This window comes from Bos grunniens, chromosome 16 (genome assembly GCF_055505025.1).
Source record: "Bos grunniens cultivar Pamir isolate PY7600 chromosome 16, Bosgru_T2T1.0, whole genome shotgun sequence".
Lineage (NCBI taxonomy): Eukaryota > Metazoa > Chordata > Mammalia > Artiodactyla > Bovidae > Bos > Bos grunniens.
Genome location: NC_141180.1, coordinates 75,527,857 through 75,599,945, shown reverse-complemented (window position 1 = coordinate 75,599,945; position 72,089 = coordinate 75,527,857). Strand labels below are relative to the sequence as shown.

The following is a 72,089-nucleotide window of genomic DNA, read 5'->3' as shown; positions in this document are numbered from 1 at the left end:
CTCTCAGGACAGTCCCACACATGCTCTTTTCTTCCATCAATTTCCCCAAAGCCGGCTGAATCTGCACTTGATCACCATTGTCTCTAATTAAAGGTAGGGAGAAGACAGGAACTGATATTAAATACATCTGGCGATTCTAGACTAGTTAAGTTTTTACTTGTGTGGGTGCCCATGCACACATGCACTCAGTCGTGTCCACCTCTTTGCGATCCCCTGGAGTGTAGCCCACAAGGGTCCTGTGTCCATGGATTTCTCCAGGCAAGAATACTGGAGTGGGCTTCTATTTCCTTCTCTAGGGGATCTTCCTAGCCCAGGGACTTAACCTGAGTCTCTTGCCTCTTCTACAATGAAAGGCAGATTCTTTACCTCTGCATCCCCTGGGAAGCCCGTCTTTAAGTACATGAAATTATTACATTCATTTAACAGACAATGAAACCAATGAGCATCTGGAGTATTTGTATAACTCTGAACAAGTGTTAATCTAGCTAACTAGTAGCAGCACTGGGATTCAAACCCAGATAACTCTGAGGCTAATTCCCACACCCCATCTACCACATGCTGCCTTGAAGACATTCTTTAGCACTTCTCATTGGCCTCACTGGTATTCTGGAATGACCATTCTGGCAGGTAGTAAGAGGACGTGTTTAGGAAGCAGAACAAAGCAGAATTTGAAGACTATATCTTCATATTAAAATAGAAATAAACATTTCTAACATGGAGAGTTCTTTAATTAAATCAAAGAACCCAGATGGAGTTAGCACCATTACTAGGAAAGGCTAAGAACACACACACACACACAGATACACACCTTGCTACTTCTCTTACCCTCTTTCTCATTCAGTTCAGTTCAGTCACTCAGTCGTGTCTGACTGTTTGCAACCCCATGGACTGTAGCACTCCAGGCTTCCCTGTCCATCACTAACTCCCAGAGCTTGCTCAAACTCATGTCCGTTGAGTCAGTGATGCCATCCCACCGTCTCATCCTCTGTGGTCCCCTTCTTCTCACGCTTTCAGTGTTTCCCAGCATCAGGGTATTTTCAAATGAGTCATTTCTTTGCATCAGGTGGCCAAAGTATGAGAATTTCAGCTTCAGCATCAGTCCTTCCAATGAATATTCAGGACTGATTTATTTGAGGATGGCCTGGTTGGATCTCCTTGCAGTCCAAGGAATTCTCAAGAGTCTTCTCCAACACCACAGTTCAAAAGCATTAGTCTTTTGGCACTCAGTTTTCTTTATGGTCCTGCTCTCACATCCATACATGACTACTGGAAAAAGCATAGCTTTGACTAGATGGACCTGCGTTGGCAAAGTAATGTCTGCTTTTTAAAATGCTGTCTAGGTTTGTCATAGCTTTTCTTTGAAGGAGCAAGCATCTTTTAATTTCATGGCTTCAATCACCATCTGCAGTGATTTTGGAGCCCAAGAAAATAAAGTCTGTCACTGTTTCCATTGTTTCCCCAGCTATTTGCCATGAAGTGATGGGATTGGATGCCATGATCTTCATTTTCTGAATGGCGAGTTTTAAGCCAGCTTTTCCACTCTTCTCTTTCACTTTCATCAAGAGACTCTTTAGTTCTTTGCTTTCTGCTGTAAGGGTGGTGTTATCTGCTTATCTGAGCTTGTTGATATTTCTCCCGGCAATCTTGACTCCAGCTTGCATTTCATCCATCCCAACATGTCACATGATGTACTCTGCATAGAAGTTAAATAAGTAGAGTGACTATATACAGCCTTGATGTACTCCTTTCCCAGTTTGGAACCAGTATGTTCTTCCCAGTCTGGCTCTAATTGTTGCTTCTTGACCTGCATACAGATTTCTCTGGAGCCCAGTCAGGTGGTCTGGTGTTCCCATGTCTTTCAGAATTTTCCACAGCTTATTGTGATCCACAAAGTCAAAAGCTTTGACATAGACAATAAAGCAGAACTAGATGTTTTTCTGGAACTCTCTTGCTTTATCAAAGATCAAATGGATGTTGGCAATTTGACCTCTGCTTCCTTTGCCTTTGTTACAGTCCAGCTCTCACAACTGTACATGACCACTAGGAAGACCATAATTCTTTATTGTATAAAGTTAATGAAAGAGTCAAATATTTATATCTGTTGTTGTGCAAATAAAGATGTTAAAAAATAAGATCAATAAATCTTTGGTCATTTCATTGGCCAATTGTGTCTTCTTTTGTCTGTCATATTAAGAGCTTCTAATATGTCTCAGGTGATTGATCATTTGCAATAGAAGTGAAAATTTTAGTTATATAATTCCACAGATTGCTTTGGAAGGCAATACAACAGAAAATTGATACTGTTTGATCCTTTTCACAGTTGTTCCTTTATGAAAAATAAACTTTAAAATGCCATTATGGAATATAGTGAAGTGATCTAAATATTTACAATTATAAGAAAAGGTTCAAGAATGGTGTACTTGGCAAGTATTTCTAAATTGTACACAATTTGTTAAAAACAATAAAATACCATTTATCATTTTAAAAAAGAAAATACTCAAAAAGTTATTGGTAATTTGCCGGAGCCAGCCGGCAAAGTCGATCAGGTCCCGAGAACGTGCACGGCGGGGCTAAGAAAGAAACTAAAGCAAGAGACTACAAAGATGGGGTCGAGAGGTTCAGACACGTCACCACGAAGGGACGCAGTCTGACACCAACTTTATTCAACATCTCATATTTATACAGAAAAGCGTGAGAGAGACAAAACAGTTGACATTTTTTCTTGGTTAGCCTATACATCTTACAAACAGTCACAAGAAATCTTGAGAGCATGGGCATGGCTCCCTGTTATTATTTCTTACACCAGATAACATTTCTCTGTGCGTGAGAAGTTTGCACAGAACTCCAGGTGCCTGCAGTAAATAAGCGCCTAATCTCTGGGGTGGCGGGACAGAGAGCTATGTTTGCAAGCAAACCCTCAAGGACTGAGGCAGCTCCCAGAGCTGTGTCCTTCGGACAAAGGACCCCGTTCTCACGGGCAGCTCCCCGCAGTAATTTTTCTTAATCTCTCTTTTTCAATATTGTTTGAAAAACAGGGTTTTATAATTTAATATGATAAACTGAATATCATTTAAGGAATGGCTTTGACTTACAAACCACAAAAGTATGTTTCACTCTATTTTTTTATATTAGTTCAATATTAAAAAAAAAAAAAAAAAGAATCATGAGCCCTTTGGCTCTGATCAATTAGACAAAAATTTTGGCTGCTTTTTTAAAAATCTACTTTTTGTATGGCTGTAAAACAAGGCAAGTTTTAGGGCAATATTTACCTTGAATATATTTGACTTGTTGAAATTAAGTCTTTTCTTAGAAATGTGCTTTCCACTGCCAAGATAAAAGCACAGAGTAGTACAAAGATTTTTATTTGATTATATTTTTCTTTCCAGTGGTATTTCATTTCCAGTGAGGTATCTGGAAATTCCCCAGATTAATAAAACATCAGTATTAAAAATATAATAAATAATTATAGTGTAAAATCAAATTACATAAGAATTGAAAAAAATATCCTCTCTTCATTAAAACTTTTTAGGAATGGAAAGTTTATAAGGGATTATCTCTTGAATGCTGGAGAAAAATCATGCCCAACACTCCATTACCAAAAATAACATTACTGGGGCGGGGAGGAGCCAAGATGACGGAGGAGTAGGACGGGGAGAACATTTTCTCCCCCACAAATTCATCAAAAGAGCATTTAAACGTCGAGTAAATTCCACAAAACAACTTCTGAATGCCGGCAGAGGACATCAGGCACCCAGAAAAGCAACCCAACTCTTCGAAAGGAGGTAGGAAAAAATATAAAAGACAAAAAAAGAGACAAAAGAGGGAGGGATGGAGTTCCGTCCCGGGAAGGGAGTCTTAAAAAGAGAAAAGTTTCCAAACACCAGGAAACCTTCTCACTGCTGAATCTGTGCCGAGCTTTGGAAGCACAGAGGGCAACATAACGGGGAGAAAAAATAAATAAACAATTAAAACTCGCAGATTGCAAGCCCTACGGTAACTCCCCCAGCGGAGAAGCAGCACAGACGCCTGCACACGCCATTAGCAAGCGGGGGCTGGGCAGGGAGGCGCGGCGCAGGCTGCATCACTTAGAGTAAGAATCTGGCCTGAATACCCTGAGCGCTATCTGAACAAAATAATTTGGGCTAGCAAACCAGACTGTGGGATACCTACCACGCAAAAAGCCAACCCCAACCTAAGACACCGCCAGGCCCGTGCACGGAACAAAGGACTGAACAGAGATAGCCGGCTGCAGACCATCCCCCTCCGGTGACAGGCAGCCAGAGCCGGAAGGGGGCAATCGCAGCCCCAGAGAGACATTATCTATAAAACTGTAAGCAGGCTTCTTTGCTAACTAAAACTTCTTGGGGGTCTGGACGGTTAACATCTGCCTGAGAAGGTGCGCCGGTTTTACACCCAGATAACCGAGTGGCAGGGAGGTGATAAGTCGCAGCATTGGCGCTCGCCAAACACCTCATCACCTGAGCTGCTCGGACCTGGGAAGAGCACAAAATGCAGGCCCAACTGAGTCTGCGACTCTGAGGACTACCCGAGTGCCTGAAGCTGAGCGGCTTGGACCGGGGAGGTACATGCAGCCCAGGGCCGGCCTCGGATTGATCCCGGCAGAACAACCTAGAGCCCGAGCAGTGTGGGCAGGGAGGCTACACGCGCCGTGAGCGGGGTCAGACCCAGTGTGGCTGAGGCACTGCGAGCGCACGCCAGTGTTATTTGTTTGCAGCATCCCTCCCTCCCTCCCCACAGCGCAACTGAACAAGTGAGCCTTAAAAAAAAAAAAAAAAAAAAAGTGTCCTCCACCATCCCCTTTGTGTTAGGGCGGAAATCAGACACTGAAGAGACCAGCAAACAGAAGAAGCTATAACAGAGGGAAACGCCCTGGAAGCTACAGGCAACAGATGAAAACCCTGTGGTTACTACGGACTACATAGGAAGGGGCTTATAGATCTTGAGAAATATAAGTCGGACCAAGGAACTAGCCAAAAATGAACTGAACCCACAATACTCACAACAAAACCAGAAAAAGTCCTAGATATATTTTTACTATTTTTACGATCATTCTTTCTTTCTTTTTTTTTTAATTAAAAAAATTTTTTTAAGTCCTCTATTGTTCCTTTAATTTTCACTTTTATAACCTATTACTTTGCAAAAAAAAAAAAAAAGACCCTATTTTTTTCTTCTTCAGCAAACTTCATATATATATATTTTATAATTTTTTAACCGTGTTTTTTTTTCTTTTTCCTTCTTTTCTTTAACATTGTATTTCTGAAATTTCAAACTCTACACTAGTTTTTCAATTTTAGCTTTTTGGTATATGTTATCAATTTTGTACCTATAGTTTTTTTTATAATTTCTGTGACTTTTTTTTTTTTCTGTTTCTTTCTCTTCTTCTTTTATATAACATTGTATAGCTGAAATTCCAAACTCTACTCTAGATTTTTAATTTATGCTTTTTGGTATTTGATATCAATTTTGTACCTGTATTTTCTTTATGATTTTTGCAACATTGTTTGTTTTTGTTTGTTTGTTTGTTTTCTGTCTTTATGCTTCTTCTTCCTTTTTTTTAACATTGTATTTTTGAAATTCCAAACTCTACTCTAGATTTTTAATTTTTGCTTTTTGGTATTAGTTATCAATTTTGTACCTATATTTTCTTTATAATTTTTGCGACCTTGATTGTTTTTCTTTGTTCGTTTTTTCTCTCTTTCTTTTCCTTCTTCTTTTCTTTAACATCGTATTTTTAAAATTCCAAACTCTACTCTAGATTTTTAATTTTTGCTTTTATGTATTTGTTACCAATTTTGTACCTTTAAGAACCCAATATTCAGGACCCATTTTTCACTAGGGAGCAAGATTACTGGCTTGACTGCTTTCTCTCCCTTTGGACTCTCCTTTTTCTCCACCAGGTTGCCTGTGTCTCCTCCCTAACCCCTCTCTACTCTACCCAACTCTGTGAATTTCTGTGTGATCCAGACGGTGGAGAACACTTAGGGAACTGATTACTGGCTGGATCTGTCTCCCTCCTTTTCATTCCCCCCTTTTATCCTTCTGGCCACCCTGTCTCCTTCCTCCTTCTTCTCTTCTCTGTATAACTCGTGAACATCTCTGAGTGGTCCAGTTGTGGAGTGCACATAAGGAAGTGACTACTGGCTACCCCACTCTCTCCACTATTGATTCCACCTCATCTCATTTGGGTCACCTCTAACTCCCTCCTCCCTCTTCTCTTCTCCATGTAATGCTGCGAACCTCTCTGAGTGACCCTCACAGTAGAGAAACTTTTCATCTTTCACGTAGATGTTTTATCAATGGTGCTGTATAGAAGGAGAAGTTTTGAAACTTCTGTAAAAATAAGACCAATAACTGGAAGCAGGAGGCTTAAGTCCAAACCCTGACTCCAGGGAACTCCTGACTCCAAGGAACATTAATTGACAGGAGCTCATCAAATGTCTCCATACCGACACTGAAACCAAGCACCACACAAGGGCCAACAAGTTCCAGGGCAAGACATACCAAGCAAATTCTCCAGCAACAAAGGAACACAGCCCTGAGCTTCAAAATACAAGCAGCCCAAAGTCACCCCAAAACCATAGACATCTCATAACTCATTACTGGACATTTCATTGCACTCCAGAGAGAAGAAATACAGCTCCACCCACCAGAACTCCGACACAAGCTTCCCTAACCAGGAAACCTTGACAAGCCACCTGTACAGACCCACACACAGCGAGGAAAAGCCACAATAAAGAGAACTCCACAAACTGCCAGAATACAGAAAGGACACCCCAAACTCAGAAATTTAAACAAGATGAAGCAACAGAGGAATACCCAGCAGATAAAGGAACAGGATAAATGCCCACCAAACCAAACAAAAGAGGAAGAGATAGGGAATCTACCTGATAAAGAATTCCGAATAATGATAGTGAAATTGATCCAAAATCTTGAAATTAAAATGGAATCACAGATAAATAGCTTGGAGACAAAGATTGAGAAGATGCAAGAAAGGTTTAACAAGGAACTAGAAAAAATAAAAAAGAGTCAATATATAATGAACAATGCAATAAATGAAATTAAAAACACTCTGGAGGCAACAAATAGTAGAATAACAGAGGCAGAAGATAGGATTAGTGAATTAGAAGATAGAATGGTAGAAATAAATGAATCAGAGAGGATAAAAGAAAAACGAATTAAAAGAAATGAGGACAATCTCAGAGACCTCCAGGACAATATTAAACACTACAACATTCGAATCATAGGGGTTCCAGAAGAAGAAGACAAAAAGAAAGACCATGAGAAAATACTTGAGACATAATAGTTGAAAACTTCCCTAAAATGGGGAAGGAAATAATCACCTAATCCAAGAAACCCAGAGAGTCCCAAACAGGATAAACCCAAGGCGAAACACCCCAAGACACATATTAATCAAATTAACAAAGATCAAACACAAAGAACAAATATTAAAAGCAGCAAGGGAAAAACAACAAATAACACACAAGGGCATTCCCATAAGGATAACACCTGATCTTTCGATAGAAACTCTTCAAGCCAGGAGGGAATGGCAAGACATACTTAAAATGATGAAAGAAAATAACCTACAGCCCAGATTATTACACCCAGCAAGGATCTCATTCAAGTATGAAGGAGAAATCAAAAGCTTCTCAGACAAGCAAAAGCTGAGAGAAATCTGCACCACCAAACCAGCTCTCCAATAAATACTAAAGGATATTCTCTAGACAGGAAACATAAAAAAGGTATATAAATTCGAACCCAAAACAATAAAGTAAATGGCAACGGGATCATACTTATCAGTAATTACCTTAAACATAAATGGGTTGAATGCCCCAACCAAAAGACAAAGACTGGCTGAATGGATACAAAAACAAGACCCCCTACATATGTTGTCTACAGGAGACCCACCTCAAAACAGGGGACACATACAGACTGAAAGTGAAGGGCTGGAAAAAAGATTTTCCATGCAAATAGGGACCAAAAGAAAGCAGGAGTAGCAATACTCATATCAGATTAAATAGACTTTAAAACAAAGGCTGTGAAAAGAGACAAAGAAGGTCACTACATAATGATCAAAGGATCAATCCAAGAAGAAGATATAACAATTATAAATATATATGCACCCAACACAGGAGCACCACAGTATGTAAGACAAAGGCTAACAAGTATGAAAGGAGAAATTAACAATAACACAATAATAGTGGGAGACTTTAATACCCCACTCACACCTATGGATAGATCAACTAAACAGAAAATTAACAAGGACACACAAACTTTAAGTGATACAATAGACCAGTTAGACCTAATTGATATCTATAGGACATTTCATCCCAAAACAATGAATTTCACCTTTTTCTCAAGCGCACATGGAACCTTCTCCAGGATAGATCACATCCTGGGCCATAAAGCTAGCCTTGGTAAATTCAAAAAAATAGAAATCATTCCAAGCATCTTTTCTGACCACAATGCAGTAAGATTAGATCTCAAGTACAGGAAAAAAACTATTAAAAATTCCAACATATGGAGGCTGAACAACACGCTGCTGAATAACCAACAAATCACAGAAGAAATCAAAAAAGAAATCAAAATTTGCATAGAAACGAATGAAAATGAGAACACAACAACCCAAAACCTGTGGGACATGGTAAAAGCAGTCCTAAGGGGAAAGTTCATAGCAATACAAGCACACCTCAAGAAACAAGAAAAAAGTCAAATAAATAACCTAACTCTACACCTAAAGCAACTAGAAAAGGAAGAAATGAAGAACCCCAGGGTTAGCAGAAGGAAAGAAATCTTAAAAATTAGAGCAGAAATAAATGCAAAAGAAACAAAAGAGACCATAGCAAAAATCAACAAAACCAAAAGCTGGTTCTTTGAAAGGATAAATAAAATTGACAAACCATTAGCCAGATTCATCAAGAAACAAAGGGAGAAAAATCAAATCAATAAAATTAGAAATGAAAATGGAGAGATCACAACAGACAACACAGAAATACAAAGGATCATAAGAGACTACTATCAACAATTATATGCCAATAAAATGGACAACGAGGAAGAAATGGACAAATTCTTAGAAAAGCACAACTTTCCAAAACTCGACCAGGAAGAAATAGAAAATCTTAACAGACCCATCACAAGCACGGAAATTGAAACTGTAATCAAAAATCTTCCAGCAAACAAAAGCCCAGGTCCAGACAGCTTCACAGCTGAATTCTACCAAAAATTTAGAGAAGAGCTAACACCTATCCTGCTCAAACTCTTCCAGAAAATTGCAGAGGAAGGTAAACTTCCAAACTCATTCTATGAGGCCACCATCACCCTAATACCAAAACCTGACAAAGATCCCACAAAAAAAGAAAACTACAGGCCAATATCACTGATGAACATAGATGCAAAAATCCTTAACAAAATTCTAGCAAGCAGAATCCAACAACACATTAAAAAGATCATACACCATGACCAAGTGGGCTTTATCCCAGGGATGCAAGGATTCTTCAATATCCGCAAATCAATCAATGTAATACACCACATTAACAAATTGAAAAATAAAAACCATATGATTATCTCAATAGATGCAGAGAAAGCCTTTGACAAAATTCAACACCCATTTATGATAAAAACTCTCCAGAAAGCAGGAATAGAAGGAACATACCTCAACATAATAAAAGCTATATATGACAAACCCACAGCAAACATTATCCTCAATGGTGAAAAATTGAAAGCATTTCCTCTAAAGTCAGGAACGAGACAAGGGTGCCCACTTTCACCATTACTATTCAACATAGTTTTGGAAGTTTTGGCCACAGCAATCAGAGCAGAAAAAGAAATAAAAGGAATCCAAATCGGAAAAGAAGAAGTAAAACTCTCACTATTTGCAGATGACATGATCCTCTACATAGAAAACCCTAAAGACTCCACCAGAAAATTACTAGAGCTAATCAATGAATATAGTAAAGTTGCAGGATATAAAATCAACACACAGAAATCCCTTGCATTCCTATACACTAATAATGAGAAAACTGAAAGAGAAATTAAGGAAACAATCCCATTCACCATTGCAACGGAAAGAATAAAATACTTACGAATATATCTACCTAAAGAAACTAAAGACCTATATATAGAAAACTATAAAACACTGGTGAAAGAAATCAAAGAGGACACTAATAGATGGAGAAATATATCATGTTCATGGATTGGAAGAATCAATATAGTGAAAATGAGTATACTACGCAAAGAAATTTATAGATTCAATGCAATCCCTATCAAGCTACCAATGGTATTCTTCACAGAGCTAGAACAAATAATTTCACAATTTGTATGGAAATACAAAAAACCTCGAATAGCCAAAGCCATCTTGAGAAAGAAGAATGGAACTGGAGGAATCAACCTACCTGACTTCAGGCTCTACTACAAAGCCACAGTTATCAAGACAGTATGGTACTGGCACAAAGACAGAAATATAGATCAATGGAACAAAATAGAAATCCCAGAGATAAATCCACACACATATGGACACCTTATCTTTGACAAAGGAGGCAAGAATATACAATGGATTAAAGACAATCTCTTTAACAAGTGGTGCTGGGAAATCTGGTCAACCACTTGTAAAAGAATGAAACGAGAACACTTTCTAACACCATACACAAAAATAAACTCAAAATGGATTAAAGATCTCAACGTAAGACCAGAAACTATAAAACTCCTAGAGGAGAACATAGGCAAAACACTCTCTGACATACATCACAGCAGGATCCTCTATGACCCACCTCCCAGAATACTGGAAATAAAAGCAAAAATAAACAAATGGGACCTAATTAAACTTAAAAGCTTCTGCACATCAAAGGAAACTATTAGCAAGGTGAAAAGACAGCCTTCAGAATGGGAGAAAATAATAGCAAATGAAGCAACTGACAAACAACTAATCTCAAAAATATACAAGCAACTCCTAAAGCTCAACTCCAGAAAAATAAATGACCCAATCAAAAAATGGGCCAAAGAACTAAATAGACATTTCTCCAAAGAAGACATACAGATGGCTAACAAACACTTGAAAAGATGCTCAACATCACTCATTATCAGAGAAATGCAAATCAAAACCACTATGAGGTACCATTTCACACCAGTCAGAATGGCTGCGATCCAAAAGTCTACAAATAATAAATGCTGGAGAGGGTGTGGAGAAAAGGGAACCCTCTTACACTCTTGGTGGGAATGCAAACTAGTACAGCCAATATGGAGAACAGTGTGGAGATTCCTTAAAAAACTGGAAATAGAACTGCCTTATGATCAGCAATCCCACTGCTGGGCATACACACCGAGGAAACCAGAAGGGAAAGAGACACGTGTACCCCAATGTTCATCGCAGCACTGTTTATGATAGCCAGGACATTGAAGCAACCTAGATGTCCATCAGCAGATGAATAGATAAGAAAGCTATGGTACACATACACAATGGAGTATTACTCAGCCATTAGGAAGAATACATTTGAATCAGTTCTAATGAGGTGGATGAAACTGGAGCCTATTATACAGAGTGAAGTAAGCCAGAAGGAAAAACACCAATACAGTATACTAACGCATATATATGGAATTTAGAAAGATGGTAACAATAACTCTGTGTGTGAGACAGCAAAAGAGACACTGATGAATAGAACAGTCTTATGGACTCAGTGGGAGAGGGAGAGGGTGGGAAGATTTGGGAGAATGACATTGAAACATGTAAAATATCATGTATGAAACGAGATGCCAGTCCAGGTTCGATGCACGATACTGGATGCTTGGGGCTAGAGCACTGGGACGACCCAGAGGGATGGTATGGGGAGGGAGGAGGGAGGAGGGTTCAGGATGGGGAACACATGTATACCTGTGGCGGATTCATTTTGATATTTGGTAAAACTAATACAACTATGTAAAGTTTAAAAATAAAATAATATTGAAAAAGAAAAAAAATAATAAAAGGAAAAGGGAAACCAGAAAAAGTAATGAATATACACAATGGAGTATTACTCAGCCATTAAAAAGAATACATTTGAATCAGTTCTAATGAGGTGGATGTAACTGGAGCCTATTATACAGAGTGAAGTAAGCCAGAAAGAAAAACACCAATCCAGTATACTAACACTTATATATGGAATTTAGAAAGATGGTAACAATAACCCTGTATACGAGACAGCAAAATAGACACTGATGTATAGAACAGTCTTTTAGACTCTGTGGGAGAGGGACAGGGTGGGATGATTTGGGAGAATGGCATTGAAACATGTATAATATCATATATGAAACAAGTCGCCAGTCCAGGTTCGATGCACGATACTGGATGCTTGGGGCTGGTGCACTGGGACGACCCAGAGGGATGGTATGGGGAGGGAGGTGGGAGGAGGGTTCAGGATGGGGAACACATGTATACCTGTGGTGGATTCATTTTGATATATGGCAAAACCAATACAATGTTGTAAAGTTAAAAAAAATAAAAAATAAAAAAATAATAAATAATAATAAAAAATAACATTACTGAAGACAAACAGTGTTACTCAGTGTAATGATAAGGCTGACAATTTACAGGACAAATTGTGTGGAAAAGTTAAGCCATTTATGCCTTACACACAAACACACATATGTATGTGTGTGTCTCTCTCCATATTATATATATGTATATATATAGATTATATAAAGATTGAGGGCAGGAAGAGAAGGGGATGACAGAGAATGAGATGATTGGATGGCATCACCGACTCAATGGACATGGGTTTGGGTGGACTCTGGGAGTTGGTGATGGACAGGGAGGCCTGGCGTGCTGTGGTTCATGGGGACGCAAAGAGTCAGACACAATTGAGAGACTGAATTGAAGTAAATGTAAGTTTCCATGTTACTCTCTTCATATATCTCCCCACCCCCTCCCTCTCCCCAACCATAAGTCTGTTTCTAAATCTGTTTCTCTATTGTTGCCCTGTAAATAAATCCTTTGGTATCATCTTTCTAGATCCCGTATGCATGTGTTAGTATACAGTATTTAGCTTTCTCTTTCTGATTTCCTTCACTCTGTATAATATGCTCTAGTATCATCCATCTCACTAGAAATGACTCAGATGCATTCCTTTTTATGGCTGAATAATATTATATTGTTTATATGTACCACAACTTCTTTATCCATTCATCTGTTGATAGTCATCTAAGTTGCTTCCATGTTCTAGCTATTGTAAATAGTGATGCAATAAACACTGGGCTACATGTGTCTGTTTCATTTTTGCGTCACCTGATTCAGAACTTCCTCAGGGCAGAAAAGTGTCTACACAGAGGGCTATTTTTCAGAAAATGTGGAAAGCAAATGAAGAACCCACTGCTGCATACAGCAAATGATTACAACTTGAGGAACAATAACAAACTGATAGAAGTCTGAGAGGAAAATTTGTGAAGAAAGAGTCTTTGAAGAATTATGGCATTGAAAATCTCACATGAGTATTAGGGAATATAGAAATGTATGTCCATGCCCAGAGAAACAGTTGTGTTAAAAAAAAAAAAAAAAAACAGAGAACCTGAGACGACTCTAAACTGTTACCTCAGACTGATCTTTAGGCTCTGCACAAAGAGGAAGGAAAGACTGAGCAAGGTCGGTAACTGGCCAGCTAAGGATAAAGGAGTGTTGCAACAAAGAGCCGGTATGCAAAGACTAAGAGAATTTTGGGTTCTGTTTCCGTTTATAAGCATCCAAAGACATCACGCAACATCACCTAACCAAAAGAAGAAAGACTGCAGACCACACATATCAATGAATACATTCTTTACAAACATAGATTACAAAACTCATTTAAAAAAACATCCAATTACAAAGCAGAGAAAGCAACAACAAACAATTTCAAGGTGGCAGAAGAATCTAATTTCCAGAATTAACAAGTCTAAAATTTAAAATGTTCAGGTTTCAACAAAAAATAATGAAACAGGTAAAAAAAAAAAAAAATGTATGCTTCACTCATAGGAAAATTAACCAAAATTGTCTCTGTGGAAGTATAGACATTGGACTTACTAGAAAAAGACTCTATTGTCTTATAGTCAAAGAGGTAAAGGAACTATGGACAAAACTAAAGGACATTATGCAAATAATGCCTCAAGAATGATAGATATCAATAAAGAGAGAAACTATAAAAAAGGAACCAAACAAGAATTCTGGAGTTGAAAAGTATAAAAGGTACAAAATGATTGTATAGTTTGTCTCTCTACAAACATAGTAAAAGTAAACAAAAAAAATCAGAATTGATTTTGCTTAACTCTTAAAAAAAGTCAAAGGCTTATAGCAATCAATAAATATCAAATCAAGAAGGCAACTTAAAAATAGTTGGAGAGCTTTAAACTATTTTTTATAAAATAATAAAAAAAAATCACTAGAGAATTTCAACAAGAGATTTAAGGAAGACAAAAGTGTATATATATAAGAGAGATCAATTGCAGTTATCCAGTCTGAGGGGCAGAAAGAAAAACTAATAGAGACAAAAAAAAAAAAAAAAACAGCATAAAAGGCTTGTAAGACATCATCAAACTTACTGATAATGCAGACTAGGAGTCCCAGTGGGAGAGGAAAAAGTGACACAGTATGTGATGATACAATGGCTGAAAGTTTCTAAATTTGATGGAAGATATGATTTTACACAAATAGGATATGTAATCCTCGAAGGCTGCAGTCCATGGGGTCGCTGAGGTTCAGACACCACTGAGCGACTTCACTTTCACTTTTCACTTTCATGCATTGGAGAAGGAATTGGCAACCTATTCCAGTGTTCTTGCCTGGAGAATCCCAGGGACCGGGGAGCCTGGTGGGCTGTCATCTATGGGGTTGCACAGAGTTGTACACGACTGAAGCGACTTAGCAGCAGCAGCGATGAACTCCAAGAAGAATGAATACAACAGTATCCACATTGAGACACATTATAATCAAACTGTCAAAAGACAAAGAGAGCACCCTGAAATCAAAAGGAGAGAGGCTACTTACCACAAACAAGTGGTTGACAACATTAAGTGTCAATTTCTTAGCAAAAATGATGGAGGCCAGAAAGTTGTGGGGTGGCATTCCTAAACTGCTGGATAATAGCAACAAAATAATCCACTGAATTCCATATCTGATTAGCAAAATTTCAAACTCAATAAGAAATTTAAGCAGTTTATAGCATATGGAACTATATTCAATATTTTCCAATAACCCACAATGAAAAATAATCTGAAAAAGAATATACATATATATAGACACATATATGTAAGTACACAACGGAAGCACTTTGCTATAAACCTGTTTCTAACACAGAACTGTAAGTCAACTAGACTTCAATTAAAAAAAAATCAAGGTAAACAAAAGTTCAAGGAATTTGTTGTTTGTAGACCTGCCCTATAAGAATGCAGAAAGGAGTCTTCCTGATGTAAACACAAGGACACTAGACAGCAACTTGAAGCCGTACATCAAAATAAAGAAGACTGGTGGAGAGAACTACATAACTAAATGCAAACTCAATTATTATAATATTTCTTGTTTAAAATCTCTCTGCTTGTCCCTGTATGATTTAAAGGACCAAGGCATAACATAGATGTAAATTTATGTTAATGCATATGTAATATGTAATTTATGATGTAATATGTAATATGTAATTTATGATGACAACAAAACATCCAGCCCTGTCCCCCATCATGATTGTGTTTGGATATAAGGGCTTTGAAGAAAGTAATTAAAAGTGAAATGAGGTCAAAGAGTGGGGCCCTAATCTAATAACATTGATGTCCTTGTAAAAAGCAGAATGGACACCAGGAGCACACACAGAGAAAAGGCCATGTGCCAATAGAGTAAAAAGGGTCTGCAAGCCAAGGAGAGAGGTCATACCAGAAATCAACTTTGCCAGCACCTTGATCTTGAATTTCCAGCCCCCAGAATTATGAAAAAATATAGCTCTCTTGTGGCTCAGCTGGTAAAGAATCCGCCTGCAGTGTGGGAGACCTGGGTCGGATCCCTGGGTTGGGAAGATCCCCTGGAGAAGGGAAAGGCTACCCACTCCAGGATTCTGGCCTGAAGAATTCCATGGACTTATGTCTATGGGGTCACAAAGAGTCAGACACGACTGAGCAACTTTTAATTTCACTTTTCACAATTCTCTTGTGTCAGTCAGTCTGTGGTATTTGTTATACAAGCCTTAGCAGATAAGCACATGCATTCTGTCCTTAGTCCTAGTATGGGTAATATGTTCTTTTCAAGGTTAATATATATCTCATACATAACTTCTTTATTAATATAATTATGAATTATTAAGAGGTTGATTGCCTTATTTAATTAAATGAAATTTTGTGTAAAATCTTTTTCATGAAATTTTCAATCTGGTTATATAGCTTTAACTCACTGGAATCACATACAGTATTAACATAAAATGTATTCCTTTCTAAAGAAACCATCAATGTAGATCATAATTCTCTTATGGCCATCTGAAACACGTTTACTAATATTTTGTAAGACAATATATATATTCATTCATAAATATCACTTTAGTGCTCAGTTGTTTCAGTCATGTCGGACTCTTTGCGACCCTATAGGCTGTAGCCTGCCAGGCTCCTCTGCCCATGGGATTCTCCAGGAAGAATACTGGGGCGGATTGCCGTGCCGACTTCCAGCAGCTCTTCTGGACTGAGGGATCGAACCTGTGTCCCCAGCAATTATTTTGGAGTAATCCAGCTTAGAATCAAGATTGCTTAAACTTAGTGAAGACTGTATTTTTCCATGCTCAGTAGCTGTTTTATAAAATGAGAATTGTTATTTGTCATAGAAATAGGATATGCCCCATAAAATTAATTTGAACTTGACTAACTTTTAGAAGCCATTATTTGTTTTTTTTTTTTAAATTTTGATTTGATGATTGTTTACTCTGAATATTGATTCATTATTTGTGCTTCATTGGATTAATTTTATGAAATTCTGGCTCTGCTTGAGTATAATTTGTTTCAAGATTTTCAAATTCATTGAATTGCCACCACAATCTAGTCATATATACACAAACGCATGCACACATGCACACATACATTTTAGCTATTCCATTTTAGTTACTGTTTTTTTTTTACTCTTTTCATCTTTATTTAGATTTATCAGAAACCATTTCATCTTTTTCTAAAGCCATCAGTTCCTGAACTGTTTAATACATTTTACGGATTCAATTTGCTTTGTTTTTGGTGTATTAATTTCCATCTATAAATCAACTACATTTCTTTTAATCATTTGAAGTAAATCATTAGTTAAATTTAAAAAATTATTCTGTTTAATGTTTAACAAACTTGGTCTCTTCATCTCTTAGCATAGTTTTAGGTTTCAATTTTGATTTATTATTCATTCTATATATATTATCTAGGTTTTTTTATTACCTCATTATTGTGGCTTATTTTTATACTTTTGTTATTAAATTGTTAGACTTTTAGTTATGTGCACATGTTTGTATATTTGATATGTATTAATGTAACTGAAAAATAATATTAATTGAACAATGTATTTTATCTATCTATCTACTCGCTCAGTCATGTCTGACTCTTTGCAACCCCATGGCCTATACCCTACCAGGTTCCTCCATCCATGGGATTCTCCAGGCAAGAATACTGGAGTGGGTTGCCATTTGCTTCTCCAGGGGATCTTCCCGACCCAGGGATCAAACCCAGATCTCCCGCACTGCAGGCAGACACTTTACCCTCTGAGCCACGAGGGAAGTCCATGTATTTTATAGGAGCATTCAAGTTTTTTCACTAACCTAAAAAATAAAAGTATACAAACATATTCATAGATACTGACAACACCCACACATATTTTGTCTCTAATATTATTTGCTATTTTGGTAGCTAAATATTGCAAACAGTTGCCAGGGATCCATTTCTTTTCTGGAGACCATGTTTCAAGACATCACAGTAACAGAGGCTGAAGCAGTCTTAGGGTGGTTAGGGTATCTGGTAGCTAGAACTCTCAGCTTGTAGGCATTATTTCATGAAGTTAATGTGAGTTAAAGGAAAGACTCTTTTTCTACATTATTGCTATGTCTCTTGGCACCAACTATAGGCAAAAAAAAGTTAGATAGAATGCTTGTATTTTCTACATCCTGGATTTCTTTAAGTACATTTACACTTTCAAAAAACTTCTAGAATACAAAAAATATCAATGAAATATAACAAAATGTTTTAAATGTGCCTTTAGACACAGCCTAGTACACAAACAGGTATTTCTACCTTAATAGTCAACTCACCCCCAAATCAGCTCATAATCACATATGACAAGTTGCAAGAACTTAGTCTTTAGCAGCTGAGTCACCAGGAAAGATCAAGAATACTGGAATGGGTAGTTTCCCTTGTGGCTCAGATGGTAAAGATTCCACCTGCAGTGCGGGAGACCTGGGTTTGATCCCTGGGTTGGGAAGATTCCCTGGACAAGGGAACAGCTACTCACTCCAGTATTCTGGCCTGGAGAATTCCATGGACAGAGGAGCCTGGCAGACTACAGTCCACGGGGCTGCTAAGAGTCACACACAACTGAACAACTTTCCCATCGAGTTGAGTCTGATATTAGTTGATCAATCTGAACTATGCAAAATGAGTCATCTTGTCAAATCAGAAGAGTCCAGACTTGCAAGCTTAGTTTTGCATGCCAGTGACGAAAGGAGAGACCATATAGTAACTCAGTACCATTTAAGATATTTACTACTGTGCCAAAGTTACATATTTTCATGTTATTTGAGATATTTATTACCATATCACAGTTATGTATTTTCATGTTAAAGAATGATAAGGGTCAAAGAAGTCCTAGGAATGCTCTATGCTGGGCGAAAGTGAAAGTGAAAGTGAAGTCGCTCAGTTGTGTTCCACTCTTTGCGACCCCATGGACTGTAGCCTACCAGGCTCCTCAGTCCATGGGATTTTCCAGGCCAGAATGGGCCTGGAAAGTAGGTTGCCATTTCTATGCTGGGTAGTAAACTAAAATTAAGACCAACTTGGAAGGAGTCCAAGTCTTTAAACCACCACTTTTTTAAGGCTTATCAACACCAAGGGAAAGACGGGATTGTGCCAATTTTCTGCTCCACAAGTAGAGGACATTCCAATATGTCTCACAGCAAATTTTGAGAAGAGTTGCACAGAGCTCAAGTTGTAAAACAAAATCTGTCATCTGTGTCATTTAATAATCATGGATTTACTGCAATGAGGAATTGTAGTAAATTGCCTATTTAAGCTGCTAGATAGGTTTCCTTATTCTTTGAATATTAACCAGAAAATTTCAACCTTTGCCCTTTCTATTACCCAAGCTACATCCAAGATAACATTAGCTAATTTTTCTTTACTATGATAGAGCATGTTATAATAAGTAGTCAAGGAAAGCTTAAATGAATACTTGAAATTAGCATCATGCGTTAGAGAGGGGATAAGAATTCTTCCACAGTCTACCATGTATCATCTTACACAATATCGATTGGTGAGGAATATACATAAAAGCAAGATTTTCAATAGTGTTAACATAGAAAAGGGCTTCCCTTGTGGCTCAGTTGGTAAAGAATCTGCCTGTAAGTCGGGAGACCTGGGTTCCATTCCTGGGTTGGGACGATCTCTTGGAGAAAGGAAAGGTTACTTCCTCCAGTATTCTGGCCTGAAGAATTCCATGGAGTGCATAGTCCATGGGGATGCAAAGAGTTGGATACAACTGAGCAGCTTTCACTTCAAGGTTAAAGTGCTACACTCAATATGCCAAACAAATTTGGAAAATTCAGCTGTGGACACAGAACTGGAAAATGTCAATTTTAATTCCAATCCCAAAGAAAGGCAATGCCAAAGAATGCTCAGACTACCACAAAATTGCACTCATCTCACACACTAGTAAAGTAATGCTCAAAATTCTCCAAGCCAGGCTTCAACAGTACGTGAACCATGAACTTCCAGATGTCAAACTGATTTAGAAAAGGCAGAGGAACCAGAGATCAAATTGCCAACATCCATTTAATCATTTAAAAAGTAAGCGAGTTCCAGAAAAATATCTACTTCTGTTTTATTGACTATGTCAAAGCCTTCGATTCTGGTGGACAGTAACAAAGTCTGCAAAATTCTTAAGGAGATGGGAATACAAGAACACCAGACCTGCCTCTTGAGAAATCTGTATGCAGGTCAGGAAGCAACAGTTAGAACTGGACAAGGAACAACAGACTGGTTCCAAATCAGGAAACGAGTACGTCAAAAGCTATATATTGTCACCCTGCTTATTTAACTTATATGCAAAGTACATCATGAGAAGCACTGGGCTGGCCGAAGCACAAGCTGGAATCAAGATTGCTGAGAGAAATATCAATAACCTCAGATATGCAGATGACACCACCCTTATGGCAGAAAGCAAAGAATAACTAAAGAGCCTCTTGATGAAAGTGAAAGAGGAGAGTGAAAAAAACAGTTTAAAGCTCAACATTCAGAAAACAAAGATCATGGCATCTGGTTCAATCACTTCATGCCAAACAGATGGGAAAACAATGGAAACAGTGGCAGACTTTATTTTGGGGGGGGGGGGGGGCTCCAAAAATCACTGCAGATGGTGACTGTATTTAAGACATGAATTTAAGACACTTACTCCTTGGAAGAAAAATTATGACCAAAGGAGACAGCATATTAAAAAGCAGAGACATTACTTTGCCAACAAAAGTCTTTCTAGTCAAAGCTATGGGTTTTCCAGTAGTTATGAATATGAATGGATGCGAGATTCGGACCATAAAGAATGTTGAGCACCGAGGAGTGATGCTTTTGAACTGTGGTGTTGGAGAAGACTCTTGAGGGTCCCTTGGACTGGATGGAGATCGAACCAGTCCATCCTAAAGGAAATCAGCCCTGAATATTCATTGGAAGGACTGATGCTGAAGCTGAAACTCCAATATTTTGGCCACCTGATGGGAAGAACTGACTCACTGAAAAGACCCTGATGCTGGGCAAGACTGAAGGCAGGAGGACAAGGGGATGACAGAGAATGAGTTGGTTGGAAGGCATCACCCACTCAATGGACATGAGTTTGAGTAAACTCCGGGAGTGGTGATGGACAGGGAGGCCTGGTGTGCTGCAGTCCATGGGGTCCCAAAGAACTGGACACGACTGAGTGACTGAACTGAAGTGAACTGAACTGAATTGTCAGTCTAAATAATTCAGTTATTTAGAAAATACCCACTTTAGATATTAGGGTGAATTATTGGGTGATATCTTAAGTTATATACTCTAAGTATGGAGTTTTCCCAAAAACTAAAAACAGAAATACCATATGATTGAGCAATTCCATTTATGGGTATTTTTTCAAAGTGTGTATCAAGAGATGAATGAATAAGCTGTGGTATGCCTGGATTATTACTCAGCCAAAAAGAAGAATGAAATCTTGTCATTTGTGAGAAAATGGATGGACCTAGAGGGTTTTATGCTAAGGAAAATAAGTCAGACAGAGTGACAAATACAGTATGATGTCACTTGAATGTGGAAACTGAAAATCAAAACCAGTGAACCAAAATAACCAAACAGTAATGTAGTCATTGAAACAGAGAACAAAGAAGTTGTTTACAGAGAGGAGAGGGATGTGGTGATGAGAGAGCTTGGTGAGAGAGATTAAGACTTACAAACTTACCTTATAAAATAAATGAGTTTGGGAGACAAATGTACACCATGAGAACACAGTCAATGAGAATAGTCCTTTGGGCAGCTGGAATAAAAGAGCAGGAGAAATATAAGGAATGACAACTAAAATGTAAAGAGCCTTTTTGGAGAGAAATCCTCTGTGTCAGAAGAAAAGAGAGAAACATGCTTAAGCTACAAACGGAAATCAATGATGGATCATGAACTTTTTACCCTGAAAGCAGACTGAGTTCTGAAAAATCCTGACATGCAAGTCTTGAAAGGGTAATATTGATCTCCTATGACTACTGGAATGAGCAGATATGAGAAAACAGAATTCTAAAAGACAATGACAGAAGGATAGATGTTAGAAATAAATTTGCAGTTTCTTAAACAACAAAGACTGAGTTGTGTGAAGGGGGAAATGATCCCAGTTGTAGACACTAAGGTGACTGGCTTATGACAATTTCTTAAGTTCTACCTCTGTTGAGGGGGTTACTTTATACATATGTGTTTTTACAAAAAGTTATTTTGAAAGTAAATAGATAAAAACATTTAATGAAAAACTTACTTATATATATGGAACATATAGATATATACAGAACATAAAGATAAAACTGTAGATAAAACTAATACTACATCAACGCAGCAAAACAAATGAAGCTGTACTAAATGAGGACTCTCAGGAGAGAGGCAATGAGGCCTCCCCTAATCTGATCCAGATGAGGCTCCTGGTGCTGTGGGGGCTCCACCACCTCTGGGGTCCAGGATGGGGTCCAGGTCCAGGTCTTCAGGGATTCAGATGAGAGCCTGCAACGACAACACAGGTGATGGAGTCCCTGGGAGGTGGAGAGTCAGACAGAGGAAGGCTCCCTGGGGAGGGTGAGCAGGACCCAGAAGACCTCCCAGCATCTAGACTTGGCTTTGGGGCTCAGATCTGCAGGGCACTGGGTCTGTTTGCTGCTCTTTGCTGAGGGTGTTGTCTGTTAGTAAGGAGTGTCTAGAAATGTCCCCCAGGAGCAAGTACACCTGGGCATCTGGCTGGCAAACCTCAACTGATGGGTCCCCTGGACAGTGAGACTCAGGCAAAGGAACAGGGGACTTGGGATTCAGGATTGAAAGCTTGGGTCTCCCCTTCCCTCTAGGCCCTGGAAGGAGCAGGAGGTCAGATGACACAGAGGGTAGGAGAACTTGCCCACCCATCCTACACAGTAAAACTGCTCCTGAGACCTGAGCATTGGAAATGGACAATCACCTGGAATCTCTGTTTTCCTGAATAATCATTTATAAGCCCCAACCAAACTCTTCTGAGGTTTCTGCTTTTAAACTGTTTTTATATTATAAAAAGTACATTTTAACTGTTTAGCATATTGCAACATTGAAATTTGAGAGAAAACATTTCTTTTCAAACTATAATAAAACAAGATATGTTATTAATGACAGACTTGGGAACAAAATAAAAGGAACATGAGTAACTTGAATCCTGCCACTCATCCCAAGTGGGCTGCTCAGTCTCTTGAGTCATGTCTGAGTCTGAGCAACCCTATGGATGATAGCCCACCAGGTTCCTCAGTCACTGGGATTCTTCACGCAAGAACAGTGGAGTGGGTTGCCATGTACTTCTCCAGTGGATCTTCCATACCCAGGGATCAAACCCTTTTCTTGTGTCTCCTGCATTGGCAGGAGGGTTCTTTACCACTAGCACCACCATCCCAAGTGCACAAAGGACTAAATTGCTTTCTGGTGTGTCTTCAGATGGACACATACACAAAAGAATCTACTGAACCTCCAAATTCAGGTTGAGAGACGCTGCCCTGAGGTGACCTAGGACCCCAGGGTTCCAGATCCTGAGAGACCCCAGACTCAGGCACCCCCAGGCTGGCTGGGACCATCAGGACCAGGGAGCACCCACAGGGATGCAGAGCTGCCAGGTGACGCCCTGCCTGCACGACTTCTGGGCACCTGTGTCTCCTTCACTCTGTTCCCAGAGCCCAGGAGTGGGGAGGGCAGGGCCACCCCAACCTTTCTCTGCAGCTGGTGATGGACTAGGGATTCCCCCTGCTGCCTTTAGCGGGGTTGGGAGGGCAGAGCTGGATCCTGCAGAGGGAGATGAGGAAACCCCCACGGGGGGATCTTTAAAGAGAGAACTCTGGAACAGCAGCTCCTGGACTCCTGCACATGGTGGCCCCATAGTGCCCCCCAGCCTCCCTGCAAATGGAAGAGCTGCCAGAAGAGCCAGTCCAGCAACCTCGGGGGCGTCTGTGGACGGGACCTGTGCCCTGGGGAGACATGCTCAGGGCATCCTCCACTCGTCTGCACAGATTGTTACCACCCTCTTGTCTCTACATTTGTGGTGACCCTCAGAAGCAGACCCCATGGTTTCTGCTGGTGATTCTGAAGCACCAACAAGCGAATGGGGTCATGACAGAGACACAGGCCCTCGTCTGCCTCACCTTTCACCCCAGGTCCCACATTCACTCTTGCTCTTCCAGGTCTTCCTCATCATCGCTGCTGACTTCTCTTGAAGCAGTCTTCAAAAAGATGACCAGAGATCTTTTTGGTATCTGGAAGGAAGAGATCAGTCAAGCAGATCCGATCCCTCCCAGGGTAGGAAAGCAACCATATGGGGTAGCTCAGGGCAGTGCAGACTTCATGGGGGCCCTTCAGCTGTGTGGGTCCAGACCTGCTGACTCCAGCCTCAACTCCTGCTCAGGCCACTCGTGGTGACAAAACCAGGTTCAAGGGTACAGACATGATGTCAGGAGTAGGGAAATGCTCAGAAAATGGGGGAATAGGACTGAAGATAGATTCATAGATTTTATATAAGCTCCTAGGTCCCCAAGTGCCTACAAGAGACCAGGTCCGGCAGAAAGCTAATCAGAAAAAGAGGGAAAGAGGAGAAAGGGAAGGGTTGCAAAGAAGAGTCTATTGATCAGAAAAAGAGAGAACATTTTTAAAAGATACGAAAGAAGAAATAAATGACCTCTACAGTCTTGCTCTCCTCCAAATCCTCAATATGCACCATGCAATTTCTTGGTGTCTGAGGGCAGCAGTCATCTGGAGTGGCTGTGGGAAAGCAAAGGGGAGATTTAGAGTCAGGATGTGACCAGGGGACCCTGTGCTCCTCACAACCTGGCCTTGGGACCCCTGGTGCCCTTGTCTCCAGGGACCTCCAAGGGCCTCAGTGTTTCACTTCTGCAATGAAAAAGTGGGTCTTTGACATCCAACATCCTGTTGCCACCCTCAGCTTGTCTACGAGTGACGAGGAATGACACCATTTCCACGTGTTCCTCCTCCAGGTGGTCACTGTCTCCATGCATCTCTGCCCACGACCTTGCTTGCCTTCTTCTACCGCTGTTTCCCCTCTACTTCCTTCATCATTTCTCTCCTCTAGTCACTGTTCTTTTCCTTCTTTCTTGAGCCTCCACCAACCCTAGAGTTCTCCAACATGGAAACATTAGAAGGAGGACCATGTGTGTATGGCCACAGTCTCTAATCAGTCCATTATTTAATTAAACAATCCATCACTCTCAGGAAGGGCCTGACATGGACATGAGAATCTTCTGAGTCCTAGGGGAGGGGAGGACAAAAAGTTCACATAACAGAGACTATCCTGTTGCCTGATGTGACCTCAGTGGCCTGGGAGATACTTAATGCTCTCAGCAACACCTTAAGTTTCCCAGACCCTAAGAGAGGATAGAGGCAAACACTTTCATGTTCATTTAGCCAGAAATGGAAAAAAGAAATCCAAAAATATATATGGAACCTCTAAGGACTCCAAACAGACACAATAATCTGGAGAACTAATTTCAAATTTTCTCACCTCCTGATTTCAAAATACATTACAAAGATATAGGGATCAAAGCTGTATGATAGTGACATAGGAACGCATGCATAGCCCTAAAGACAAGAATAAAGAGCCCCAAGTAAACTCATGGATATAGGGTCAAATGAAATTCACCAAATTTCTAAGGCAAGAAAAGAGTGAAAGCATAGTCTCTTCAACAGTCAGTAGGATGAAAAGATAACCTACAGAAAATTACAAACAATATACCAGAAAGGGAGATCATACTCAAAGTATATAAGAAAATACCACAACTCAAATGTAAAACAAGTAAAAAAAATGACAGGTAAATAAATGAGTTGAGGAGTGTGCAAAGATTGTGATCAAAACCACCGAGAGCTTCTGTCTGGAGGGAGTATTGGGTTCTAAGATGAGCAATCACCCTGAGTCCTGCTGCTCTGAGTCTCTGACCTAGGTTTGGTCAGTCCCAGAAGACCAGGTCAGTAGGGCTCCTAGAACATGTGTAAGGAAAGCCAGCAGCCCCTTCACAGTCTCTAGAATCTGCAGCCATGCTGGTCTCTAGGGACACATGGGCTGCTCTCACGTGGGAGCACCTTCAGCACAGCATCCTTGGGGAGGTGTGGTTCTGAGATGAACTCCAGCACACTCAGCCCAGGCAGGGACGCAAGAGCACGTGTGTTCTGACTCATTCAACCCTGAGAGCACCCTTTACATGAGGAATAAACAGTGAGGACAAACATGAGGGCAAGCCACACGTCCTGAAAATGCACAGGGAGAGAGTTCATGTCTCACCCACAACCTGACACTCACTGCCAGAACTTGGTCTCCAGTGTCAAGTGACTATGAGACTTTTGTGCCACTAGGATATGGCCATCATAGGAGAATTTAAACATGAAGCCAAAGTCCTTCTTGTATACTACAATGCAGGTAATAACCAGAAGCCAAGCTTTCATATTTGGCAGGTGAAAGGGCAAGGAACAAGGCGTCTTGTGAGAAAGGATATTTCTAAATAGAAAAGCGTGAAGAAATGACTATAAGCACAACAGAATAAACTACATGGACACATAGCTCTATTATATTGTTAAAATTTGAAAAGAACAAATTACAACTCTAGACATATTTCCTTCTTCTTCCTCAGTTTATATTCATCTCTAAAGAAGCAGGTGTAACTCAAATGGTCCAGGAACCCTCTCACTCTAAATCTCGCCCGAGAGTTGTTCCCTACCTGCATTCTCTTCCACATTACTGCTGCTAACGTTTTCCAGAAAACACTCTGTAGAAAGATAACCATGAGCAATAATACAGTTATTATACAAGTTGACCTACCCATTTCTCCTCCTCCACTTGGCTCACACAGCATCTCCCCGGTCTTCCCTCCAGGCTCACAAACCTCCCCTGTGCTTTGTGGAGTCAGAGCCCTTCAAGAAGACGGTGATCACATTTGAACATATTCACATGAGAAAGAGGCTGAGACAATTACCTTTTAACCTTACACTTCTACAGGCCCAATACAGCTCTTACATTCAAGGTTATAAAGCTGAAATGCCAATGCTTATGGACACTTTTGAAATATGGCTAGTGTGACAAAGCCATGTGTGCTTTTTGTGATTGTTTCAATATAACAAGTTAAGTATTGTGGAAATATGTTAATTATAGATAGGCAGCTCTAGCTAATGGCTACTACACTGGAAAGTTCAGCTCTAAGGGCTCCACAGACAAGGAAAAGGCAACTAATTGCCTGTTCTGTTTTTCATTTATTCCAGATGATATGATGGCCTGATAAGATCATTCATATGCAGGTAAATCTGGGGCTCTTGAACCCAGTCCAGGCACTGGGAGAGTGCTTGTGAACATCCCAATAGTGCTGGAGTGGGTAGCCGTTCCCATCTCCAGGGCATCTTCCCAGCCCAGGAATTGAACTCAGGTCTCCTACATTTCAGGCGGATTCTTTACCAGCTGAGCCACAAGTGAAGCTCGAGAATACTGGAGTGGGTAGACTATCCCTTCTCTAGCAGATCGCCCTGACTCAGGAATCGAAACAGGATCTCCTGCGTTGCAGGCAGATTCTTCAACAATTGAGCTACCAGTGAAGCCCTAGTAAGGTGAACACTCAGATTCAAAGAAAATTCTCAAGAGGGAGCTCATTTGTGGGCAGAGGTAAAGGGCATGGCCCAGCACTCGTGTACTACAAGTAACCAGAAAGTAGGTATGGAGGGAAGGGAGGAATATGCACTCTCTTCATGAGCCCATCTTTCCCATCCCTGATTCTAGAGGACCCAAGCAAGGCAGTGGAAAGGGCTTATTAGGAAGTGAAAGTTTTGTGCACTGGAAACCATAGAACACTGTTAAAAGAAGAAGAGACAAGTAATCGGAATACCGTACCATATTCATAGACTGGAATATTTTAGTGTTGTTGACCTTCCTATACTCCTAAAAGTGATGTACATATATATTGAAACCACTTACAAAATCCCATGTCATTTTCATAAAATGGAAAAAAAAAATCTCCCAAACTACGGAACCCAGAAGAAACCCAAAGAACAAAAACAGTCTTGAGAGCAAAGAACAACAATGGGGCCTTCAGGCTTCCTGAATTCAAAACCGGCAAGAATGCCACAGCAGTCAAAACTGTGTTCTACCTGCAGCTAAATAGGCAGAGAGACCAATGAATCGTAAGGAGGGAATCTTGAATACACTGACCCCTGTGGCCAAATGATATTTGCTAAGGTTCTAAAATTATCAAGTGAAAGGATCGTCTCCTCAAAAATCAATAGACAGGCAACCTATAGAATCAAAGAAGTATCTGCAAACTTTGTATCTGAATAAAGGGCCAATATCCCAAATATAAAAGCAACTGCTAAAACACAACTTCACAATAATATCAGGCAAATAACTGACTTTAAAACATGTTCAAAAGCTTCCACAGACATTTCTTCATAGAAGACATAGAAGTGATCAATATACATAGGAAATATGCTTAGCATCACTAAGTAGCAAGTGGGGTACTTAGTGGAAATGGAAACCAAGTAAAAAGGAGATATCACCTTTCAGGAGGTGTATTATATGAAGAAAATAACAGATGTTGGCAAATATGTAGAGAAGTGGAACTTCCGTGCCTGTTGGTAGGAATGATAAATGGCATAGCCATTATAGAACAGTTTGGAAGTCCCTCAAAAAATTATTAAGATTATCATAAGATCCAGCAATCATTTATTTGAGTTTATATCCAAAGGAGATAAAACTAGAATGTTCCAGGAGATACCTACAATCTCATACCCATTGTTGCATCGTACACAACAATCAAGATAGAAAAACTGCTCAGTGTCCAAGGGCAGATAAATCAAGAAAGAAAATGTGGTGCATACATACACTGGAATGTGATTGAGTCTTTAAAAATGAAGGCAATCCTGTCATTTGAAGCAAAGTGAGAAGCTACTGGTAAGGATGAAATAAGCTAGTCGCAGGAGGACAAATATTGAACAATTCCATTTACCTGCCGTATCGAAAGGAAAGTTCAGGGAAGCAGAGAATAAAAGGGTGGATCCAAGACCTGGGAAGAGGTTGACACAGGGAGTGTCTGTCAATGGTTACAGGATTTTAGTGGCAGTATGGAAAATTCTAGAGACGTGCTAAACAACATGGTGCATTGAGTTAACAGGACAGACTGGACACTTCAAAGGGTAAGAGGCAAAGCTGGAATGAACTTCCTCCATTTACGCCTGGAGCCTCTTCCTTTCTCAGATTCCTCTGAAACTGGGTGTTCCTTTTGGCAGCCCTTCTGCCCTTCTGCAGGGGCTGCCTGCAGAAGGAAGGCACCTCCCCAGTACTGGGGGCCTTGGATGAAGGGGAGAGATTCATTCTGAGGCTCCAACAGAAAGAGTTTGAATGAGGGAAGTGGCAGAGTGGTGAATCATGAGCAATCAAAATCCTACAAGACCTACTAAGTGATGAGATTTACTATTAAATGAAGGTGTGGTTGACCCAGTAAAGGGGATTCTGAAACAGTTTTGCTCATTAAGAATCTTATAGGACTTCTATGGTGGCTCAGTGGTTAAGAATCTACCTGACAATGCAGGAGACAGGAGTTCAACCCCTGGTCTGGAAAGATTCCACATGCTGTGGAGCAACTAAACCATGTACCACAACTACTGAGCCCACGTGCCAAACTATGGAAGCCCAAGAGCCCTGGAAGCCATGCTCTGCAACAAACAAGCCACTAGAGTGAGAGGCCTACGCACCACAACTAGAGAGTTGCCCTTGCTCTCCATAAGTAGAAAGAAGCCTGGGCAGCAATGAAGGCCAAGAACAGCCAAAAAAAATTTTAATAAAAATTAAGAAGAATCCTGTAAACATCTTCCTCAGCAGTGATGGGATTTGTCTTCCTGGGAAAAGGATGTTCACTTGGTATAAAATCAATGGATACAGTGAATGTATATACTTTGTTTTATTTTTATACACATAAACATTCATGGTACATTGTGATGGGAAATATTTTGGGGCTGACACCACTAACAGTGACGTTTAGGGTGACAGATATTTTGGAAAACACAACCCAAAAATTCAAACACACAAAGTATCACACTATTCATTATACATAAAAACACACCCAGTCCCATGGACACAAACCTACACTATTAACCATAATACAGCTTCTTCCGGGAACTACAGTAATCATCCACATTGATCTCTTGTAAATTACTTTCTATCACCAGGGCCCCTATACTCATTCCCAGCAGGAATTTGCAATAAGTTTGGCCTCTACACTAAAACCAGCGAGAAAGCCCCAACTTTCTCATCTACAAAGTTTTTTCTCCCAAAGGGAATGATTCTAGAATACATACCACTTTCACATCCTGAAAGGGCCACCTGCAAGGACAGAAGAGAAGACGCTATGAGGGAAAGATCACATCGATGCACAGTCTTTGGTTCATTTGGTGACAGTAGAAAACCTGATGAGGAGCAGTGTGGAGTCCAGGGAACCCAGCAAGATCAGCACACACATACTCAGGATGAAAGGCATGACCTGTGCCTGGAGGATGGAACTCCAAGTCCATTTAGGCTGGAAATTGCACAATTCATTTCCTAGAAGAAATGTTGCTGCAGGAGAGAGAAATCTGTACTCTACAGAGTGTAATGGATGCTAACAATTTTAGTATCTTGTGGACTGAGGAATCATGAGTTGGTAATAAGACTCTCGTCTACATTATCCCAACAAAGGGAACTGTCTCTATATGAAACAAAAACCATCAGTCACAACTTAATTCTACTGAAAGAGAAATGAAACAATATTTCTATCTCATACCAAAAAAAAAAAATAGCTTGCCTTGGAGAAACACTGAGTCTCTTCTGTGTTGTCACATGGTGGGTTGACTGGCAGGTCCTCAGTGAAGTCTAGAGGGACACAGAGTAGCTGTTAGAACACTGGTGAAGCTGTTCAGGAATCATGCAGGGGGTTTTCTCTTTGTGTGGACACAGGGTGGTGTGTCCAGATGTGGGAGGTTATTAAGCATGAGGTGAACTTGTGTTCATCCATCCTCTTTGGAGGAGGAAGGAAAGTAAAGGAGAGGAAGAAGGAAATGAAAATAGTACTTTGGCTTTCTAGCTAGAGGAACCTAATCAACATGAAATATTCAATCTAAAAAAAGGAAAGCTCTAAAATGTGTGTATTGTTCAATGAAAGAGACCCATGACTCCTCCTGCTTATTGTGAGGTCCTGCTAAATTACCACTGTCCCTTGATTTTTCCCAGATCACTCTTCTCCAGGATCTACAGTTGCCGATATTCTAATCATCATGTTTTGTATGAGACTTTGTACTTGATTAAAAGTGATCTCTGTTAGGGAACTGAATTCAGTATTGGGCAAAGTATGCTATTCTCTTAATTCACTAACCAATTTTCTTAAATGAAATCAAATATGCAGTATTTGGCAATACTGAATTCCTGCCATTTAAAAAGAGCCACTATGAATGATATCATATTTTTCTATCAATATTTGTTTTCTATAGTGTGCATATCCACTGAGTCAGTTCCTGTCCACATTCACAAGGGCAATATGTATAGTGGGAAAGTTGATTATAGAAAGCACAGTTTCTCCACCAGGTCTTCTTGGGGAGCTAGAGGGACACAGAGTTGCAGTCAGGACATGGGTGAGGATGCTTATCAATCACTCAGTGTTTCTTTCTTCTTTTTTTTTTTCTCCTTTTATTTGATGGGGACATAGGGTCGAGTGTATGCATGAGGGAGGTTAGTAGCTATGGACCGAGCTGCTGTTGAATCATCCATTTTGCTGGATGAAGGAGAGCAAAGGAGAGGAGAAGGGAAGAAATGAAACAGAGTTTCTGCATTTTGAATAGGGATAACGTAAATGATGGGGGAAAAAGTAACATTAAAATGCATGCCAGCTTTCAGTGACAGAGACCCATGAACCTCCTGCCTGTTTAGAGCATCTGTTAAATGGTCCCTGTCTTCTGGACTTTTTCTCAGATCATCACCTCCCCAGGATCCACATTTGTAGCTACTGAATTTAGTATGTTTTCTCTCAGACTTTGTTCTTGATAAAAAGCAAACTCTGTTAGAGGACTGAATTCAATCCTACCTTTCCAAATAGCTACTATTAACCATGTGATATTCTTTCCCAGTCTTCATTTTCCAAACAATGTTTCCATGTCCACTGAGTCAGTGGCTGTTCACTCACAGAAGTCATACATTTAGTGGGACAGTTCGTTGTAGAGAGGAAACATAGGCTGAACGCTGACTTTGTCTAACCCAGGATTACAACAATGTTCAGGAGATTACAACAAAAGGAATGGTCGTTAGACTAACTACCAAGTTCCACTGTGAGATCTATTTGACACCTTCCATTGACTGTGTGCTACAGGCTCTAATCAATGTAAGGTTTATGGTAATGTCACCCAGTACAATGAAATGTTTCCCTGATAGGATCTGCTCTTGTTCTTGTTTAGGCAATGACACTAGCATCAACACATATGACCAACATTGTCTATACAAGGCCACACAACTCTCAAGATCTGAGAGCTGACCAGGAAGATATGACCACATGGTGCCTTTTACCCTAATGACTGTGCCAAAGTTGGCTGTTAATCCACCTTTGGTTGCCCTGGGTTTCAGGACAACTGACCCCACCTTAAAATGAGCCTGGAACTCTGGAGCTGCTAGTACCTCCAGGCATGGACGTAGATGCAGGGACCCCTTTCTCCATGAATGAGGACCATGGCTGAGCAATAAGTGCAGGTAAGGGGTCCAGAGCAGACACACTGGGACCACCCATAGGTTCCCAGTTTGGCTTGTCCACTTAGGAGGTCAAGAGCTTGGGCTGTTTTTCTCAGCACCATCTCCATTTGAGGACAATGAATATTAACCAAACTTGAGGAATGGCTGAGTTGAGGGAAGAGTCAGGTAATATATAGACAATGTCCAGTGGTGATGAGAAGTGTTGAGACAGTTTATGGTTGACTTGCGCTGTGTAAGAGGGAAACATCGCCTGAGGAAACACACATACATAGAGCTTCAGAATCACAACACATGGGCCCACACATGGGCCCCCAAACCTGATTCACAGAAACCCACAGTCTCTAAACAATGTAGCTGTTTCCAAGTACCATAGAACACAGACATTGTTCTTTTCTGGGAGATCAGTCTCTTCTCTGGACCCCCAGTCCTCACACCCATAGGAATCCAGCATCAGGGTGACTCTGCAAAGCTAGCTGGCAAGAGAGCCCCAGAATCATCAGCTAAATTGTTCCTCAGCAGAGGGACGGTCGCTGAATATTTACCATGTTCATTGGCTGCTCCGGCTGCCTGTGATTAGAGAAGAGAACAGTGTGAGGGTTGCCAACACCGTGTGTTCTTTGCAGTAACTTTTATGTTATCTGAGTTTTTGTTTTCCTCAGGTAACTTAACTCGTAAAAAAAATCAATCGTTCCAAAAGAAAACAGAGAGGACCCTTGTTGAAAAGGCAGGGCTCTTTCACTTAGGATCTTTCAGTTTGCAGGAGGAAAAAATTCTACTGAGGAAAGTAGCTATAGTAGTAATTGACGGTATTTTTAAGTGTCCTTTTGAATCAAGTCTCTGTTGATAACAGAATTAACGTCAATATTTCACCAGCAAGGAATTGCATACATAAGTGCTAATATACATTGTCAGATTACTGTAACTGTATTTCGCTGAATGAAACATAAAGGAGTGAAGAAGCATCTATGTGAGACACAGACAGTTGAGCTTACCTCCAGGGGTCGGAGAGGCGATTCCTCAGCCCCGGCCTGGGGCAGTTCCACCACGAGGTGCTCCTGGGGAGCTAGAGGGAAACAGAAGGCCATCAGGACAGAGGAGAGGCTGCTTCCAAAGATCTCAGGTTTCTTGTTTGTTTGTTTGATGGGACATGGGGTGGAATGTGTTCATCAGAGAAGTTAGTAACTGGGGACTGAGCTGCTCTTGAACCCTCCTCTTTGCTGGATGAAGTACAACAAAGGAGACAAGCAGGAAGGCAATGAAAGAGAGTGCCTGCACTTAACTGGTGATAACCAAAGTAATGGGAAAAGTGAAACATTACAGTGCATGCCAGCTTTCAATGACAGAGACGCATGTCCCTCCTGGCTGTTAGAGCTTCTGGGAAATCACACCTATCTTCTGGATTACTTCCTAGGTCACTGCTTCCTCAGGATCCACTGTTTCAGCTATTGTACTTACCAAGTCTGTGAGACTTTATTCTCGATTAAAAGCAAACTCTTGTTAGAGGACTAAATTCAATACTACCTTTCCAAATAGCTATTATTAATCATGCGATGTTGTTTTCCAGGCTTGATTTTCCAAACAACGTTTGCAAGTCCACTGAGTCAGTGGTGGTTCACACTCACAGAAGTCACACTTTTAGTGGGACAGTTCATTATGGAGAGGAAGCATGGAGTGAACCTGACTGTCTCTGACCCAGCTGTGTATGAGATTTACGACAAGAGTCATGGTCACTAGACTATCATGTTCCACTGTGAGCTTTATTTGACCATTTCCCTTGAGTGTGTACTACAGGGTTTAATCAATGTGAGGTTATGGTAATGTTACCCAGTACAATGAAATACACCTCTGATGATAATATGCTTTTGTCCTTGTGTAAACAAAGACAGGAACACCAACACATAGGGCTTACACTCTATAAAAGGCCACCCAACACTCAGAATCTGTGACTTTACCAAGAGGATGTGAGTCTCGAGATTCTCTTCCCAATAATGACTGTGCCAAAGTTGGCGATAATCCACCTATGGTTACCCTGGGTTCTTTGACCACTGTGCCCACCCTATAATTATAATGACGGGCAGGATCTGGACCCCTGGGCCTGCTAGTACCTCCAGGGATGGATATAGATGCCAGGACCTCCTTTTCACATGACTGGGGATCAGGTGGCTGACTGGTAGGAGCAGCTTACTCATTCAGAAGAGCCAAATTTGGATCAACCCTAGGTACTCAGTTTGGCTTTTCCACTAGGAGGTTAAGATTTTGGGCCATTTGTCCAATTGCCATCTTCACTTGAGGAAAATTAATATTAAGCTATGTTGGGGAATGGATTCCCTGATAGCTCAGTTGTTAAAGAATCTGCCTGCAATGCTGGAGACCTGTGTTTGATCCCTCTGTTTGGAAGATCCCCTGGAGAAGGGAAAGACTACCCACTCCAGGATTCTGGCCTGGAGAATTCCATGGACTCTAGTGCACGGGGCCGCAAAGACTTGAATACAAACTGAATGACTTTCACTTTCACTTTTGAGGAAAGACTGAGTTGAGGAAAGAATCAGGTAATGTATGGCCAGTGTGCAGTGGTAGTGAGAAGTGTTTAGAAAGTTCACAGTTGACTAGTGCTGTGTAACAGGGAAACATCTCCAGAGGCAACACACACAGACACAGAACTTCAGAATCACACCACCTGGACTCACACAAGGGCCCCCAACCCTGATTCACACAAACCCACAACATCTAAATGATGTAGTTGCTTCCAGGTACCATAGAACAAAGACACTGTTCTTTCCTGGGAGATCAGTCTCTTCTCTGCACCTACAGCTCACACCCTAAGTAGGAATCTAGCATCAGGGCCACTCTCCAACCAGAGCCAGTCAGAGAACCCCACCTTTATCAGTTGGATTGTCCCTCAGCAGAATGACGATCCCTGAATATTTACCGTGTTCACAGGCTTCCCCAGATTCCTGTGATTGCAGAGAAGAAAACAGAGTGAGTGTCTCAGCATCTTGAATTTTCTGCACTAAGTCTTCTGTTATCTGTTTTTTTGTCCTCAGGTAACTAGCACTCTTCATTTCAGTGGCTCCAAAATAAAACAGACAGTCTTCTGTTGGGAAGACTGGTCTGTTTCACATAAGATCTCTCAGTTTTAATTTGACCAACGTTTACAAATTGTTTTTCAAGAAAGAACACTTTCTGCTGAGCAAAGTACCTACAGTAGTAAATGATGCTGTCTTATTTAAATGTCCTTTTGAATCAGGACTGTGTTAATAGATTTATCCTCTCTACTTTCCCAGCCAAGGATTTGCATGCCTCAGTGGTAACGTAAATTGTCAGATTACTATACCTGTGTTCGACTAAAAGGAAAATAAAGCAGTGAAGCCGCAGCCTTGCCCCAGTTAAGAAAGGTGCACTTACGTCCACAGTCTTCAGAGGCTCGTCTTCAGCCCAGTCCTGGGGCAGCTCCACCACCATGTCCTCTTGAGGAACTGGAGGGACACAGAACAGCACAGGGACACAGGTAAGGTGCTCACTAACCTCTCAGGAGCGTTTTTTCATTGGAGGGGCATGGGGTGGAGTGTATGCATAAGGCATTAGTAACTATGCACTGAGTTGCTGCTGAATCATCCTCTTTTTTGTATAAATAAGAGCAAATCAGAGGAGCAGGAAATAACGAAACAAAACTTCTGTATTTTAACTAGTGATAACCTAACAATTTGGGCAAAAAGAAACACTGAAATGCATGCCACCTTTCACTGACAGAGACTCATGAAACTCCTGCCTGTTTATATCTTCTGCAAAACCAGCCCTATCCTGAAGGATTTCTTCCTAGATCACTGCCTCCCCAGGATTCAGTTTCAGCTGATGCACTTACTAAGTTTTCTGTGAGATTTTGTTCTTGATTAAAAGCAATCTCTGTTAGAGGACTGAATTCAACCCTACCTTGCCAAATAGCTATAATCTATCATGTGATGTTTCTTCCTAGTCTTCACTGTCCAAACAATATTTGCACGTCCACTGAGTCAGTGTCTGTTCACACTCATTGAAGCCATACATTTCGTGGGACAGTTCATCATGGAGAGAAAGCATGGGGTAAACGTTGACCTTCTTGGACCCTGGTGTGCAGGAGGTTTACAAGAGTCAAGGTCACCAAGCAGAGTGTCAAGTTCCACTGTGAGATCTATTTGACACCTTCCCTTCAAAGTGTGCTACAGGGTTTAACCAATGTAAGGCTTATGGTAATGTCACCCAGTACAAAGAAATATCTCCCTGATGACAATCTGCTTTTGTTCTTGGTTAAGCAATGACACTAGCACCAACAGTACTGTCTAAATAAGGGAACACAACTTTCAGATCTTTGAATTGACCAGGAGGATATGAATCCCAAGGTGCCTTTCACAATAAAGACTGTGCCAATGTTGGCGATAATACACCTACATTTGCCCTGGGTTCCATGACCACTGAGGCCATCTTACAACGATGGGCACAATCTGGACCTCTGGAGCTCTAGTACCTCCAGGCATAAACGTAGATGCAGGGACCCCCTTGCTCCATGACTGAGGATCCCATGGTTGAGTGATAAGTGCAGGTCAGGGGTCCAGAGCAGACACACTGGGACCACCCATAGGTTCCCAGTTTGGCTTGTCCACTTAGGAGGTCAAGAGCTTGGGCTGTTTTTCTCAGCACCATCTCCAATTGAGGACAGTGAATATTAACCAAACTTGAGGAATGGCTGAGTTGAGGGAAGAGTCAGGTAATATATAGACAATGTCCAGTGGTGATGAGAAGTGTTGAGACAGTTCACAGTTGACTTGTGCTGTGTAAGAGGGAAACATCGCCTGAGGAAACACACACACATAGAGCTTCAGAATCACAACACATGGGCCCACACATGGGCCCCCAAACCTGATTCACAGAAACCCACAGTCTCTAAACAATGTAGCTGTTTCCAAGTACCATAGAACACAGACATTGTTCTTTTCTGGGAGATCAGTCTCTTCTCTGGACCCCCAGTCCTCACCCCCCATAGGAATCCAGCATCAGGGTGACTCTGCAAAGCTAGCTGGCAAGAGAGCCCCAGAATCATCAGCTAAATTGTTCCTCAGCAGAGGGACGGTCGCTGAATATTTACCAGGTTCATTGGCTGCTCCGGCTGCCTGTGATTAGAGAGAAGAGAACAGTGTGAGGGTTGCCAGCACCGTGTGTTCTCTGCAGTAACTTTTATGTTATATGATTTTTTGTTTTCCTCAGGTAACTTAACTCGTAAAAAAAATCAATCGTTCCAAAAGAAAACAGAGAGGACCCTTGTTGACCCTCTTTCACTTAAGATCTTTCAGTTTCCAGGAGGAAAAAAATTCTACTGAGGAAAGTACCTACAGTAGTAATTGATGGTATTTTTTAGTGTCCTTTTGAATCAAGTCTCTGTTGATAACAGAATTAACGTCAATATTTCACCAGCAAGGAATTGCATACATAAGTGCTAATATACATTGTCAGATTACTCTAACTGTATTTTGCTGAATGAAACATAAAGGAGTGAAGAAGCATCTATGTGAGACACAGACAGTTGAGCTTACCTCCAGGGGTCGGAGAGGCGATTCCTCAGCCCCGGCCTGGGGCAGTTCCACCACGAGGTGCTCCTGGGGAGCTAGAGGGAAACAGAAGGCCATCAGGACAGAGGAGAGGCTGCTTCCAAAGATCTCAGGTTTCTTGTTTGTTTGTTTGATGGGACATGGGGTGGAATGTGTTCATCAGAGAGGTTAGTAACTGGGGACTGAGCTGCTCTTGAACCCTCCTCTTTGCTGGATGAAGTACAACAAAGGAGACAAGCAGGAAGGCAATGAAAGAGAGTGCCTGCACTTAACTGGTGATAACCAAAGTAATGGGAAAAGTGAAACATTACAGTGCATGCCAGCTTTCAATGACAGAGACGCATGTCCCTCCTGGCTGTTAGAGCTTCTGGGAAATCACACCTATCTTCTGGATTACTTCCTAGGTCACTGCTTCCTCAGGATCCACTGTTTCAGCTATTGTACTTACCAAGTCTGTGAGACTTTATTCTCGATTAAAAGCAAACTCTTGTTAGAGGACTAAATTCAATACTACCTTTCCAAATAGCTATTATTAATCATGCGATGTTGTTTTCCAGGCTTGATTTTCCAAACAACGTTTGCAAGTCCACTGAGTCAGTGGTGGTTCACACTCACAGAAGTCACACTTTTAGTGGGACAGTTCATTATGGAGAGGAAGCATGGAGTGAACCTGACTGTCTCTGACCCAGCTGTGTATGAGATTTACGACAAGAGTCATGGTCACTAGACTATCATGTTCCACTGTGAGCTTTATTTGACCATTTCCCTTGAGTGTGTACTACAGGGTTTAATCAATGTGAGGTTATGGTAATGTTACCCAGTACAATGAAATACACCTCTGATGATAATATGCTTTTGTCCTTGTGTAAACAAAGACAGGAACACCAACACATAGGGCTTACACTCTACAAAAGGCCACCCAACACTCATTATCTGTGACTTTACCAAGAGGATGTGAGTCTCGAGATTCTCTTCCCAATAATGACTGTGCCAAAGTTGGCGTTAATCCACCTATGGTTACCCTGGGTTCTTTGACCACTGTGCCCACCTTATAATTATAATGATGGGCAGGATCTGGACCCCTGGGCCTGCTAGTACCTCCAGGGATGGATATAGATGCCAGGACCCCCTTTCCACATGACTGAGGATCACGTGGCTGACTGGTAGGAGCAGCTTACTCATTCAGAAGAGCTAAATTTGGATCAACCCTAGGTACTCAGTTTAGCTTTTCCACTAGGAGGTTAAGATTTTGGGCCATTTGTCCAATTGCCATCTTCACTTGAGGAAAATTAATATTAAGCTATGTTGGGGAATGGATTCCCTGATAGCTCAGTTGTTAAAGAATCTGCCTGCAATGCTGGAGACCTGTGTTTGATCCCTCGGTTTGGAAGATCCCCTGGAGAAGGGAAAGACTACCCACTCCAGGATTCTGGCCTGGAGAATTCCATGGACTCTAGTGCACGGGGCCGCAAAGACTTGAATACAAACTGAATGACTTTCACTTTCACTTTTGAGGAAAGACTGAGTTGAGGAAAGAATCAGGTAATGTATGGCCAGTGTGCAGTGGTAGTGAGAAGTGTTTAGAAAGTTCACAGTTGACTAGTGCTGTGTAACAGGGAAACATCTCCAGAGGCAACACACACAGACACAGAACTTCAGAATCACACCACCTGGACTCACACAAGGGCCCCCAACCCTGATTCACACAAACCCACAACATCTAAATGATGTAGTTGCTTCCAGGTACCATAGAACAAAGACACTGTTCTTTCCTGGGAGATCAGTCTCTTCTCTGCACCTACAGCTCACACCCTAAGTAGGAATCTAGCATCAGGGCCACTCTCCAACCAGAGCCAGTCAGAGAACCCCACCTTTATCAGTTGGATTGTCCCTCAGCAGAATGACGATCCCTGAATATTTACCGTGTTCACAGGCTTCCCCAGATTCCTGTGATTGCAGAGAAGAAAACAGAGTGAGTGTCTCAGCATCTTGAATTTTCTGCACCAAGTCTTCTGTTATCTGTTTTTTTGTCCTCAGGTAACTAGCACTCTTCATTTCAGTGGCTCCAAAATAAAACAGTCTTCTGTTGGGAAGACTGGTCTGTTTCACATAAGATCTCTCAGTTTTAATTTGACCAACGTTTACAAATTGTTTTTCAAGAAAGAACACTTTCTGCTGAGCAAAGTACCTACAGTAGTAAATGATGCTGTCTTATTTAAATGTCCTTTTGAATCAGGACTGTGTTAATAGATTTATCCTCTCTACTTTCCCAGCCAAGGATTTGCATGCCTCAGTGGTAACGTAAATTGTCAGATTACTATACCTGTGTTCGACTAAAAGGAAAATAAAGCAGTGAAGCCGCAGCCTTGCCCCAGTTAAGAAAGGTGCACTTACGTCCACAGTCTTCAGAGGCTCGTCTTCAGCCCAGTCCTGGGGCAGCTCCACCACCATGTCCTCTTGAGGAACTGGAGGGACACAGAACAGCACAGGGACACAGGTAAGGTGCTCACTAACCTCTCAGGAGCGTTTTTTCATTGGAGGGGCATGGGGTGGAGTGTATGCATAAGGCATTAGTAACTATGCACTGAGTTGCTGCTGAATCATCCTCTTTTTTGTATAAATAAGAGCAAATCAGAGGAGCAGGAAATATCGAAACAAAACTTCTGTATTTTAACTAGTGATAACCTAACAATTTGGGCGAAAAGAAACACTGAAATGCATGCCACCTTTCACTGACAGAGACTCATGAAACTCCTGCCTGTTTATATCTTCTGCAAAACCAGCCCTATCCTGAAGGATTTCTTCCTAGATCACTGCCTCCCCAGGATTCAGTTTCAGCTGATGCACTTACTAAGTTTTCTGTGAGATTTTGTTCTTGATTAAAAGCAATCTCTGTTAGAGGACTGAATTCAACCCTACCTTGCCAAATAGCTATAATCTATCATGTGATGTTTCTTCCTAGTCTTCACTGTCCAAACAATATTTGCACGTCCACTGAGTCAGTGTCTGTTCACACTCATTGAAGCCATACATTTCGTGGGACAGTTCATCATGGAGAGAAAGCATGGGGTAAACGTTGACCTTCTTGGACCCTGGTGTGCAGGAGGTTTACAACAAGAGTCAAGGTCACCAAGCAGAGTGTCAATTTCCACTGTGAGATCTATTTGACACCTTCCCTTCAAAGTGTGCTACAGGGTTTAACCAATGTAAGGCTTATGGTAATGTCACCCAGTACAAAGAAATATCTCCTTGATGACAATCTGCTTTTGTTCTTGGTTAAGCAATAACACTAGCACCAACAGATATGGCTTGTACTGTCTAAATAAGGGAACACAACTTTCAGATCTTTGAATTGACCAGGAGGATATGAATCCCAAGGTGCCTTTCACAATAAAGACTGTGCCAATGTTGGCGATAATACACCTACATTTGCCCTGGGTTCCATGACCACTGAGGCCATCTTACAACGATGGGCACAATCTGGACCTCTGGAGCTCTAGTACCTCCAGGCATAAACGTAGATGCAGGGACCCCCTTGCTCCATGACTGAGGATCCCATGGTTGAGTGATAAGTGCAGGTCAGGGGTCCAGAGCAGACACACTGGGACCACCCATAGGTTCCCAGTTTGGCTTGTCCACTTAGGAGGTCAAGAGCTTGGGCTGTTTTTCTCAGCACCATCTCCAATTGAGGACAGTGAATATTAACCAAACTTGAGGAATGGCTGAGTTGAGGGAAGAGTCAGGTAATATATAGACAATGTCCAGTGGTGATGAGAAGTGTTGAGACAGTTCACAGTTGACTTGTGCTGTGTAAGAGGGAAACATCGCCTGAGGAAACACACACACATAGAGCTTCAGAATCACAACACATGGGCCCACACATGGGCCCCCAAACCTGATTCACAGAAACCCACAGTCTCTAAACGATATAGCTGTTTCCAAGTACCATAGAACACTGACATTGTTCTTTTCTAGGAGATCAGTCTCTTCTCTGGACCCCCAGTCCTCACCCCCCATAGGAATCCAGCATCAGGGTGACTCTGCAAAGCTAGCTGGCAAGAGAGCCCCAGAATCATCAGCTAAATTGTTCCTCAGCAGAGGGACGGTCGCTGAATATTTACCAGGTTCATTGGCTGCTCCGGCTGCCTGTGATTAGAGAGAAGAGAACAGTGTGAGGGATGACAGCACCGTGTGTTCTCTGCAGTAACTTTTATGTTATATGATTTTTTGTTTTCCTCAGGTAACTTAACTCGTAAAAAAAATCAATCGTTCCAAAAGAAAACAGAGAGGACCCTTGTTGACCCTCTTTCACTTAAGATCTTTCAGTTTCCAGGAGGAAAAAAATTCTACTGAGGAAAGTACCTACAGTAGTAATTGATGGTATTTTTTAGTGTCCTTTTGAATCAAGTCTCTGTTGACAACAGAATTAACGTCAATATTTCACCAGCAAGGAATTGCATACATAAATGCTAATATACATTGTCAGATTACTGTAACTGTATTTTGCTGAATGAAACATAAAGGAGTGAAGAAGCATCTATGTGAGACACAGACAGTTGAGCTTACCTCCAGGGGTCGGAGAGGCGATTCCTCAGCCCCGGCCTGGGGCAGTTCCACCACGAGGTGCTCCTGGGGAGCTAGAGGGAAACAGAAGGCCATCAGGACAGAGGAGAGGCTGCTTCCAAAGATCTCAGGTTTCTTGTTTGTTTGTTTGATGGGACATGGGGTGGAATGTGTTCATCAGAGAGGTTAGTAACTGGGGACTGAGCTGCTCTTGAACCCTCCTCTTTGCTGGATGAAGTACAACAAAGGAGACAAGCAGGAAGGCAATGAAAGAGAGTGCCTGCACTTAACTGGTGATAACCAAAGTAATGGGAAAAGTGAAACATTACAGTGCATGCCAGCTTTCAATGACAGAGACACATGTCCCTCCTGGCTGTTAGAGCTTCTGGGAAATCACACCTATCTTCTGGATTACTCCCTAGGTCACTGCTTCCTCAGGATCCACTGTTTCAGCTATTGTACTTACCAAGTCTGTGAGACTTTATTCTCGATTAAAAGCAAACTCTTGTTAGAGGACTAAATTCAATACTACCTTTCCAAATAGCTATTATTAATCATGCGATGTTGTTTTCCAGGCTTGATTTTCCAAACAACGTTTGCAAGTCCACTGAGTCAGTGGTGGTTCACACTCACAGAAGTCACACTTTTAGTGGGACAGTTCATTATGGAGAGGAAGCATGGAGTGAACCTGACTGTCTCTGACCCAGCTGTGTATGAGATTTACGACAAGAGTCATGGTCACTAGACTATCATGTTCCACTGTGAGCTTTATTTGACCATTTCCCTTGAGTGTGTCCTACAGGGTTTAATCAATGTGAGGTTATGGTAATGTTACCCAGTACAATGAAATACACCTCTGATGATAATATGCTTTTGTCCTTGTGTAAACAAAGACAGGAACACCAACACATAGGGCTTACACTCTATAAAAGGCCACCCAACACTCAGAATCTGTGACTTTACCAAGAGGATGTGAGTCCCGAGATTCTCTTCCCAATAATGACTGTGCCAAAGTTGGCGTTAATCCACCTATGGTTACCCTGGGTTCTTTGACCACTGTGCCCACCTTATAATTATAATGACGGGCGGGATCTGGACCCCTGGGCCTGCTAGTACCTCCAGGGATGGATATAGATGCCAGGACCCCCTTTCCACATGACTGAGGATCACGTGGCTGACTGGTAGGAGCAGCTTACTCATTCAGAAGAGCCAAATTTGGATCAACCCTAGGTACTCAGTTTAGCTTTTCCACTAGGAGGTTAAGATTTTGGGCCATTTGTCCAATTGCCATCTTCACTTGAGGAAAATTAATATTAAGCTATTTTGGGGAATGGATTCCCTGATAGTTCAGTTGTTAAAGAATCCGGCTGCAATGCTGGAGACCTGTGTTTGATCCTTCGCTTTGGAAGATCCCCTGGAGAAGGGAAAGACTACCCACTCCAGGATTCTGGCCTGGAGAATTCCATGGACTCTAGTGCATGGGGCCGCAAAGATTTGAATACAAACTGAATGACTTTCACTTTCACTTTTGAGGAAAGACTGAGTTGAGGAAAGAATCAGGTAATGTATGGCCAGTGTGCAGTGGTAGTGAGAAGTGTTTAGAAAGTTCACAGTTGACTAGTGCTGTGTAACAGGGAAACATCTCCAGAGGCAACACACACAGACACAGAACTTCAGAATCACACCACCTGGACTCACACAAGGGCCCCCAACCCTGATTCACACAAACCCACAACATCTAAATGATGTAGTTGCTTCCAGGTACCATAGAACAAAGACACTGTTCTTTCCTGGGAGATCAGTCTCTTCTCTGCACCTACAGCTCACACCCTAAGTAGGAATCTAGCATCAGGGCCACTCTCCAACCAGAGCCAGTCAGAGAACCCCACCTTTATCAGTTGGATTGTTCCTCAGCAGAATGATGATCCCTGAATATTTACCGTGTTCACAGGCTTCCCCAGATTCCTGTGATTGCAGAGAAGAAAACAGAGTGAGTGTCTCAGCATCTTGAATTTTCTGCACTAAGTCTTCTGTTATCTGTTTTTTTGTCCTCAGGTAACTAGCACTCTTCATTTCAGTGGCTCCAAAATAAAACAGACAGTCTTCTGTTGGGAAGACTGGTCTGTTTCACATAAGATCTCTCAGTTTTAATTTGACCAACGTTTACAAATTGTTTTTCAAGAAAGAACACTTTCTGCTGAGCAAAGTACCTACAGTAGTAAATGATGCTGTCTTATTTAAATGTCCTTTTGAATCAGGACTGTGTTAATAGATTTATCCTCTCTACTTTCCCAGCCAAGGATTTGCATGCCTCAGTGGTAACGTAAATTGTCAGATTACTATACCTGTGTTCGACTAAAAGGAAAATAAAGCAGTGAAGCCGCAGCCTTGCCCCAGTTAAGAAAGGTGCACTTACGTCCACAGTCTTCAGAGGCTCGTCTTCAGCCCAGTCCTGGGGCAGCTCCACCACCATGTCCTCTTGAGGAACTGGAGGGACACAGAACAGCACAGGGACACAGGTAAGGTGCTCACTAACCTCTCAGGAGCGTTTTTTCATTGGAGGGGCATGGGGTGGAGTGTATGCATAAGGCATTAGTAACTATGCACTGAGTTGCTGCTGAATCATCCTCTTTTTTGTATAAATAAGAGCAAATCAGAGGAGCAGGAAATATCGAAACAAAACTTCTGTATTTTAACTAGTGATAACCTAACAATTTGGGCGAAAAGAAACACTGAAATGCATGCCACCTTTCACTGACAGAGACTCATGAAACTCCTGCCTGTTTATATCTTCTGCAAAACCAGCCCTATCCAGAAGGATTTCTTCCTAGATCACTGCCTCCCCAGGATTCAGTTTCAGCTGATGCACTTACTAAGTTTTCTGTGAGATTTTGTTCTTGATTAAAAGCAATCTCTGTTAGAGGACTGAATTCAACCCTACCTTGCCAAATAGCTATAATCTATCATGTGATGTTTCTTCCTAGTCTTCACTGTCCAAACAATATTTGCATGTCCACTGAGTCAGTGTCTGTTCACACTCATTGAAGCCATACATTTCGTGGGACAGTTCATCATGGAGAGAAAGCATGGGGTAAACGTTGACCTTCTTGGACCCTGGTGTGCAGGAGGTTTACAACAAGAGTCAAGGTCACCAAGCAGAGTGTCAAGTTCCACTGTGAGATCTATTTGACACCTTCCCTTCAAAGTGTGCTACAGGGTTTAACCAATGTAAGGCTTATGGTAATGTCACCCAGTACAAAGAAATATCTCCCTGATGACAATCTGCTTTTGTTCTTGGTTAAACAAGGACACTAGCACCAACAGATATGGCTTGTACTGTTTAAACAAGAGAACACAACTTTCAGATCTTTGAATTGACCAGGAGGATATGAATCCCAAGGTGCCTTTCACAATAATCACTGTGCCAATGTTGGTGATAATCCACCTACGTTTGCCCTGGGTTCCATGACCACTGAGCCCATCTTACAACGATGGGCACAATCTGAACCTCTGGAGCTCTAGTACCTCCAGGCATAAACGTAGATGCAGGGACCCCCTTGCTCCATGACTGAGGATCCCATGGTTGAGTGATTAAGTGCAGGTCAGGGGTCCAGGACAGACACACTGGGACCACCCAGAGGTTCTCAGTTTATCCTTTTCCACTTAGGAGGTCAATAGCTTGGTCCATTTTTTCTCAGCACTGTCTCCAGTCCAGCAAAATGAATATTAACCAAACTTGAGGAATAACTGAGTTGAGGAAAGAATTAGGTAATCTGTAGCCAGTGCACAGTGTGATAAGAAGTGTTTAGAAAGTTCACAGTTGACTTGTGCTGTATAAGAGGGAAACATCTCCTGAGGAAACACACACAGACAGCTTTAGAATCACACTGCATGGGCTCGCACATGGGACCCAAACCCACACATCTAAATGATGTAGCTGTGTCCAGGTACCATAGACCACAGACATTTTCTTTCTGGGAGATCCGTCTCTTATCTGCACCCCCTCCCTTCACCCCTTTTAGGAATCCAGCATCAGGGCGACCGTCCAAACAGAGCTGGCAAGAGATTTCCGCCTTCATCAACTAGATTATTTTCATCAGAAGGATTATCCCTGAATAATTACCATGTTCACTGGCTTGTTCACATGCCTGCAATTAGAAAGAAAAAAACAGTGTGAGGATGTCAGTGTCTTCAGTACTGTGCATTCAGGTCTTTTGTTCTCTTTTTCTTGTCAGAAAACCAAATGGGAATGTGCTGTTCAGTCTGTAGCCCCAAAAGAATAATAGAGGACACCCCAACATAATAATAGAGGAGGTTGGAGCTCCTCCTGAAAGAGGTCTCCAGCTCATTTTCACCAGTAATTAAAACTTTCATTTCAGGAAGGAACAGTTTCTGCTGAGGAAACTGCTCCCGATTCCAGTTTTTCATTTGTGTTGTCATTTTTGAAAACCATCCTTTTGAATAAGTTATCTCCTGGGAGAAATTCATCCATCAAATTAAAAACTGTTTATATGAACTGTCTTGCGTATTTTGAACCTTTATCTGAATTCAGCTAGAAAATAAAGTCATGAAGCAACACTTTTATCTCAGATGAATAGAAGGCACTTACTATGGAGTTGGGCGGAGCCTCTTCCTCCAACCTTGAAACGGATAGCCCCTCAAGATGGTCCTCAGGGAGCTCTAGGAGGACATAGAGGAATTGTCAGGACATCTGTGATGCTGATCGAGAAGACCTTGTTAATGTGGACACATCAGGGGAGTGTGTGGATGTGGGTGATTAATAAGTGTTGGCTGAAATCTGCTGGACAACCTTTCTCTTGGGTGGAGGAAGGCAAAGGAGATGAACGTTTCAGAAATGAGTCAGAGAGCCTTAAGCTTTCTGGCTAAAGGGAACCTGATCGCCTTGAAACTCGGTCTGATAGAGGGAAGCACTAAAAATCACACTATGCTTCAGTAGTCATGTAGAGTTGTGAGACTTGGACCATTCAGAAGGCTGAGTTCCAAAGAATTAATGCTTTAGAATAGTGGTGCTGAAGAAACTCTTGTGAGTTCCTTGGACAGCAAGGAGATCAAACCAGTTAATCATAAAGAAAATCAATCAGGAATATTCATTGGAAGGACTGATGCTGAAACTTCAATACTTTGGCTGCCTGATGTAAAGAACAGGCTCACTCAAAAAGCCCCTGATGCTGGGAAAGACTGAGGGCAGGAGGAAAAGAAGGGGCCACAGAGGATGAGATGTCTGGATAGCATTATCGACTCAATGGACATGAATTTGAGCAAACTCAGGAAGACAGTGAAAGACAGGGAAGCCTGGTGTGCTTCTGTCCGTGGGTTCACAGACGTAACTTAGCGACTGAGCATTGTCATCAAAAATACATTGTATTTATTCTTTTCATAATTTTTAAGAGTTAAAAACTTCCATCAGTTCAGTTCAGTTGCTCAGTCGTGTCTGACTATTTGTGACCCCATGAATCGCAGCACACCAGGCCTCCCTGTCCATCACCAAATCCCAGAGTCCACCCAAACCCATGTCCATTGAGTCGGTGATGCCATCCAACCGTCTCATCTTCTGTCATCCACATCTCCTCCTGCCCTCAATCTTTCCCAGCATCAGGGTCTTTTCAAATGACTCAGCTCTTCACATCAGGTGGCCAAAGTATTGGAGTTTCTGCATCAACATCAATCCTTCCAATGAACACCCAGGACTGATCTCTTTTAGGTTGGAATGGTTGGATCTCCTTGCAGTCCAAGGGACTCTCAAGAGTCTTCTCCAACAGTGCAGTTCAAAATCATCAATTCTTTGGTGCTCAGCTTTCTTTATAGTCCAACTATCACATCCATACATTACTACCGGAAAAAGCATAGCCTTGACTAGACGGACCTTTGTTGACAAAGTAATGTCTCTGCTTTTTGATATGCTGTCTAGGTTGGTCATAACTCCTTCCAAGGAGTAAGCGTCTTTTAATTTCATGACTGCAATCACCATCTGCAGTGATTTTGGAGCCCAGAAAAATAAAGTCAGCCACTGTTTCCCCATCTATTTCCCATGAAGTACTGGGACCAGATGCCATGATCTAAGTTCTCGATGTTGAGCCTTAAGCCAACTTTTTCACTCTCCTCTTTCACTTTCCTCAAGAGGCTCTTTAGTTCTTCTTCAGTTTCTGCCATAAGGGTGGTCTCATCTGAATATCTGAGGTTACTGATATTTCTCCCGGCAATCTTGATTTTTCTGCATTCACAATTTAGTGTACCTATCAACACCATCTACATCTTTTTCATCAGATCCAATATAACCTCTGTACTCATTAAGTCATAATCCACCTTCTCCATTGCCTCCTTGCTTTGGTAATTTCTATTTCCAGCTTCCATGAGTTAGCCTATTCTGTGTACCTTAAACCAGTGGAATCATACAATATTTGTCTTTCTGTGCCTGCCTTATTTCACTAACTATAATAAATTTTTGTGTTAAATTGTCCACCCATTTTGTAGCATATTTCAATCTTTAATTCGTTTTTATGGCAGGATATTATTCCATTCTGAGTACATATCACAATTCATTTATCCATTTATCACATGATGGTCTTTGGGTTGTTTCTAGTATTTAAATACTAATAATACACTGTGAACATTAGTGTGCAGATTTCTGTATGGTACTATAATTTAAATGTGCATATTTAAAATATCACTGAATATAACAATACAAAGTGTGAATGTTAGGTGAACTAATATGTTAGACTTTGAATTACTAAAAATATATTTTGTCACTAATTGTAAAAAAATGTACCACACATATGTTGTCTGTGAGTAGAATTTGATAACTGAAACTGAAATGATATGATATTGGAATTTTCTGTATAATCCATACAACTTTTATGTCAATGTAATCCTGCTTTAAATAACGTCTAATAATTTAAAGATATCTTGAAACATGACTTCAGGGGGGAACACATCACACCTAGTGTTAAAAATTTAGCTAATGTCCAAACCATAGCTAGAGACAATCTTCACTTTTAAGCATGAACCAAATGCTGAATTTAGAATGCATCTTTCCTTTCATAGTTAAAGCAGTACCAACTGATATAGTTTCAATTTGAACACATGAAATAAAATAATATTGCTTAACATTTCTGTTTGCTTTCTTAAATATGAAGCCCTGAACATACTACAATAATCATTCTTGAATGAACTTAATGAGAAAATTTCCACAGTACCTTCAGTCGAGTCACTTATAGGGTGCACCCTATTATGTGGCCAACAACAAACTCTCTTCATCCAGCTGGTTCTTGATGTTCTTGACATCCAAGGGATGTTTCTTTTCGCCTTCTGGATGAGACCTCCTGTGAAATGCATTATAATGGTGAGAGCTGTCGACATCTTGCTGGCAGAGGACCACCCGGGAGCTAATAATAATTGATCCATAATTCAGTCCTCTGGTCCCCTTCCTCACCAGATGCCTAGCAAGGCTTCCTGAATTTAAAGTGGACTTAGGAAGATCTGCAGTTTGATGTGCACTGAAAACATCCAACAGACTGGCTGTGTGTGCAAATATCTCTATTTAACTGAGACCTAGAAGCTCAGCAGAGCATGGTGACCATGACTGACGGACTGGATTCAAATCACATTTAGGAGAAGCAGGTACTTGGGAAAGACATATGGATCCCTCTTTGCCTCAGTTCCCTGTCCTGAGTGAGAGAAATGTTAACATGCCCTATTTTTAGTGCTATGAGGCCAAGAATGATTAAGTACAGGTAAAATATTAGAAAAATAAAGGAGGGACTTCCCGGGCAGTCCAGTGGGTAAGAATCTGTCTCACAATGCAGGGGATGGGGTTTGATTTCTGGTTGGCAAACTCCAGTCCACATGCCTCTGAGCAGTTAAGCCCACATGTTGCAACTACTGAGCTCAAGCACCACAACTGAAGAGTCAGTGCCCTGCAATGAAAGATCTGCACAATGTGATGAAGATCCCTTGTGCCACAACTAGGACCCGATGCAGCCAAATAAATGATAGATAGACAAATAAATAAATAGAAAAGTAAAGGACTGGTGCTTCATAATGCCTCTGTAAGTGTTCAACCTTGAATGATGGCAAGAATAAGATGGACCTTCAGTAGTGGTTGAAAGCAGAGAGGGCATTTTGATGGCTCCAATAAGTGGGGATGGAAGCTTATTCTTCAGCTTTTTCACAGAAACAAGGTTTTGTAGCTCATGGAGAGTATCTATTATCACCTCTTCTGACACCCAGCCCTGTTCAAGAGGAAGGGTGGATAAAGTGTGGGCTGTAATCCATATGTTACATTAGATGGTGTTGAAATTTAGAGAGATGAAGTGATTTTCCAAGGGTCACACAATGATAAATAGTGGATCTGGGACAGGATTGTACATGGTTCCCTGAGGACACAGATGCCTGCACCCCTGAGACCTGTGCTAAAACCCCTTACCCAGGACCTCAACCCTACCTCCAACTCAAATTATCCTGCCCCTAGTTTTCTGGGGATGAGAGCTGATGCCCTGAGAAGGTGCCTCAGCCTTACAAAGAGCTCAAATCCTCCTTCTACCATTCGTCTCTATATCTCAGTTCCTGATCCAAAATACAAGTTTCCTCTGAGCAAAGCTTCTCAGAAAGACCACAGGATTCCAACTCTGTCCATCCTCCAAAGCTTCTTCACACACTCAATCATCTCACGAGTAGCATTCCCAAAGCCCAGTTCACCTTGCTAAGTGACCAGTGGTCTGTTTGGCCAACAAGTTGGCTCAGAGCTCAGAACCTTCTAAACCAAAGGGCACATGATGGCTCTACCAAGAATTAGCTTCCTTTTAACTTGACCAAGTCTGGATGAGCACTTAATGTGAGTTAACTGGGGAGGTGGCCATCTGTGCTGGCCTTTGGTGTCTTAACTAAGTCTGAGATGCTCAAAGTCTCACAACTGATCTGAACACTTATTTGACCAGCCTGGACCAAGTGATAGCTAAGAATGGGCAGGAGTTCAAACTTTCCCCACTAAAATTCTGACTCTATCAACTTCTCATCATGCTCTAGACCCTGTAGTGGAAGACTACAGAGCCCCATATTCTTTTTGAAAATCATCTCCATCCTCACAGCCTGGAGACTCTAACCCTAGATTCTCCTTGAGGATCAACAGACAAGCTCTCCTTCCCTCAGTGACCAAATGTTCTTCCTACTAACCCAACAACACTATGCCATCTCACTAAACTCCTTGGCAACAGCCAAACAATGATCCAGCCCACATCCACCCATGGGAATCCCACCAGTAAATCCCGGTTTCTTTCCTTCTTAAGTCTCTAGATTTACACTGCTAGTGTTTGTAGATTTGGGCAGCAACATTTGAGAAGAGTTGAGATGTAATTCCCTTTTACTATAATGTCTGATGTTGGGGAGACATCATGGTTCTCCTCTGTTAGTTCTTTCCATCTGTTCTCTGGTGTACAAAACTGGCATTGGGAAATTGGAAATCTAGGAAGATATTTAAGGCAGCCAGCTGACAGTAGAATCAAAATATAATTTAAGGAATAATACAAAACTATAAAACACAGTTATAACTCTGTATATAAATTAGAGTGATGGAAAAGAAAAATAATAAAAAAAAGATGAGGAAAATTCACCAGTAAAGGTTAACCAGCCCATATGAAGGAACAAAGTTCAGAGGAGCAGTGGGAACCTACCTCCCAAACAATTCAGATTACCCATTTCTCTTTGCCACCATACATGAAGCTCTCAGCTCGCAAACACACTGAATGTGGAATGTGTATCACCACATTACCATGGTGACCACACATCACAGAACTTTCAGAATTGATTGGACTCTGCACAGGATGAGACCAACTGCCACTGTCCAACTGCTACTGTCATTCTATGGACAAGTTGGGCTTTTCAGAGTAAACATTTTATTTCAAAAATTGAATCTCAAGCTCAGACATTCCTCTCTGATTATGAAAATAATTTGTATGAGTGAAAATGTTCTGTCCCCAAGCATAGCTGATAGTGACCATTTTGGGGTGAGGAGGGACAAATCTAACACATTGCGAATAAAAAGATATTCTATTCTTGATTAGAATATCATCTTGGTACTATTCACAAGTTTGTGCTCCTAACACAGTGAGGAGAGAAAGCCTTACCTCAGGGCCACATAAGGAGAAAAGACAGACAAACAAAAAAAGCTGAGCACCCAGAAAAATGTCAGGAAAGTGCTTTTCTAGGAAAGCTGAGGGAGTGGCCTGTTTACTTCTGGGGTCAGAGTCTTTGTTCTTGAGGTCAGGTCATGGTCAGGTCACGATGTTCTTGTGGTGGTGGTGGTGGTTTAGTCACTGAGTCAAGTCTGACGCTTGCGGCCCCATGGACTGTATCCTGCCTGGATCCTCTGTCCATGGGATTCTCCAGGCAAGAGTACTGGAGTGGGTTGCCATTTCCTTCTTCAGGGGACCTTCCCAACCCAAGAATCAAACCCAGGTTCCCTGCACTGCAACAGGTTCTTTACCGATGGAGCTATGAGGGAAGCCCTCAGTCAGTTCAGTTCAGTCCCTCAGTCGCATCCAACTTTTTGAGACCCCATGAATCACAGCACGCCAGGCCCTCTTGTCCATCACGAACTCCCGGAGTTCACTCAGACTCACGTCCATCGAGTCAGTGATGCCGTCCAGCCATCTCATCCTCTATCGTCCCCTTCTCCTCCTGCCCCCAAACCCTCCCAGCATCAGAGTCTTTTCCAATGAGTGAACTCTTCACATGAGGTGACCAAACTATTGGAGTTTCAGCTTTAGCATCATTCCTTCCAAAGAAATTCCAGGGCTGATCTCCTTCAGAATGGACTGGTTGGATCTGCTTGCAGTCCAAGGGACTCTCAAGAGTCTTCTCCAACACCACAGTTCAAAAGCATCAATTCTTCTGCACTCAGCTTTCTTTACAGTCCAACTCTCACATCCATACATAACCACTGGAAAAACCATAGCCTTGACTACACGGACCTCTGTTGGCAAAGTAATGTCTCTGCTTTTCAATATGCTATGTAGGTTGGTCATAACTTTTCTTCCAAGGAGTAAGCGTCTTTTAATTTCATGGCTGCAGTCACCATCTGCAGTGATTTTGGAGCCCCCAAAAATAAAGTCTGACACTGTTTCTACTATTTCCCCATCTATTTCCCATGAAGTGATGGGACCGGATGCCATGATCTGAGTTTTCTGAATGTTGAGCTTTAAGCCAACTTTTTCACTCTCCTCTTTCACCTTCATCAAGAGGCTTTTTAGTTCCTCTTCCCTTTCTGTCATAATGGTGGTGTCATCTGCATATCTGAAGTTATTGATATTTCTCCCAGCAATCTTGATTCCAGCTTGTGTTCTTCTAGCCCAGCATTTCTCATGATGTACTCTCCATATAAGTTAAATAAGCAGGGTGACAGTATACAGCCTTGACGTACTCCTTTTCCTATTTGGAACCAGTCTGTTGTTCCTTGTACAGTTTTAACTGTTGCTTCCTGAGCTGCATACAGATTTCTCAAGAGGCAGATCAGGTGGTCTGGTATTCCCATCTCTTTCAGAATTTTCCACAGTTTACTGTGATCCACACAGTCAAAGGCTTTGGCATAGTCAATAAAGTAGAAACAGATGTTTTTCTGGAGCTCTCTTGCTTTTTTGATGATCCAGCAGATGTTGGCAATTTGGTCTCTGGTTCCCCTGCCTTTTTTAAAACCAGCTTGAACATCTGGAAGTTCACGGTTCATGTATTGCTGAAGCCTGGATTGGAGAATTTTGAGCATTACTTTACTAGCGTGTGAGATGAGTGCAACTGTGCAGTAGTTTGAGCATTCTTTGGCATTGCCTTTCTTTGGGATTGGAATGAAAACTGACCTTTTCCAGTCCTGTGGCCACTGCTGAGTTTTCCAAATTTGCTGACATATTGAGTGCAGCACTTTCACAGCATCATCTTTCAGGATTTGAAATAACTCAACTGGAATGCCATCACCTCCACTAGCTTTGTTTGTAGTGATGCTTTCTAAGACTCACGTAACTTCACATTCCAGGATATCTGGCTCTCGGTGAGTGATGACACCATAGTGATTATCTGGGTCATGAAGATCCTTTTTGTACAGCACTAATGTTGCTGTAAACCTCCCACCAAAACAAACGCTACTCTCAGTTCTGACAAGAAAGCATCAGGTCCCAGGCACCACCATCTACCTCTGGGGTCCAGGCCCAGGCCAGGAGGAGGGGTCCTGGGCAGGCAGGGTATCCGGCACCCAGTCAGGGTCCTCCATCCAGTGCCTGGCCCTGGCTGAGGGGGCAGGTCTCAGCTGGCAGCACCTCAGAGCCAAGTCCCAGATCCCACCCAACTTTCATTTCTCTGGGCCCCTGGCGCCCAGGACCCAGCTGGGACTCAGGCTGTTCATTTAAGCTGCAGAGACACACTTGTAGCAACTTCCAACTGGGTTAATCTTTAGTTCACAGCAATTACTCTTTTTGACAGAGGTCCCAACCACAGAGGCGAGCCTGAAATGATGTGTAAGATCCTTGCACACCAACCTAACCTCCTGCCACCTCCTGGGGGTGGACAACTGATCAGTGCTGGACCAAGTGTGAAACGTGAATGGAGAACAGGAGCTGGGAAACTCTTCCCTTAGTAGCCAGGGTCGTATCCTCCAGCTGCCCAGGGCTCTGGGGACCATGCCCAGATCGTCCTCTGCACCTTATAGGTCATGGAGGCAGGGACTGGGGAGAGGTTCACTGCTTTGTGTTGGGAAGAACCCCTGGAGAAGGGAAAGGCTACCCAATCCAGCATTCTAGCCTGGAGAACACCATGGACTGTACAGTCCATGGGGTCGCAAAGAGTCGGACAAGATTGAGCCCATTTCACTTTCACTTCGGCTGCTTTGTGGCCTGGATCTGGCCTGTGGGCACCAGTGGTGAGGGCTCTGGGCCTCTGTGGGACACAGTCCCCAAACTGTTCTGGGCCACCATCCACCTGTCTGCCTTGAGGCCAGAGGGCCTGGATAGAGTATGGAGAAGGCTTCTGTCCCAGACTCATCAAACTCTGGCGAGGACTGCTGACAGGTTTCCTGTTGGTGGAGCATGACCACTAACCCTAGGCTAAGGGTCCCACTGAAGGTCTTACAATATTGACTGTGCGCCCACCCCACCCCTAGTACAGTCTCCTCCACCCATTTCTACTCTTTCCAAGTCCCCAGACTTCCCTAGAAGAAACAAAGCCTAAGATTTAATCTTATAAACAAAATTAAGTTTCATACCTAATTTATCTACTTGTACTCTTTATTTGGACCCCTGCAAATTCTTCTCACAAAAATGAACGTTTTTGTCGTGTGTTGCAAGCATGTTTTCAATTTATCACTATCTTTAAGTTTTTTTTTTTTTGTTTTGTTTATTTGTTTTTGTCTGTGCTAGGTCTTTCTTGTCATGCTTGTCTTCTCTCTAGCTGTCCTGAGTAGGGACTTCTCTCTTGTTGTGGAGCACAGGCTCTAGGTACACAGGCTTCAGTAGCTGTAACTCGCAGGCTCTAGAGCCCTGGGTCAGTAGCTGTGGTGCACGGGCTAGTTGCTCAGCGGCATGTGGGATCTTCCTAGACCAGGGATCAGATCCATGATCCCTGCACTGGCAGGCAGATTCTGAACTCCTGGGCCACAAAGGAAGTCCCATCACTGTCTTTTTATTATGGTTACTTTTACTTATATCATGAAGATATTTATTTTCAAAAACATCAGTAATTTAAATATTTTTGTTATTTTGGTTGTGAGAAGGAAAAGGGGAGGGATGTTATGACTAATATTTTTATTAAGGGCCAAGTACACCTTTAAAAATATTTTAATAAATAGGAAAATAACAGCAGGTGTTTAAAGACAACTTTTCTATTAAACAATTCTAAATATTTCTAAAGATGTTTGTCAAAATGAACTAATTAATTTTTTAGGGTAATGAGAGAAATTTCCTCCCAGAAATGATATAGAGTAGAAATATCCTGATACAGTCATAAATGGAACTGAGTATTTTGTAAAACACATGTGATAATTTATGTCTCAAAAACCTGAAAACATTTTGGAAGTGATAATGATGGTATATCAATGATTAAGTCATTTTAACAAATGTCATTTACAATGTGTCTATTCATCAGATAATGAACTTGCAGTCGTTTTCTGAAAAAAGAGGGGCACGTTCAATTCATGTTAGTTAAAGAACTTTAAAAGAATTTGTGATTAAATTTGTTATGTCCTATTAATGATTTCAATGGTGGAGAATTCACTGAGTTTTAATACAGCTCCAATTTGCCAAGTATATTTGTATTTCTTTGACCAAGCAACATATTGGACTTTTTGAAAGTTTTCCTATAGTTAATTCAAGAACTATTTATAAAAGTTGGTGAATATTTATAATAATTAAACAGGATAAATCATGTAAAACAAGGAAACGGGACCAACTTAGAGAATATCACTCTGTTAAGTGCATAGTACCTCGAACATCCTAACTAAATTCTGCTGACTCTAAGTAGTGTGAGCTATTCTTGTTATGGACTAAACCTCTGTGTCCGCACATAAATTTATATGTTGAAACCCTAACCTCCAGTGAGATGGTCCCAGGAGGTGGGGCCTTGGGAGGTAATTACATTATGAGGGGGGAGTCTCCATGACATTACCATCTTTCTAAAAAGAGGAATAGAGCTCATCCTTTCTCTCTTTCTGCCACATGAAGATAAATGAGAAGGTGGCAAAATCTAAGGAAGACACATTCACCAGAACCTGACCTTGCTGAATCCTGACCTTGACTCTCAACCTTTAGACTATGAGAAACAAATAATTACTGTATAAGCAACCTCATCCAAGGTATTCTGTTACTGCACCCCTAACTGACTAAAGCACCTACCATTATGGATTTTGAGAGTAAAGAGTTTTCTTTAGCTATTTAGTTCATAGAAAGGAGCCACAGATCCTCCCAAAAACATTGCACTGGAAAGAGTTAACTAGGCAAGGAAAACTTTTTTCAAGACATTGTGATAAAGGTCAAGACTACTGCAAGGGGAAAGACTGAACTCAACTCCCTTGAAACAAGTGACTGGGGATAAGGGGATTTGTAAACACTGAGTGAGCTAATCAGAACATAACACAGGCCCTCAGCCTCAAGGTTCCCATCTGTGCTTAGTCATTGGCACTTGTGGAAATGAAGCTTCTGCCTTTCCACACAGACTGGGATAAAGGGACCTGTTTTTCAGATGATCACTTTTAGGAAGGTGGGCTCACAGGTTCTCGAGAAAGACATTCCTGGGTTGTAAAATGTTCACAGATCATCATGGTAGACAAGGAATTGACACACCTTCTAAAGTAGATGGTCAAAGAATAAGGAGATCAAGAAAAAGTGTCTGGAATAAATTGGGAGATTGGGATTTATATTTACACACTGTTATATACAAAGTAGACAACTAATAAGGCTCTACTCTACAACACAGGGGACTCTCTTCAATACTCTATGTGCTGTGCTTAGTCAATCAGTCGTGCCCAAATCTTTGTGACCCCATTGACTGTAATCCATCAGGTTCCTCTGTCAATACTCTATAACTGATATATATATATATATATATATATATATATATATAGAGTAGAAAATGAGTGTATATATGTAACTGATTCACTGTGGTGTGCAGCAGAAACTAACACAACATTGTAAAGCAACTGTACTCCAAGACAAATTAGTTTTTAAAAATGTCTGAAGTTTATACAAACTGTGGGGACTGTTAAAGCCCTTTTCATAAAGCCCTAGTTCTTGCTTTTTCACTCTTGATAGAAAGGGAAAAATAAACAAAAGAAAATCTGTTGATCTGGTAGACATGCACTGCTAATCATTTTACATTGTGGTTTATTCATGAAGAACCTCTGAATAAACGAAACAGTAAAAATAATCCCTCAACATTCTTGATAATACCTTTTTATTAATACATACTTTACAATTGTACATTTTAATGAAGGAAAAATATGATAATGACAACAAATCAAATCTTTTGGATGTTTTGTTCAATGATATTAGAGTATATATTATAATGACTAATCTTGTAATGATAACAATGTGAGGGGCTAGAAGTCATCCCAGACTGCTATCAGCTTGGGATCCCCCTGAGACACGCAGACCCCTGAACACATACAGACATGTGCTTATTCCTATTTGGAAGCGTATTAGCCAGGGTAAAATTGATGAGAACTTATTAAAATACAGTTTCTTCTTGTTGTTCAGTCACTAAGTCACGTCAGACTCTTTGTGACTCCATGGACTGCAGCATGCGAGGTTTCCTAGTCCTTCACTGATTGTTGTATTTGTATCATAATTAAATCCATCAGTGAGCACCTGGCATCACTTATTTCTCATTGAAAATATTTCCTGTATAATACAGTCTGCTGGATATGAGTGTAATTAAATAAGTCTTGATCTTACTTTTAAATCTAAAACCATCACTGTGTGACACTGCTGTTGTTGTTCAGTCAGTAAGTCATGTCCAGTTCTTCACAACCCCATGGACTGCAGTATGCCCGACTTCCCTGTCCTTCACTGTTTCCTGGAGTTTGCTCAAATTCATGTCCATTGAGTCAGTGATGCTAACTAACTACCTCTAACTACCTCATCCTTTGCTGCCCTCTTCTCCTTTTGTCTTCAATCTTTACCAGCATCAGGGACTTTTCCAATGAGTCTGATCTTCAAAACAGGTGGATAAAATATTGGCACTTCAACTTCAGTCATTCCAATGAGTATTTGACGTTGATTTCCTTTAAGAGTGACTGGCTTGATCCCCTTGCAGTCAAACGGACTCTCAAGTGTCTATTCCAACACCACGGCTCAAAAGCATCAGTTCTTTGGCACTCAGCCTTCTTTACAGTCCAACTCCTCCATTTGTACAACTACTGGCACAACCATGTGACCTAGGACCTTTGTCAGCAAGGTGATGTCTCTGCTTTTTAATATGCTGTCTAGGTTGGTCACAACTTTCCTTCCATGGAGTAAGTGTCTTTTAATTTCATGGCTGCAATCACCATCTGCAGTGATTTTGGAGCCCCCAAAATAAAGTCAGCCACTGCTTCCACTGTTTCCCCATCTACTTGCCATGAAGTTGAAAGGCTGTTGCTGAACGATGCAAAGACCTCTGGATTCTTGGTCTCCGGAGGAGAAGAATTCAATCCGGGGCCAGAGACGAGGCTTGATTGCTCAGAGCTTTTGTGGAATAAAGTTTTATTAAAGTATATAGGAGATAGAGAAAGCTTCTGACATAGGCATCAGAAGGGGGCAGAAAGAGTACCCCCTTGCTAGTGTTAGCCACGGAGTTATATACTCTCTAATTAGTTATTACAGTGAATCAAAAGAATGTCTGGAGGTTGTAAAGACCTCACTAGACCTACTCCCATAATTTACACCTTAAGATAAGAAGATTAGCCAGAAGCTTTTTTCCCAGAGACTGTCCTCAAGCAGGATACATTATTGTTATATAATCCTAAGGAATGTAGAAGGACACAAAAGTTTGTCCTCTCTTCCTCATTGAGAATTCCAGACCCCTCTCTCCTTGGGGACATCTGGACTTCTTATCAACCTGCCTAGGAAATGACTCTCTCAAAATGATGGGACGGGATGCCATGATCTTCATTTTCTGAATGTTGAGCTTTAAGCCAAATTTTTCACTCTCCTCTTTCACTTTAATCAAGAGGCTCTTTAGTTCTTCACTTTCTGACATAAGGGTGGTGTCACCTGCATATCTGAGGTTACTCTTATTTCTCCCGGCAATCTTGATTCTAGCTTGTGCTCCCTCCAGCCCAGCATTTCTCATGATGTGCTTTGCATATAAGTTAAATAACCAGGGTGACAATATACAACCTCGACGTGCTCTTTTTCCCATTTGGAACCAGCCTGTTGTTCCATATCCAGTTCTCACTGCTGCTTCCTGAAATGAATACAGGTTTCTCAAGAGGCAGATCAGGTGGTCTGGTATTCCCATCTCTTTCAGAATTTCCCAGTTTATTGTGATCCACACATTCAAAGGCTTTGGCATAGTCAATAAAGCAGACACAGATTTTTTTTTTTTTTAACTCTCTTGTTTTTTGGATGATCCAGCGGATATTGGCAGTTTGATCTCTGATTCCTCTGCCTTTTCTAAAAGCAGGTTGAACATCTGGAAGTTCACAGTTCATGTAATGCTAAAGGCTCACTTGGAGAATTTTGGGCATTACAGAGTGAAGTAAGTCAGCAAGAGAAAAAACAAGTGTTGCATATATAAGGGATATAGAAAATGGTCCTAATGTATGTCTTTGCAAGGCAGGAATAGAGATTCAGGCATAGAGAAGAGACTTCTGGACACAGTGGGTGCAGGAGAAGATAGGATGAACTGAGAGAATAGCATTGAAATATATTCATTACCATATGTAACATAGATAGCTAATGTTAACTTTATGTGTATCACTGCTGCTGCTGCTGCTGCTAAGTCGCTTCAGTCGTGTCCGACTCTGTGCGACCCCATAGACGGCAGCCCACCAGGCTCCCACGTCCCTGGGATTCTCCAGGCAAGAACACTGGAGTGGGTTGCCATTTCCTTCTCCAATGCCTGAAAGTGAAAAGCGAAAGTGAAGTCGCTCAGTCGTGTCCTACTCTTAGTGACCCCATGGACTGCAGCCCTCTAAGCTCCTCCGTCCATGGGATTTTCCAGGCAAGAGTACTGGAGTGGGGTGCCATTGCCTTCTCCATGTATAACACAAGGAGCACAAACTGGTGCTCTTTGACAACCTAGATGGGTGGCATTGGATGGGAGGTGGGAGGAGGATTTAGGAAGGAGGGGACATATGTATACTTACGGCTGATTTATGTTGATGTATGGCAGAAACCAAAGCAACACTGTAACACAATTATCCTCCAAATAAAAATGAATAATTTTTTTTAAAGTCCCTTTTAAAATTGACTGAAAAAATATACTTAGGAATAAACCTGACTAAGGAGGCAAAAGAACTATATGCTAACAAATATTAAACATGGATAAAGGAAACTGAAGATGATTCAAAGAAATGGAAAGATACCCATGATATTTGATTGGAAGAATTAATATTGTTATAATGCCCACACTACAGAAGGCAATCCACAGGTTTAATGCAATCTCTGTCAAGGCAACTATGATATTTTTCACAGAACTGAAACAAATATCCCAAAATTTATTTGGAAACATACAAATAAACAAAAACAACTGCAAAAGCAATCCTAGGGTAAATGATCAAAGCAGGAGCCATAACCTTCACAGACTTCAGACAATGCTACAAAACTATGGTAATCAGAACAGAATGGTATTGGCACAAAAATAGACATGTGGATCAATGGAATAGAAATAACCCACATATCTATGGTCTATTAATCTTCAACAAATGAGGCAAGAATACACAATGGAGAAAAGATAGTCTCATCCACAAATGGTGTTGGGAAAGCTGGAAAGTCACATGTAAATTGATGAAGTTAGTGTACACCCTCACACCATACACAAAAGTAAACTAAAAATGGCTTAAAGTTTTAAATATAAGACATGACATGATAGAACTAGAAGAGAATATAGCAAAACATTCTCTGACATAAATCACAGCAATATTTTCATACATCAGTCTCCCAAGGCAATAGATATAAAAGCAAAAATAAAAAAGGAACATAATCAAACTCATAAGCTTTTCCACAGCAAGGGAAATCAGAAACAAAATGAAAAACAATCTATGGAATTGGAGGAAACATTTGCAAATGGTGTGAATAACAAAGGATTAATCTCCAAAATATACAAACAGCTCATACCACTCAATAACAAAAAAAACAAAGAATGCAATAAAAAACTGAGCAGAAGACCTAAATAAACATATTTCCAAAGAAAACATAGAGATGGCTCATAAGCATATAAAATGATGTTCAACATCACTAATAATGAGAAATTCAAGTCAAAACTACAACGATGTACCACCTCACAATAGTCAGAATGGTTATCATTAAAATGTCAATAACAAATGCTAGAGAGGGCATGAAAAAAATGGAACACCCCCCACCCCATACTGTTAATGGGACTATAAATTTGTGAAGCCATTATGGAATAGAGTAGTTACATTAAAAACTGAAAATAGAACTATTATGTTGCTATTGTTCATTTACTTAGTCATGTCCAACTCTTTGCCACCCCTTGGACTATAGCACTCCAGAGTTCCTTGTTCTTCACTATCTCCCAGAGTTTGCTCAAACTCATGTTCATTGAGTAGATGATGCCATCAAACCATCTCATCCTCTGTTATCCCCTTCTCCTCCTGCCTTCAATCTTTGCCAGCATCGAGGTCTTTCCAAATCAGTCAGTTCTTCAAATCAGGTGGCCAAATTATTGAAGCTTCAGCATAAGTCCTTCCAATGAATATTCAGAGTTGATTGACTGGTTTGATCTCCAAACTGTTCAAGGGACTCTCAAGAGTCTTCTCCAACACTACAGTTCAAAAGCATCAACACTGTGGTGCTCAGCCTTCTTTACAGTAGAACTCTCACATCCACACATGAATACTGGAAAACCATAGCCTTCACTATTTGGAGGTTGGTTGGTAATGTGATGTCTCTGCTTTTCAATACACTGTCTAGGTTTGTTATAGCTTTTCTTTCAAGGAACAAGTGTCTTAATTTCATGGCTGAAGTCACTGTCTGCAGTCATTTTGGAGCCCTCCAAAAAGAAGAGACATTACTTTACCAACAAAGTTTTATCTAATCAAGGCTATGGTTTTTCCAGTGGTCATGTATGGATGTGAGAGTTGCACTGTGAAGAAAGCTGAGTGCTGAATAATTGATGCTTTTGAACTGTGGTGTTGGAGAAGACTCTTGAGAGTCCCTTGGACTGCAAGGAGATCCAGCCAGTCCATTCTAAAGGAGATCAGCTCTGGGTGTTCTTTGGAAGGAATGATGCTAAAGCTGAAACTCCAGTACTTTGGCCACATCATGTGAAGGGTTGACTCACTGGAAAATACTTTGATGCTGGGAGGGACTGGGGGAAGGAGGAAAAGGGGATGACAGACAATGAGATGACTGGATGGCATCACTGACTTGATGGACATGAGTGTGAGTGAACTCCGGGAGTTGGTGATGCACAGGGAGGCCTGGTGTGCTGTGATTCATGGGGTTGCAAAGGGTCGGACATGAGTGAGTGACTGAACTGAACTGAAAATAAAGTCTCATTGCTTCCATTGTTTCCCCATCTATTTCTTATGGAGTGATGGGACCGGATGCCATTCAGTTCAGTTCAGTTTAGATACTCAGTCATGTCCAACTCTTTGCTACCCCATGGACTGCAGCACACCAGGCCTCCCTGTTCATCATCAACTCCCAGAGTTTACTCAAACTCATGCCCGTTGAGTCAGTGATGCCATCCAACCATCTCATCTTCAGTCGACCCCTTCTCCTCCCGCCCTCAGTCTTTCCCAGCATCAGGGTCTTTTCAAATGAGTCAGCTCTTCACATCAGATGGCCAAAGTACTGGAGTTTCAGCTTCAACATCAGTCCTTCCAATGAATATTCAGGACTGATTTCTTTTAGGATGGACTGGTTGGATCTCCTTGAACTCCAAGGGACTCTCAAGAGTCTTCTCCAACACCACAGTTCAAAAGCATCAATTCTTCAGTGCTCAGCTTTCCTTAGAGTCAAACTCTCACATCCATACATGACTACTAGAAAAACCATAGCCTTGACTAGACGGACCTTTGTTGGCAAAGTATTATCTCTGCTTTTTAATATGCTGTCTAGGTTGCTCATTATCTTAATATCAGATTCCATTATCTTAATTTCTTCAATGCTGAAGTTTAAGCTAGCATTTTTTTTTTTTTTTACTCTCCTCTTTCACATGTAGTTCCTTTTTGCTTTCTGTCATGACATTGGTGTTGCAGTAGAAATTACTAGGCAGTCAGTGTAAAACTCTGAAACCTCAGGCTTGTTTTCAGTAAACATCCTGCTCCACTGTCCTGGATTCCTGAAATGTGTCTTTAGTCTGATCAATTATCAGCACTCAGATCCAAAGAAGGGCAGCAATTATATTCTGTTACATATGCTTGAGGGAAAAACAGTGGTGATCATTAATCTTAAGACTATACATTTGGCCCATGGTAAAATGGACAGAGGGCATGAAAAAGGGCAGTGACTTAATCCAAGGATCAAAAGAAGTCATAAAGATGATGTTAAGTATCTTGACCTTTAAAGTGAATGTTTAGAAATAATGTGATTTAAAGGGTATAAAAACCTCCTTGGGGTGATTCTTTACCCCCTCTCTATGCTGAGTGTCTATGCTGAGAGCTTTGCAATTTCCTCCTCTTTAATAAATCTTATTCAGTTACTACCTGTGCTTTTGCATGTTCATGAACTCCATTCTCTGGCTGCGTGGACAAGAACTCGGATTCCTGTCTCATCTTTTGGGGGCTCGTCTGGAAATCCTGAATGCCTACTCAAGGTAAGCACAGACACTCACTCTCAAATCTGTCATTCACTTCTCATTACCTAATCTAGCTGCACGGTCTCTTGAGCCACTCTGTTACACAACCCTGCACGAGTTCCAAAGGCAGACAGTGTTAGTAGACAGTGGCCTCGGGTCTCGGTATTAGCCAGCAGATTGACCTGGGGTACTGAGCAAAATCTCTGCTAGGCTGCTGCCTCAGTGAGAAGCACAGGACATCTACCATTTCTCTTTCCTAACATTTAGAGGTTTTGAGATTTTTAACTTAAGGTATGATCATTTCGGAGTGTATGTAAATACTACTAACCTTGTGCATTACATAGCTTGCTTTAGGGGAACTCCAGTTCAGGCACACCCAATGTTCAAGAGCACAGCAAGTCCACCAACTTAGGCTCTCACTCTATATCTGTCTCTAGGTGGAAAGGAAGATGGAGACAGGAAGAGGACAACAGTCTAGGGTAACCGGATAATGATGCTCCAGACCAGGTGCACTCTAGAGTTGAGGGAAGCATACTTTATTGGTGTTTCTTTGCTCCCACTGTGCAAGGTGGGGACACCCTCTATCAGAAGAATCAGAGAAAAGATGAAGAGCACTGGACGCTGGTCTTTTGTCTTTCAGATGGGAGCCGCCTCTTCTTGCCTTACACCCAGCTCAAAGCAGATGCCTTTGGCAAGTATACTGAAGAACTAGAAGAAGTTTGACCCTTAGACCTTGTTAAAGAAGTGTATGATCTTTTTCTGCACCAAGGCATAGCCTCAATAGGATCTATCTGATGGTGAAAAATGACCCCCTGAGGGCTCATTTGATTATAATACCATCCTCCAACTAGACCTCTTTTGTAGACAAGAAGGAAAATGGTCAGAAGTGCCATATATACAGATTTTGTCTTGAGAGAGACAACCCTCTTATCCAGGAGTTGTGGGCTTGCTACTTCCATGCTGCCTATAACTTCCTCCAAGTCCTCAGGTCCAAACTATCGCCCTTAACCAGAGCTGCCCAAACCTAGCCCGCAGGAGCCTCCACAATCTCTGGTAATGCCTTGGGCACCAGCAGCAGCTCCTACCCGAGTGGCTCCTAACCCAACACTGGTGATCTCTAGGCTATATCCTCCCCTCCTTCCATTACAAGAAGCTCCTAATGGGGACTTGGGAGCCACAGGAGTCCATGTTCCTTTCCCCCTTCGAGATTTAAGGCAAATTAAATTAGACCTAGGAAGCTTTACTGAAGATCCTGACAATTATATAAGTGTTTTCCAGGGTCTAAACCAGTCTTTGAAATGGCACAGAAAGATATTATGCTAATCCTGACTAGCGCCCTTACTGACAATGAAAGAAGTAGTAACTAAAAATGCCCAGGGATGGGGTGATGAATGGTATGCTATTGGCATGCAGGGGAGACGTGACAGTGAGTCAGCATGGTTACCTACCGGGCTACACGCAGTGCCCATAGCCGATCCTAATTGGGCACATGACAAAGACAGTGATGACTGGAAGAGAGTTCACTTTATCACTAGCATTAAGGAAGGCTTAAAAAAATCATGGGCTACTCCAAACTATCTGGAGTGATTCAGGAAAAGGAGGAAATTCACACAGCTTTTCTGGAAAGGCTCAGGGAGGCACTGAGAAAGCACACTAATTTGCATCCAGATGCCTCAAACTTATTCTTAAAGACAAATTTATTACTCAGTCTGTTCCAGATATTCAGAGGAAAGTCCAAAAACTGGCCTTTGGCCCCCATATAGATTTAGAGGGCCTCGTTTAAGGAAAGAAATATTGCTCAAAATAGTCTGGAGTCAAAACTCCCTCCCAGGTCCTCCTCACCATTCTATGCAAAACAAAGAACTCTGACCTGAAGAAAAAAGAATGGACAATAAGGTTGATCACACCCAGCTCCTAGCTGGTCCCAGCTGGTCTCCAGAATTCCTTGCCCCAGCCGTTTATGAAATAACTACTCCGAACACTTCCCTGGCTTCCCTGTGGCTCAGACAGTAAAGCATCTGCCTACAATGCAGGAGACCTGGGTTCAATCCCTGGGTTGGGAAGATCTCCTGGAGAAGGAAATGGCAACCCATTCCAGTATTCTTGCCTTGAAAATCCCATGGACAGAGGAGCCTGGTAGGGCTACAGTCCGTGGGGTCACAAAGAGTTGGACACGACTGAGAGACTTCACTCACTCCAAACAACCTTGCAGAAGAACAGGCCCCCTTAACAGTAGATGTCCACATATATGCCTATATATACTTACTCTTTTCTTGGGTTAGTGCAGCAGCTCACTAATCTGATGCTGCCCCTTCTTGCCTCATTAAAGGTGAATCCGTTCCGTAAAGTGCCGGTCTCCTTCTTTTTCCGAACCTCGCCTCCTCTGACTCCCTTACCCTACACTGGTAAGAGCTGCCACATCAGTATTCTTAAACAGAAATCAGGAAGAACCTAAAGAAAAAGAGAATAGAGATAAGAGAAAGGCCGAAGCTCTCATTATGGCCCTACAGGGAGGTAACTTTAGGGCTAAAAATGTGGGAGGACACAAGCAGAAACCTGGCGTCTGTTTTTGTTGTGGCAAGGATGGACACTTTAAGGGACAATGCCCCCAAGGCAAGCAGAGGCCACCACCAAGGCCCTGCCCCACTTGCAAGGGAGATCACTGGGAGAGTAATATCCCCAGGGACGTAGGTTTCAGGGGTCAGAAACTCAGACACAAGATCAAGATTCACGGGGCCCAGGGCTTCCCACTTTGGCTTCTGTCCTCATTACCACACAGGAGCCTCAGGTGACTCTAACTAGAGGAGGCCATCCTGTTAAATTTCTACTGGATACAGGAGCCACTTTCTCAACCCTCCTGTGTAATCCGGGTCCTCCTTCTACTAAGTCAGCTACTAAAGGTGGCATTTCTGGAAAGCCAATTACAAAATTCTTTACACAACAGTTGAGTTGTAACTGGGATTCTCTTCTTTTTTCTCATGTGTATATGTGCATGTGCTCAGTCGTGTCCACCTCTCCGACTCTACGACCCCTTGGACTGCAGCCCGCCAGACTCCTCTGTCCAAGGGATTTTCCAGGCAAGAATACAGGAGGGGGTTGCCATTTCCTCCTCCAGGGCATCTCCCCCACTCAGGGATCGAACTTGCATCTTTTGCAACTGCCTGCATTAGCAGGCTGATTCTTTCCTACTGCGCCACCTGGGTATCCCAAGTGAGCACAGGGCGCCTGGTATGCAGGCGTGGGGTGAAGGGCAGTGGCAGCAAAACTCCAGGAGGTGAAGAAGGGGGAGGGCGACCACCCGAGGCCAGGTGATCCGCTCCTCCCATGGGGAGGCCGAAGGATCCCCCACGCTCCATCCATGAGGGACGCAGCATCCTTCCCCAAAGTTCTGATGGGGAGACCCTCCTCGAGGGCCCGGTGGGCCGGAAGTGGGGCTACGGACACCAGCCGGGCACATCAGGGACAGCCGTGGCACCCTCACTCCCCCCCCCCCCCCCCGCCCCACCAGGGGTGGTGGTATAGGCATGGCACTCCACTCCAATACTCTTGCCTGGAAAATCCCATGGACAGAGGAGTCTGGTAGGCTGCAGTCCATGGGGTCCCGAAGAGTTGGACACAACTGAGCAACTTCCCTTTCACTTTTCACTTTCATGCATTGGAGAAGGAAATGGCAACCCACTCCAGTGTTCTTGCCTGGTGAATCCCAGGGACAGGGGAGCCTGGTGGGCTGCCATCTATGGGGTCGCACAGAGTCAGACTCGACTGAAGTGACTTAGCAGCAGCAAGCCGCTGACCTGCGCACACTTGGACAAGGGCACCGCAAGGGGCGTCGCGCCGGGGGCTCAGGCGCTCTTCCTGGTCCAGCACGCGACAACATCAGCGGACAGAAGGAGGCAAAGGGCAATGGAGATGGGGGAAGGCGGGCCAGGGAAGCGAGACGCACCAGGGCGCAGCCCCAGGGATCAGAGGACAGGACAGACGAGGCACCAATGAAGTGCTGCCACGTAGGCCCACGTGGCATAGACACGGCAGAGGCATAGAACCTACAGTGGAGGTGGGGTGGCCGCCAGCTACTGCGAGGGGCCCGGAAGTCATTCTGAATGACCCGGAAGCGAAGCTGCTTCTGCGTCAGGACACGGAATCTCACCGCAAGAAGCCTCCAGCGCAGGAGCGGTCCCCTGGCACCCAGGATGTCTACTGACCTTCCTGGCCCCCATGGAGCCCCCGGATCGGGGCTTGCGCCCACCACCGCCAACACCCAGAACCACAACTGGCCCAGGAGAGCACTTTCCCGCCGTGTACCGGTGCCTCCACGGCCCTCACATGCAACTTGCTGTGCCCAGCTTCCCTCCTCGGGGACCGAGGGCACTTCTGTGCCCGGAGACACCACCAGCCATGAAGGCCAGGGAAGGACACCACATGAGGCAAGACCGGTTAGGTCCTAAACAGGGTAAGGGGGCACTCGGCGGTCACCTGTGTCGGGTGGGCCGGGAGCGGGGAAAAGCTGGAAGTGACGGGGAAGAGCAACAAACACGCACAGGGAGGGCCGGGGGACAGGGGCACGTGCGCTGTCTGGTGATCAGAAAGACTGAGTCACGGCCGGCCACCTAGTTTTCAAGTAGGAATATTGCTATTTTTAAACAAAAACACGTCCACACCTGTTAAAGGATTTTGAGAGGCAGGTTGGAACCGCTCACCCTTATATATACTATCAGCTGACTGAGTAGAATGATTTGAATTTGTTTCATGAATATAAAGATATTTTGCTGCTTTGTTTTCCTAACGTATACTACAGATTTACACTCCAAATAGTAACAGAGATGAATTTCAGGTGTTTAATACATTCATCACCTTTTGGTAATTTTTTTTCTTTTTTGTTTTATTCATCCTGTTGAGTATGTAATGGGTCCTAATTTTCTTTTTTTTTTCTTTTTTTCTAATTTTCTTGAATACATATTTTTCCTGATGACTAATGATATTATGCAAGTAAGCTTTTGGGTCATCACGTTCTTTTGCTAACTTTTGTTGGGTTATTTGCCTTATTAGTACATTAAACTTCTTTATAATTGGGACCATGAGTCTTTTCTTAGAATAATATATATTTCAAATAACTTTATTCATACTTTGTCCTGTGTATTTACTCAGAAAATGCATTTGGTAAGCAGAAGTTCTTATTCATAATATATTTCAGTTCCTTATATTTTCCTGTGTAGTTATTACTTTTCAAATCCTGGATAAGAGAAAATTCCTACTCCAAGATTTTGAAAATGTTGCCTTATGCTTTATCTTCTAAGAGACAATTCTATTTTTATTTGCACTTATATCTATAATCTATCTAGAATATATTTATGTGTTTAGTGTGGGGTTGCTGTTGTTGTTTAGTCACTAAGTCCAACTCTTTGTGACCCCATGGACTATAGCCCTCCAACCTCCTCTGTCCATGTAATTTTCCAGGCAAGAATACTGGAACGGGTTGCCATTTCCTCCTCCAAGGGATCTTCCCAACCCAGAAATAGAACCTGTGTCCCCTGTCTCCTGCTTGGCAGGTGGATCATTACCACTGAGCCACCTGGGAAGCCCTTAGTATGAGGTAGGTGGTTACATTATTATTATTTTTTCTGTGTACTTATTTAAACAAACTCATTCAATTTCTTAAAAATAGTACAATTTCCTCTCACTTCACTGCAGTGGAGCATTTCTTACACATAACATAACTTTGTGAAGTATTAATGTATGTTTGTCTGGCTTCTGTTTTACTGGCCATTTTTTTTCTTCCTATTTTTACACTAATGCTTCACAATCTTCTTTACCAATGGTTTATAAGAGCCTTGATATCTGGTGGTAAATGATGATGATACCAGCAATTGATGTACCGGGCTCCTCTGTCCCTGGGATTCTCCAGGCAAGAACACTGGAGTGGGTTGCCATTTCCTTCTCTAATGCATGAAAGTGAAAAGTGAAAGTGAAGTCGCTCAGTAGTGTCTGACTCTTAGCCACCCCATGGACTGCAACCTACTAGGCTCCTCCGTCCATGGGATTTTCCAGGCAAGAGTCCTGGAGTGGGGTGCCATTGCCTTCTCCAAAAATTGTGTTTACTAATCTTTATAATAAAGAAACTACTTAATCAGATAGTTGTATTGATGGCTATGATGATGTATGTTAATATTTTGAAAAATACAATATTCTCTGAAAATGTATGTATGTATATACACTCTTGAGAGTCCCTTGAACTCTCAAGATCTTGAGAGCTCAAGGAGATCCAACTAATCCATCCTAAAGGAAATCAGTCCTGAATATTCTTTGGAAGGACTGATGCTGAGGCTGAAGCTCTAATACTTTGGCCACCTGATGTGGAGCACCAACTAATTGGAAAAGGCCCTGATATTGGGAAGGATGGAAAGCAGGAGGAGAAGGGGACAAAAGAGGATGAGATGGTAGGATGGCATCACTGACTCAATGGACATGCGTTTGAGCAAGCTCCAGGAGTTGGTCATGGACAAGGAAACCTCATGTGCTGCACTCCATGGGATTACCAGGAGTTAGACATGACAGACGGAGAAGACACTCGGTCGTGTCTGACTCTTTGCGACCCCATGAACTGCAGCACGCTAGGCCTCCCTGTCCATCATCAACTGCCGGAGTTTACCCAAACTCATGTCCATTATGCAGGCCTCTAGGGCTTCCCAGATGGTTCAATGGTAAAGAATCAGCCTGCCAAGCAGGCTGACCCGCTTCAGTCTGTGGGTTGGGAAGATCCCTGGAGAAGAAAATGGTAACCCTCCTCAGTCTTCTTGCCTGGGAAATCTCATGGA

The 72,089-nt window shown here is 41.9% G+C and overlaps 1 protein-coding gene across 1 annotated transcript; it reads right to left on the bottom strand.

Annotated features, from left to right (window-relative positions):
* Window positions 1-23,966: 23,966 nt before the first annotated feature.
* LOC147357038 (uncharacterized) lies at window positions 23,967-50,202 on the bottom strand. The gene is made up of 16 exons (XM_086342942.1): window positions 50,040-50,202; window positions 47,435-47,505; window positions 46,949-46,973; window positions 45,242-45,312; window positions 40,134-40,209; window positions 38,248-38,318; window positions 37,803-37,827; window positions 36,089-36,159; window positions 35,562-35,637; window positions 33,676-33,746; window positions 33,226-33,250; window positions 30,756-30,823; window positions 30,274-30,298; window positions 26,658-26,705; window positions 24,611-24,693; window positions 23,967-24,191 (listed from the first exon to the last, which is right to left on the bottom strand). Exons 1-16 carry the CDS (start codon window positions 50,200-50,202, stop codon window positions 24,102-24,104), a joined length of 1,059 nt encoding a protein of 352 aa, XP_086199068.1. The 3' UTR covers window positions 23,967-24,101.
* Window positions 50,203-72,089: the final 21,887 nt, after the last annotated feature.

What these genes read in the sequence shown, in the direction of transcription:
- LOC147357038 (XM_086342942.1), bottom strand. Translation starts at nt 50,202, where the DNA reads ATGTCGACAGCTCTCACCATTATAATGCATTTCACAGGAGGTCTCATC. An exon ending in GGACAATCCAACTGATAAAG is followed by an intron (nt 38,319 to 40,133) that starts GTGGGGTTCTCT and finishes GTTTCCCTCTAG; the next exon opens with CTCCCCAGGAGCACCTCGTG. An exon ending in AGCCTCTGAAGACTGTGGAC is followed by an intron (nt 35,638 to 36,088) that starts GTAAGTGCACCT and finishes CTGCAATCACAG; the next exon opens with GAATCTGGGGAAGCCTGTGA.